The following is a 55,821-nucleotide window of genomic DNA, read 5'->3' as shown; positions in this document are numbered from 1 at the left end:
AATTGAAATTACTCTAAGCGCTTAACATAAAAACAATCACTGCAGTTAAAAGAGGTGTTTAACATTAAAATCAAAACAATGAGAATGAATTAAAATTTTGAACACTTATGAAAAAAAAAGGAAACAGAACAATTAAAAGGCATATACTGAAACGGAAAGAACAAAGATAATAGTTACTATCAGTTTAAGAAGTTAAATGTAATCACTAAAAGCTAGTCTAAAATAATGTTTTTTCAATTTTTCTTCAAAAGTTTGATGGAGTGTTTATGTCTTAGATGGCTAGGAAGATCTGAGAAAATGTTCCACGATGTTCACTGAGATGCGTAAATGTACAATAATTTTCACCCAAGTATTCAGAATATCAATAACAACAATGATAATTCTGATCAAATATAAAAATTTCAAACCGTGTCATTTCCGAATAATGTATATGCAGACCCGGCATTCCAATCACAAGCAACAATAACGTTTAGTGTATCTGATTCTTCAATATTATACTATGTATTTTATCAAGATACAGCATATATCCAGCATAATCAATAACTATCATGACAATCATATGGTGAATAAATATTAACTAATGATAACTTAAACATATCTACCTGTAGTCTTTTGTCATTATACTCTACTATCTTACATTTGCAATTTAAAAATCCTTGCGCCATAAAATAGCTTGGCCGTCAATAGGTCTGGCCCAATGTACAATATTAGAATTAGTAGATAATATACCTTTACCAAAAAACATTCCGGATGTAAACTATTCAATTTGGGTAATTCAAAGTCATATGACCAATTTTCTTGTTCAAGGCAAATATCATTATAACTTAATAAATCAATTACAGAATTACCATTCAGATTAAAAGATCTAGAGTTATATGGCACAATATTTAATAAATTACCTTTTGATGATTTCTGTTCTTTATATTTCTATCTATCTATAGTAGTTTTTAGATTTTTATCTATCTATTATAGTTTTCAAGGTAAAAGGCAAAATACCCACACAAAAAATCGTAAAAAAAAGAGATTCGTCATTTAAGGGCAATAACTCCTATAAAGAGTCGACCAACAATTTCATTAATATCAACTTTAATATTTGTATAGATCTTGTCTTGGATCATTTTTGTTTAAAAAAAAATTCTATCTGTCTATTAAAGTTTCCAACAAATGATTGACAAAGACACACAAAATTGGTAAAAATCGTCATTTCAAGGGTCGTAACTCCTATAAATAGACAACTGTCGATTTCAACAATATGACTTTTTTGTAGGCCATGGTTTGTCGATCATTTTTGCTATCTAAAGTATCTTTCTATCTATCTATCATGATTTTCAAGATAATATACAAGAACGCAAAACATTGGTTAAAATCCTGAACAAAATGCAATAACTCCAATAAAAAGTTGACTTATTTGTAGATCTTGTCTTGTTGATCATATTTTCTTTAAAAGTTTCTCTCTATCTATTATAGTTTTCAAGATAAAAGACAAAGTGAAAAAAATTGGTATATTTCGTCATTTAAGGGCAGTAAATCCAATAAGAAGTCGTCTGAAAGTTTTGATGTAACTGGACAGAAGGTTGATCTCAACCTGGGAACAGTATTATACTATATCTATATATATATGTTCCTGTCTCAACATTCTGAACATTTATGCCCCAGTATGAATTCAATGATTGTTTCCTATGCCCAAACAAGATATGAAAAACTTTTGTGTTGCGGAAAATTCATTTTCATACCTTTCCTGTCCACAGTTATTTATTTTCAGGTCTTACCAGGACAGGATATTCATTTTCAAAATCATCACCCCACAGAAAATCAAACGGTCGTCCCCTTATAAATATGATATCATCTGATTCAAGTTTTAACTATGATTTTAAAAGAGCTCTGACTATAATTGAACTCACGGTTAATATTTTAACATTTCGTCAGTGATGTTTAGACAGAATATTTTGTGTCATGTATTATTTACATGGACCTATTGAGTCCATGGGCGGATCCAAGGGGGGGGGGCCTGGGGGGCCCGGCCCCCCCTTTCGTGAGAAAAATTTGGTTGATTATATAGGGAATCACTGAAGCATGACTGGAGCGGGCCACCCCTTAGGTCAGTCAGCGGGCCCCCCCCCCCCCCCTTATGAAAAGTTCTGGATCCGCCACTGGTCATTCTGAAATAAAGATTATCTTATCCAGAGACATATATACACATATGTGTATATATGTCTCTGTCTTATCTAATATGATCTTATATGATTTTTAAAATAAAGGAAAGTGCGGGAAAAACTAATTTATTGTTAGAGTTATCTCCCTCCGTCGAGTTCTTCAGTAATGACATATTTGTAAACATACAAGACGTCTGATCTTCACATGAATTTGCATACTTTTACCTGGAAAATATGTAAAGTTTAGACCAAAAGAATACAAGATACTATGCCAGACTTTAAACTTATAAGGAAAGGTAACAGAATTGCTTATTTTATGGTAATTTTATTACCACAAAGAGTAAAAAAATAACATCCGTAAAAAAAGAAAAAAAAAACGTAAACAAAGCCTTTGAACCTGAACAACACCAAAGAATTTATGGTGCAATCGATTTAAGTGATGTCATTTATAAATTTGAAAATAATGTCTATTCTAGAAAATATGATTAATTTTTGGAATTATGACGTGTCTTCCTCATTACTTGTCAAATGAAAGTAGAATTGATTCTGTACATGTATATGAAATTGTCACAGTGACACAATGCAAAGTTTCACTGTGGATTTTAACACATTACACACATCACCTTTCTAAGCCAAATTATAAAGATTGTAAGTTATATTTATATATTTCAACTTTTTTGAATGACCTTCATTTTTAAATTTGTTACATAATCAAAAACATTTGGTGAAAGGTGCCAATTAGTTAGCAAGGAACTGTCTACCAAAAAGATCATTCATGGTTTTGGACTTATTTGCCTTTTCCCTTGATTCACAACCTTGCATAATTTCATATTCCTGCATTTAATGCTTTCTACTGGATGGATGGCTGATTAACATCAAGTGGCAAATACAATTCATATTCTGGAAGAGAACATGTTAGTGGATATGAACCTTACTGTGTACTAAACCGACACACTGAGTTGGACTTTTAACATGCTAGTTCACAAGGTAACAGTCCGCCTGAATACATGTCATCCTACTGAGGCACATCAGTTTGACTCCAAGCTGACCAGTTTTTGCTCTTACTCCTTAAAGCAGGGTGCTTAGCAGAGAAGCAGCAAATACCAATTTTACAGTCTTTGGTTTGACCTGGCCTGGGTTCAAACCCGCAACCTTCCACACTCGAGGCGAACGCTCTACCATGAGACCAGTGAGGTGTACATGTATTTGTTTACATCCTAGTCCTTTGGCCTTTGTTCGATAGATGTCTCATCAATGTGCACTGTATTTTACAGGGTGGAGGGGCATGAAGTGTTACCTTTGACCGTATGTCTTTCCATTCTTCTGTCTTTCCGTCCATCAATCTTTTCGTTTTTCCATCCATCCATCTTTTCATCTTTCTGTCCCATTTTCGTTTGTTTGAAGCTTGAGTGGGGCATTTGTGTCCTCAGATACATTATTCTATCATTTTTTTACATCCATGTCCTTTGGTGGATAGACGTCTTGTTGTCAATGTGTCCTGTATTTGTTTACATCCTTGTTCTTTGGTCTGTAGTGAATAGATGTCTTGTTGTCAATGTGTCCTGTGTTTTTATTTTTACATCCTTGTACTTTCACTTTTGGTGGATTGTTGTCTCATTGTCAACCATACCCGATTGCCAATGCCTTATTTTTATATTGTCCATGTTTTGTTTTAGCTTTGTATCTTGCTGTTCTGTTTTATTATGGCCATGGGTTTTACAATCTTTTGAAAATATTGAAGATGTTGGTATCATTTCCATTGTGACAGCTCACATGTGTATGTATACTTTATGTTATATCAGTTAATGTTACATTCGATTAAAGTGCAAAGATGTATTACACACACATTTATTACGAATCTAGTTTCAAGTTTGATTATAAGAGTGGTATATTTTAGGAGAACAACATCTGAAGTATTGAGAAATAAAAAGCTATCATGTTGTATGTGTTCCATGTAGACACAGGGACTATGATGACATTTGACATGAAACTGGCAATGGAAAGGTATGTTTGATAAACTATGAATAAAAAATAGTGAGGATACCTTAAATAAGAAAGTAAAATATCATATTATTTGCTGAAATTTGTTTGTGTTTAAATAGCAACATTTATTTAGAATAAGGATATGTTATTTAATAAACAAGTATGTACACTTATGTAGAATGTGTATCTGTATGTTTGTGTCAGTTATTAAAAAAAAGAGGTATGTATATACATGTATTTATCAAAATAAAACAAAAGTATGTACATGTACATTAAACACAAGTGAATAGCTAGAGCCATATCAGCTTTTAAACTTTTGAAACATAGCTTCATTTGTTTAAATGATGTCAGTTTGATTCAATTTCCTTATATTTATAATGAGATAATTTAAAAATAAACTTTGGTTAAGAAAACAGGAGGAAACTATATTACTTAAATAAATGTCAATAAGAAATTTTCTTTGAGTGGAGTAAAATGGTATTCAAGAAAGAAATCGAATTTCATGATAAGAATTGTAAAGCCAAAGTGATTTCAATATTAATGGTCATTATTTCAGTGTGGCAAACTTGCAGCATGCTATTGCCAGAGAATATCCCATTCCAGAGGAAAAGCAAGTGTTGTTAATAAGTGGAGGAGAAAGTTTAGATCCTGTTGCCACGGTTGGAAAATATCATGCTGGAACAGTAAGTATCTACTTTTAAAAGTAGAAGTCATGTATGAATAAATTATATGTTATATATTCATAGCTAATGATTCAGTAATCTGTAAATCATAACTGTTTTAAAATAAATCAAAAGTTTTATGCTATTAAAGATGATAAATATTTAATGACTTTTATTATGGTTAAGGTTCAGTGCAAATTATACTTGTTAGTACCATTTTTATTTTTATTAGATCAGTTAGTTTTATTTTTAATAACATACATCTGCATTGTATGTATATCACTTTATGTAAGAACTTATGTAGGTCTTCCATCAAAAGTAGGTCTGTCTGGTCTTCATTTAATGCTTCATTAGTTTTACATACTAGTTCAGTTAAAATTAATTATGTACCTTATAGTTATATATATAATCTAATACAGTGACACATCAAGTTAAAAGTCATTATGACAAACATTTCCTTATCATATTTGAACTATTTTACTTATTAGTTTTAACTATTAAGCATGTAACTATGTATTATGATGAATTTACTTTACAAAAATTAAAGTGCTTTTTGTACAGTTCTGTTTTATGTTGATTGCTGTGATATTAAAATGTTTACATAAAAACACTTTTTAGCGATCACCAAACACAGACAGCATAGAGAAATAATGCTTTGTAAATGGTTGCCTCTTGGATAGTAATAAATTGCTTAACAAAAAAGTAGGTCATCCTGACCTACATTTCATTCCTAAATCATTCTGTTTGTAAGTTTAAGTTAACAACTTCATATTTGATAGGAATAATATTTCTTCATAGAACACCTTTTAGGTAGTTACAGTGCATATGAAATTTTTGTCACTTTATGCATGACTGACACTGGTTAAGATCCATATCTATACAGATATTTGCCATAGATATCATCATTTCTGCAAACTAAGTCATTTAAGGTTAAACAGATGAGATGATCTTGCTTGTGACAGGTTCATTTTCTTTATATTTTGCACAACAATTTTACATTTCAGGATACAAATCCAATTTTTCTGTTCAGTAAAACTACAATAGAGTCACTGCATCCTCCATCACCAAGTGTACACTATGGGTCAGGTATGAAAATTAGTATCATTTGACTGTATACAAGTGAACCAGTTTGTTCCCTACCCTGATCAGCTTTATTTGACTGTATACAAGTGAACCAGTTTGTTCCCTACCCTGATCAGCTTTATTTGACTGTATACAAGTGAACCAGTTTGTTCCCTACCCTGATCAGCTTTATTTGACTGTATACCAGTATAAACTGTTCCCTATCCTGATCTATGATCGTTTCCCATTCAAACATTCAAAATCCCACTTTAATGTATATATTCATCCAAAACATATTACCACTTGTTAGACTGCAAGTTCATTGAGAAAAAGGGTCTTTAATAACTGAGGTTTATAGTAAGCAGGATTTTTGCCATTAAAAAAAGAATTATTTCTTGAATACTTCTATGTTTTTTTCTGTTGTCTGTGATTATGATCTTACTCAGTCAATTTGCTGTATCAGTAGATTGAACAATTCTTATGTTACAGATGTAGATATACAGAGTCAAGTAGAAGGATCACTTCTGATGCCCCCAGCATATGGAACAGTTGTTTCCAGAGCACAGTTAGCTTTGGTAAGTTTTTTTATTTTATTTTTTTAGCTCACCTGGCCGAAACATTAAGTGTTACCCTTGTCTGTCTGTACGTATGTCCCTAAAATTGGTTTCCGTTCTTTAACTTTAGTTTGCCTCAACCAAATGTTATGATACTTATACACAGTGCTTATTACCACAAAACACAGATCAAGTCTGAATTTGGGTGGCATCACTTTTACCATTCTAGAGTTATGCCCCTTTGCAAATTGAAAATTGACTGAATTTTTCATTTCCTTTGTCTAACTTAAGTTTGCCTCAACCAAATGTTATGAAACTTATACACAATGCTTATTACCACAAAACTCAGATCAAGTTCAAATTTGTGTGGCATCCCGTATATTGTTCAGGAGTAATGTCCTTTTATAACATTATATGCAAGTGGGGGCATCATCTGTGTCCATGGACATTCTTCATTTATTTTAAAATGCATGTAGACAATTAACGGGCTATATATCTGACCTGTAGTCAAGTCCCTATGGTTCAGGCGACAGGTAAACTATTTTGTACTGGACATTGATTGGTCTATTTAAAGTTATTTTCTTAAATTTCAGCAGTTTGCATCTAATTAATTTAGTCAAACAAATTTAGATTATCAAAAAGAAATAAATAAATATGAATTGATGAAAAATTTAAAAAGTTAGTAATAAAGGTTTTAGGTGAAAAATCGTCAGAATCATGTTGTTTAAACTAGTACACGTGAGCACAGGTGTGAGATTTAAATATGCATCTGAATTCTTTTAAAATCTGAAATTATCATTGATACTTTTATCTAACATTTCCAGTATTTTCTTTAAGAAATAACTACTTTACTCAGTCATGCTTCATAAACGTACACAGATTTTACGTATCCGTCTCTGGTCTGTGTTTTACCATTGTCAAGACAACATATTGTACAGTATTAAGAAAATGTGCTTTTTAAAATCGAAAGTAAAGTTTTTGACAACATAATTTTGCACAAATATAGATTCTAAGGCAGATATTAGTATGCTAGTGTTGCACACTCGAATGATGAGCTGTTAATTTAACAGCTTACATCAGAACATGGAATTAATATCAAAAGTCAAGTTTAATATCGTTTTTATGTCAATTAATGTTTATTTGATGCCCAACTGATAACTATGATTGCCTTTTGTTACTATTAAAGTCTTAAGGGGTTAAAATTGGGATAAGACAAAAAATGTCTGGCTAGCTCAAACATTTTTTGGAAGCCCTGGTAGACGCCTTATGGAAGTTATTGCCCTATAATGACGATTTTTCCCATTTTAAGCATTTTTGAAAATTATAATAGATAGATAGAAACTTTAAATAGCAAAATTTTCAGCAAGACAAGATCTACAAATAAGTGATCATGGCTGAAATCTTCAGTTGACTTGTGATTTTGGTGTGCAGTTGTATAATGATGAGTATAAAGTTGTTGTCAATCATTTAAAGAACATTGATATCTAATCAAGCAATCAATATTTGACCCATTCTTGTACAAGTGTAGTTTAAATACAGACAATAATTATTTTGTTTTTTATACATTAATTATTATACATAAGATGCATAAATAAATAATTTCAGTTTATAAAATATCTCCTTTTATCACAGCAAATACATGAAGTAGATCGTGAAGAATTGAAAGCGTGTGAACAGCTTGTTCATGATCAACATCTTCAACAGCAAGGCTGGGCTGCAGTGGTGGCTAATTTAGAAGATATCACAAGGTCAGTTTTTATAGCAGATATTGTCAATTTATCTACATCTATTTACATTTGCAGAATCAATGAAATAAGGTATTCTAAAAGACATTTCAAGTTTATACATTTATATTATATCCCTGGTACCACATTGTGAAAAGTATCTTTATTGCATGACTCATTTTATTTCTATTTCTGTGACAACAGAGCTTATCTGCGTTGTTGCTAATATAGAAGATACCACAGAGTATTCATAATAACTTTATTTTAGATTGTTTTTTTTTTATTTCAGTGCTCTTAGACATAGATCAGAAATATTTACTGAGTCCTACAATGAATACTTAGAACCAAGAGATGATTACTTGAAAGTTCTGTCAAGGTAAGTCATTATACATATAGAGGATCATATAATTATTTTAGTAAAGGTCATACTACTGAAGCCATCACATTTTGAATGTCTGTAATGTTATGGATGCAGTCAAGACAATTTTTAAGCCCCCACCGTCGCCGGAGGGGGCATTAAGTGTTACCCTTGTCCGTACATACGTCCCAAAATTGGTTTCTGTTCTCTAACTTTTGTTTGCCTCAACCAAATGTTATGAAACTTATACACAATGCTTATTACCACCAAACACAGATCAATTTCGAATTTGGGTGGCATCACGTTTATTGTTCTTGAGTTAAGCCCCTTTATAACGTTGTATGCAAGCGGGGGCATCATCTGTGTCCCATGGACACATTGTCCATTTATTTTGTGTGAAAGCAATTGGAGGTCAGAGTAACTTGTCTACAGTACAAGTATGACCCCATGTGAAGTTAATCAATCTGATAATAGGATTAGTATTGAGGCACAAAACAGATGTCAAACTGTGCAATTTTACATACTTATACATGTTGTACCTTTTAAAAGGGTGTTTTTCATTAGGTTTTTATAGGACAGAAGGGCTATGAGCATCAAGGGTGCAGTGTACTTCTAGGCTCTGGCTTCTTACTGATATACCAGTTCTCAACTAGGCTCTGGCTTCTTACTGAGATACCAGTTCTCAACTAGGCTCTGGCTTCTTACTGAGATACCAGTTCTCAACTAGGGTCTGGCGTCTTACTGAGATACCAGTTCTCAACTAGGCTCTGGCTTCTTACTGAGATACCAGTTCTCAACTAGGCTCTGGCTTCTTACTGAGATACCAGTTCTCAACTAGGCTCTGGCTTCTTACTGAGATACCAGTTCTCAACTACCAGTAGGCTCTGGCTTATTACTGAGATATCACTTCTCAACTAGGCTCTAGCTTCTTACTGAGATACCAGTTCTACAGAACTATGACAATTTTGTGTTTCTGGTTCAGTTCTGGTTCAGTTAAGATCATGATAAGTTTTTGTTTTAGTTGTTTACTGTTCTTTGACTAAGATAACAGAACTGTATAACAAATATTTTTTTTGTTTCAGTTAAGACCACTCAATACAGTTTCTGAACAATACCAGTTTTACAAAAATATATGACAAATACTTGTTTTCTGTTTAAGTTGAGACCACTCTTTACCATTCTGACTAAGAACCAGATTTTTATAACAAATATGTTTTTGTTTCAGTTATGACCACTTGTTACAGATTCTTACAGAGATACCAGTTTAATAGAGGTTTATGACAAATCTATTGTTTTTATGTTTCAGTTACAACTGCTCTCTGCAGCTCCTGACAGATACCAGTACTAGTTCTACAGAATTACTGTAAATTCAGAAATTATTGCGTGCATTTATTATTGCGATTTTTGAAAAAGGGACAAAAATGTGATATCAATTATTGCGATTTAGGGGAAATCTTAATTCATTTATATGTGTTAGATATTATAATGCGAGTTCTTATTACTGCGATACCAACCCAGTCGCGTTATTCGCATTAATAAAAACCTCGCAATAAATTCTGAATTTACAGTATAAAATGAGTGTATGTTTTCTATTTTAGTGTTGGACACTCTCTGCAGCTCCTGACAGATACCAGTACTAATTCTACAGAATTATATAATGATTGTATGTTTTCTATTTTAGTGTTGGACACTCTCTGCAGCTCCTGACAGATACCAGTACTAGTTCTACAGAATTATATAATGAGTGTATGTTTTCTATTTTAGTGTGGAACACTCTCTGCAGCTTCTGGCAAAGATACCAGTTCTACCTTGCCTTATAACGCAATCTTCAACTGAGCTTTATGACAAATCTTCATCGTCCTCATCATCTGGTTCATCAACATCAAGTAAAAGTCTTTTTGATTGGATCAGTTCTCAGGTTAGTGTGGTAAAATTTCAGATACATTAAAGTTTGTTTAGTTGGATTATATTTCACGAATCCACAGTATACAAGCCTTATAATTCTGTTCGCCAGACATACATTTTGTCTACAAAAGACTGATCAGTGATGCTCGAAGTTGAAGAGCATTAAGGGCCCAAAACTCAAAAAGGTTTTGCCAAATTCTACAATGGTATTGCAGAACATTAGGATTAGATCTGTTGTAAAGTATAATTTACACTAAAAGTATTTTATGTTTGACTAGTTCTTTGTTATTGTGATAAAACCATATTATTTTTGGTATTAATTTCTTCTACAATTTTTACATTTCCTATAGTGAGATAGAATACATTTTGGTAAATAGAATAAATGTAAATTAAAATTCTTCGTTTTGATATTGGAACACAAGTTAACAAATGAACAATGGGACCAACTTAAATGAACTAGCATTGACAAAAAGATTTACAGTTTTTGGAAACTCCTTACTATTTCATAATTTAGGATCCATCACATAGTCTTCATGATATGGTTGTCAAGTGTATTAAAGCAACAGAACAGTTAGATGATCGAGTCCTGAATACACTTACTAAAGAAGTGCAAGAAATGTTCACACAAGTAGATAATCCTAGCATGAAAGAAGTAAAGGGTATTGAGGACCGATTGTATGGCCTGGACCAAATATTGAGTTCTGGGAAGAGGGTTGTACAGGAACAAGGTGATATGGCTCAGGTTAGTATAACAGGCATAGATGGTCAAGTTAGAACTATAGTATAGAAATCATATACTGTGGGTTCATTATTGTTCGTTGGATACCAATTTTCGTTGAATTCATTGGTACAGGTTAACCACGAATTTAAATGTTCAACGAATTGCAAATTTTCTATAGGCTTGTATGCCGACTTTGGTAAAACCATGAAATTACATATCGATGAAAATGTAAATTTTTGTCAATCCACGAAAATTGGTACCCACGAAAATAAATTAATCCACAGTAAACCAGATGTGAAGCTTAGATTTGTATCGAAAATAAAGAGGTAAAACTGTGACCATGACCTTAAATTGAGTTCTAGGAAAAGGTCTATACAAAATGAGGTCATGTAGCACAAATTATTTTATATTTCCTTTGATATGTAAACAAGCTTATATACCAGTAGAAGAAAATTGCTTTGAAAATAATAAACAGATCTTTACAGGGACACACCCTAAAGCCTTTACAATATCATGTGTCAATAAATTGTTTGAAATATTTATTACATTGAGTGCTTCATGTACATTTTTATATTTGATGAAAAATGGTAATAAAAGGTAAAATATCAACACTATACACAGGTGATTGAAAATTTATTTCTCAATTAAATTTGAACCTAGAAATGTATACAGCTTAATCTTCATGTGTTGAAAACTCTGATAAGTCAAGGTATATTGTCACTCCCGGCAGAATTCTTGTTTGTTTAATGCATTTCTAGCTCTGTTGAGCAGGGATCTCCATGATCTGTTTTATGATGGTGCACCACCATCGTTAAAATATCTTCCGCCATTGTCAAATGATCCCCGCCATCGTTGAATTATCTTCCACTATCGTCAAATGATCCCAGCCATTGTCAAATTTGTTTTCATTTCGCTTGCCTCCACCATTTTTGTTAGCAATTATAATCAAGTGCATATAGTTGCATAACCCTTATTGCATTATAATCCAAAGGGTCCTCCTGATTACAGTTTTAAAGCCCTAAGGGATATTCGGCTAAAGATCTCTAATCACAGGTAGATCGACACACCTGACAGGAGAACACTTTATCAAGATAGACAATTGATTGCATTATTTAATTACGTTTCAGCAAATGCTAATGAAAATTAAGATTGAAAAATAAATTTTAAATCCAGTTACGAAGAAAAAAGTTTAACAAGTCAAACACATGCTTTTATATATATTGACTTACACAATCAGCATCCCCCTTTTTAAACGAGTACAAAATAAGACGTAAAACCGAAATAATTTCATGACAAATAACACGAGTACAACAATAATCGATAATATTGAATCACTTAACCAGTTTAAAAGTAAATGCATGAATATTAACTGCAACTTGATAATCTGAAGAAATTTCGTATCTTAATTCCGATTTCACTTCAGATTAAAAAATACATCCGGTTTACATTCTGAATCGTAAGATACATGTTGCATAGTCTATTACTATGTAATTTGCAGGTTAAAGTCATTAAAACCATTTAAGTTGTAATTGTTGGCCCTCCAAATTTTTCTCCAACGTTTTACAAAACATGTATGAAACTTCTGGTTGTTGATGCTGCAAATCGTCGATACTGGTTCATGACTTCTGAATTTGACAGTGAAAAAAGATCCCCCCAATTTTGAAGTCCTAAACAATAACCAAATTAGCAAGAAAATGACTTGGGCTTGTGATCATTCTTGACTAAAGGGAAGCCATGCAGGCTTGACATTGGAATTGTTACAAATGACAATTAATGAAAAAATTGGTTATTCTATAATGAAATAAATATAATAAGCAATTTATCAGTCTATTCACCATTCCTTACATAGAAATGGAGGAATAAAATACTTTCAATCACGCCACACCATAGACACAGGGTTTTGTCATGGTGAAAGTTCCTCCATAGTAAAATTTTTATCCATGCAGGTCCCTGGTTGAGTCGAACTCAACTGATTTGATATCTCGGTTAAATCAAGTATATTTTGAAGTCCACTCAAAGAAAAATGAACATAAATTTACCCCGATGTGTCGAAGTTCGAAGTAAAAGAAATTTTGGAAGGAAAAAAAACAATTTCAGTTTGAAGTAATGAATCAAATAATGAAATCCTATGTTTTTATTGTGCATCAAAAATAAGTGCCTTATTAGTTCTAGGTCAATCAATTTGTTTGTTTAACAATCAGATTGGCATGTTTCACTAATTGTTTGTGGACAACTTTGAGGTTTGACCATGCATAAAATTATGTGGAACACATTTTACCTGAGAGGTTTACAAAACAAATTAATAGACACAAGCCTAGAATTTCATAAAAGATCAATGAATAATGAAAGTTATATTTAAACTGATCAAACTTTTGTTAAAAGATGAAGACTTATACATCTGTAAGGATTTGTTTAGATTAGTTTGTTGTAACTAACTGTGTTTACCCTCTTTAAATAAAGAAATTATTATTATTATTATTATTTCGTTTAGCGAGTACTTCTGTATTTTATTGTTCTTTATCTAAAATATTAGATGTGAAATTTGTATTTGACAGTTGTTTCCCATTCATTTGATGTGTTTGAGCTTTTGATTTTGCCAATCGACAAAGAACTTTCCGTTTTGAATTTTTCTTGGAGTTCGATATTTTTGTTATTTTACTTTTTTCTGTCTCCTCTTTTTATGACATTAATTATTTTTTAATACTGCATGTACTATCAATGAATATGGATTGGGATATTAAATACGTTTTCTGCCATTACATATGGATTGGGATATTAAATACGTTTTCTGCCATTACATATGGATTGGGATATTAAATAAGTTTACTGCCATTACATATGGATTGGGATATTAAATACGTTTTCTGCCATTACATATGGATTGGGATATTAAATAAGTTTTCTGCCATTACATATGGATTGGGATATTAAATACGTTTTCTGCCATTACATATGGATTGGGATGTTAAATACATGTACGTTTTCTGCCATTACATATGGATTGGGATATTAAATACGTTTTCTGCCATTACATATGGATTGGGATATTAAATACGTTTTCTGCCATTACATATGGATTGGGATATTAAATACGGTTTCTATCATTACATAGCAGGCTGACAGCACAAGACACAGTATTGAAATGGTACAACATGATGAACTCGTGACCTTGGAAGATATTGTAATGTCAGGTCCATCTGATTTCGACTTATCGAGGTTCAACTGTATGTGAACAAGGGAGTAAACCCTGAAATTCTGCATAACAAAATGAAATAACATAATATTTATAGAATTCCTTAGACATTTCTTCTTGCCATACAAGATCAGTTTAACAATGTATATAAGTATATCATTTAATTGTTATTTCAGGGATTTGTACAAAATCAGAATCGAGTGAGTGCTTTGAAGGATAAGTCTATACTACCAGATCTGTGTTCTAGTCATAAAAAGCAGCTGCTTGTCATGGTCAACAATCACAAGAAAATACAGGAAACTAAGAAGAAATGTAAAATGGCCAAAGAGGAACTAGCAATAAATCTTCATGCAAGACTAAGGTAATGTTAAATGTACCAGACACAAGAAAACCATGTCAGCTGTACATAGCAGCAAACTTGGGGGAAAAAGGCATAGTGGAAAAATGGATATTGATAAGTTCTAAGTTCACATTGAAAAGGGTTTCAGACAAGTCTTTCTTTGATATTGATTACATCAGTAATATGATTTAATGTTTATGTTTTTTGAGACAAAATAGAGTATTGTATAACTATATGTTTAAAGAATATTTAGGGAGTCCTATAACAAACTATTTTGTGTTAACTTGCAGGCATACATTTATGAGTTTTATGTGTTTGTTTCAGGTGGGTTATGTTGGTTGAGAAGAGAATCTGTGATATAGATGGTAAGCTGATAATATACCATGAGAATCTGAAGAGACTGAGGAAGAGATTAGAAGTTCTCAAACAGATTCATGATGCCCCTAATATATATGCCTGTCTTGTTGTAGAGGTAGTTAGACGTAGGAGATTCTCATCCACATTCACAGAGGTATGTTCAGTAAATTCAAGGTTTTTTGTTGAATAGAAACTATATACCATTTCAATCATTATTGAGTGTTTAAATCAACAATTCTTTATAATGTTTATTCACATTTTTTCAGAAAACACCTTATAACTATGGAAAAATTTGAGAGTGTTTGCTTTTTTTCACAAAAGAGTCCATAGGAATTTTAGGAGACCATTTGCTAATTGAGGCGACTTGAAAAGAATTTGCAATAAAATATCATCACTTGTATTTTTATAAGACCGCAAAATTTTTTCGGCTGTATAATGGTAAGATGTTGTGGTCGTTGTTGTCTGAAGACATTTGGTTTCCAGACAATAACTTGAGTATAAGAGTATGGATCTCTATGAAGTTGTAACACAAGGTTCCATACTAAAAAATGAAGGTTTGATTTTGGGGGTTATGGCCCTAACCGTTTAGAAAAAAGGTTAAAAAACATTCCTTTTCCAATACTTTGTTGAAATTGCATATTTCTTGGTCAATTTCAATGGGGTTTAATTTTAAAGTCTTGAATTCTCAGGGTTCTTTGATATCCTGAATCTAACTGTGTATTAAGATTTATGATTTTGGGCCCTGTTTTCATATTGGTCCACATTGAGGTCCAAAGGGATCAAAATTAAACTTTATTTGATTTCATCAAAAATTGAATTATTGGGGCTCTTTGATATGCCGATTATAAAAATGTATTTAGATTTTTAATTTTGGTCCCCGTTTTCTAATTGGTCCACATGAAGGTCCTTAGGGTCCAAAATTAACTTTGTTTGATTTCAAAAAAAATTGAATACTTAGGGTTCTTTGATATGCTGAATCTACTGTGCATTTAGAATTTTGATTTTGGTCACTGTTTTCAAATTTGTCAACATTAAGGTACAAAAGGTCCAAAATAAAACTTCGTTTGATTTTAACAAAAATAGAATTCTTGGGGTTCTATGATATGCTGAATCTAAAAATGTATTTAGATTTTTATACAAGTTGATTTTTGGCCCAGTTTTCAAGTTGTTCCAAATCAGGGTCCAAATCAAACTTTGTTTGATTTCAACAAAAATTGAATATATGGTTTTTTTTTATAATGCTGAATCTGACCTGGTATTTAGATTTTGGATGTTGTGCCCTGTTATCAAATTGGTCAACATTGAGGTCCAAAGAGTCCAAAATTAAACTTTGTTTGATTTCATCTAAAATTAAATTCTTGAGGTTCTTTGATATGCTAAATCTAACCATGTATTTAGATTTTGGATATTGGTCATATTAGGTATATTTCCAATTTCAAATTTTTCAATTCTTAGACCACATTCATTCTTTGTCAGAAAACTATGCTGTGTCAAATATTTAATCACAATCCAAAATCAGAGCTGTTTCAAGCTTTAATGTTGTGTCCTTACTTGCCCCAACTGTTCAGAGTTCGACCTCTGAGGTCGTATCAAGCTGTGCCCTGCAAAGCATTTTATTTTTTATCTAATCATATTCATAAAAGATTAATGATTTGTATTCAGGTTTTTGTATTTTCATCATTTCATACTTCTGTTATAAAATGAATAAAAATTAAGCGTCGATAGAAAAAGAGAATTTACAGAAAAAAATCTTCATTTTCTTAGTGGGCTAGCAGTGTAGCAGAAGAATCCACACAAATCCACTCAGAAGAATATAAAAGAAGGGAAGCTTTCATTAGTCAAGTGGGTAAGTCAAGAGACATGAAGATAGTTGTGAGTAATGTAAAAGTTGTATTTTGATTTGTTTTTGTTTTTTGGGGGGTTAAGTAAACCATTTATGAAAATACTCATTGAAATACAAGTTTTCTGTTACTCCAATTGTTTGTTTACATATGAGCAATATATATAATGAATATATAAGTACTCTATAAAAACACTTCAAAATTGAGGTCTAAAACTTGCATTGAAGGAAATAAAACTGAAAACAGAATATTGGCATAAATATATGATCAATGGATGTGGGCGTATTGACTACTGCTAAGGCCAAAGATAAAATTTAAACTGTTTGATGTTGCCTACCTACCCACCTAAAAAGCAGCCTACCCGAGAAAAAAAATCATGACACAAATCGTTTGAAATTTTTTTTTTCAGAGATTTTTTTCTGCTCTTACATCGTATTCTTGTCTAAAATATGTAACTTATGTTGTTGGACAAAAAAAAAATTTTAAAAATCCCTACCTACCTACCCAACCCTACAAGGCATTGGTAGGCAACATCAAACAAGGAATTTTTTAAGGGTGGCCTAAAGTTGAGGGTTGAGAACCACAAAAAATGTATGCTCATGAAATTGAAGTCCCTCTTGAGAGTAGTAGATGCATTGATCACCAATATATAAAAACTAGAAGACAGGATCAGTGAGAAAGACACTACCTTCAGAACACTCATTGTGTCCTATATAACAACATGTCACCAAGTAAAACTACCTTCAGTCCACTCATTGGGTCCTATAAAACAACATGTCACCAAGTAAAACTACCTTCAGAACACTCATTGTGTCCTATAAAACAACATGTCACCAAGTAAAACTACCTTCAGAACACTCATTGTGTCCTATAAAACAACATGTCACCAAGTAAAACTACCTTCAGAACACTCATTGTGTCCTATAAAACAACATGTCACCAAGTAAAACAACCTTCAGAACACTCATTGTGTCCTATAAAACAACATGTCACCAAGTAAAACTACCTTCAGAACACTCATTGTGTCCTATAATACAACATGTCACCAAGTAAAACTTCCTTCAGAACACTCATTGTGTCCTATAAAACAACATGTCACCAAGTAAAACTTCCTTCAGAACACTCATTGTGTCCTATAAAACAACATGTCACCAAGTAAAACTTCCTTCAGTCCACTCATTGTGTCCTATAAAACAACATGTCACCAAGTAAAACTACCTTCAGAACACTCATTGTGTCCTATAAAACAACATGTCACCAAGTAAAACTACCTTCAGGACACTCATTGTGTCCTATAAAACAACATGTCACCAAGTAAAACCACCTTCAGAACACTCATTGTGTCCTATAAAACAACATGTCACCAAGTAAAACTACCTTCAGTCCACTAAAAACAGAAGTGAAAACAATATTACAGAAAACAAATTAATGCATGAGTTATCAAACAGTAGACCATTTATATAGAATTACTAAAAATAATAATCATTGCTATCTGGCCCAGTATTAGTTTTAGTGAGCATGTGCCTCTGTTGAAAAATCCATGAGAACTGATTGCTTTCTATTTAGTAACAATTTAAACCCTTCAGTCTTATGATTTGTTTTTAGAAAAATTATGTTTGTCATTGTTATCAGAAATATTTGTTTTATAGGTCGGCATTTCTTACAGACACTTTTTACTGGTTTGGATCCATTTTCATCCAACTTTGCAGTAAGTTTATAATCATGCAATACATGATACATAGTGTCAACATGTTAACTATACTGTAACTATCATCACTGATTAAATGAATATTTCATATCACATCTATCCTTAACTGTTTTAAGTATCTCTTATCTTAGAGGCTTGTGAGAAACTACATGAACTCAGTTTCACAAACTTTTAATGAACTATAATAATGCTTTACCACGAGAACAACAACAACAACACAAATACAGGAAAACATAAATAGATAATGGTAATATCCTGTCATGTAACTTTGATGTAGCGGAGGGGGCATTAAGTTTTTACCCTTGTCCGTCTGTACATCGGTCTGTCCGTCCGTACTTCCTGAAATTGGTTTCCATTCTCTAACTTTAGTTTGCCTCAATCAAATGTTATGAAACTTATACACAATGCTTATTACCACAAAACGCAGATCAAGTTTGAATTTTGGTGGCCTCTCTTACCATTCTAGAGTATTGCCCCTTTACAAATGGAAGAATTGCTGAATTTTTCATTTCCGTTCTCTAACTTAAGTTTCCTTCAGCCAAATGTTATGAAACTTATATACAATGCTTATTACCACAAAACACAGATCAAGTTTGAATTCCGTTGGCGTCACTTTTACCGTTCTAGAGTTATGCTCCTTTACAAATGGAAAAATTGCTGAATTTTTCGTTTCCGTTCTCTAACTTAAGTTTGCCTCAACCAAATGTTATGAAACTTATACACAATGCTTATTACCACAAAACTCAGATCAAGTACGAATTTGGGTAGCGTCATTTACCATTCTTGAGTTATGTCCCGTTATACTCTTATATGCAAGTAGGGGCATCATCTGTGTTCCATGGACACATTCCCCATTTATTTTTTTTATTTAATTACCTTCAAAACTTCATCAGTTGCTAAGTTAATTGAGGAGCCCTCTGTCGATTAAATTTGCTTTGTCATTTCAATTTACAGAAATTAAATAGGCCTTACAAACAAGGGTATTTTTTCTCTCTTAATTGCTGAGAAATATCTTTTTTTTTAAACTTTTTCCTGATTGAAATACAATGAGGTTTGTATACATAGTTTATACTAGAATTAGTTTAATAAAACATTATTTCTAACATAGGTGGAGCCTCCAGCAGCAATAGACCAGGGACTTCCAGTTATCACAGAAGATGATATAGAAATGTTGAAACATTCTGTTCCTGAACTATCAGATCTCTTAGTGTAAGTTATGATGTTTAGATGATTGTTCCAGGATTGGCTATTGGCTAGAATACTGAAAATTCAGAAATTATTGAGAGATTTTTATTATTGTGAATAATGTGACTGGGTAAGTATTGCAACAATAAGAGCTTGCATTCTGATATCTGATACAAATATCTGTATGCAGATTTTCCAGAAATCACAATGACTAATCTTGATTTTTTTGTCCGTTCTTCAAAAAGGCAATAATAAATACAAGCAATAATTTCTGAATTTACAGTAGGTCATTATGCTTCATATGTCATCTTTAAATTTATTTGCTGATATTTTTATGCAAGTTCAGATAACTGTTTTAAAGCCACTTGATTTGGTGGATACTTGATTTCTTGGTTTTGACAAATTCTTGATGCAAATCAATAGATTTGTGTTTTTCTTAAACACTAGACAAATTTCCTATTGGCTTTAATGTAGAATTTTACAAAACCACAATAATTCCATTTGTATATCTATTTCGCATCTTGAACAAGTCATTCATTTCATATACATATCTAAACTGATTGATGATAGAGTTTTATGTATAATTTGCCCAAAGTGGATAATATCATTGTATTTTCAAAAATACAATTTATACTTTATAAAAAATGAAAAATGAGATAAAGTTCATAAATGATGATTTTAGATACAAAAAAAATAAATGGGATCACCACATTTGTTATCTTGATACAAGTCAAAACAGATAAATTTACTGTACATTGTTTTGTAAAACAGAATTATCTGAGTTATCTCACTTTGATATATAACAAAGATTTTTGTAAAATGATGTTTTTATCATGAGATACAATTGTATGTCTTTTTTTTTTATTTAAATGAAATCCTCGAACAGATAGCCTTTCTGCATGAATGAAGCTAATTTCAGTAACAACCTGAATGATCATTTGCTACCATTTGGGGTCAAAGATGTAGGAATAAACAAAAACATAAAAGCTTAGTTCATACAGGAAGATATTTGACTTTCTGTGTTACCAAATTTTTCAGGGTTCCCATAGAGAGCAATAAAATTATGAAGAGTCACTGGGGTGTATTAACATGTACAACCAACAAACCACAGACACCAAAACCATCTTCACTAGCCACATCAGAAATAGAGATTATTCATAGTTATGATGATCGATTCTATACAGCTGATCATACAGAACTATCCTTAGGGGATCAGGTAGCAAGTAGTGAACTGACTTCTAACTTATTAACAAAATCTGATATTGGGGTGACTAGCCCCACAGAAAAAACTGAATTTATAATGCCCAAAAGTCTTTCAGAAGAATTAACAAAGGAAATGCAAGAAACAAGTCGTAGGAAACTGTTGGAAGAAAGTAAAGTTGATAGTGGTACTAAAAACACTAGGGAGGTTAATAGAACAGTTGTGTCTTCAGGTACAGGGGAGGTGTCTGGAACTTCCACATCATCCGGTGAGCAGATAAAATCAACAGAAAGTGAACTGTCTTCATGTGCTCCAGATAGAAGTACATCAAGTTCACATTCAGGGAAGAAAAAGTTGGGTGTACAATGTACTTCACCAGACCTTGAAACGTCCCAGGAATTTACAACTGCAGACTTCTATATAGAAGATTCTATGCCTTCCTCTATGGGTGGTTCTCCTTCTAGTGCTAACATAGAGGACAAGTCTGAAAAACAATTGGATGATAATAAAGAGGAACCTGAACTGTCTGTTTATAAGACAAAATTAGCTTTAACAGAAACAAAACTTAAAAATTTAAGAGATTTTGTTTCCAATTGTTTTCCAGACTTGAAGCAAAGATTTAAAGATTTTGAAACAAGCATTAACTGTGATAGATCTAAATTCTCTGAGGATTTAGAGAAAACAAAAGAAAAAGTGATTGAAATTCTTCAGATATTTGACATACAGCAACAGAATATAAGCAAGTCAAATAGTGAGAAGCTTGGACAAAATCATTCTGAGGAGATAAAGAAACTTCAGCAAGAAATCACTGAACTGAAAAATAAAAATTCTGAATTTGAACAGTTGTTAGATGAAGCAAAGCAAAATTCTCTTATGGAAAAGGAAAGTATACAACAGAAATCAGATGATTTGCAGAAAACTATTCAGGAAATGACAGGTCAGTTAGAGTCCGCTAAATCAACTCAACTTAAATTACAAAGTGATGTGCAAAGCTTGACAAAAACATTAGAAAGTCATGATTCAGAATTTAAAACAAAACAAAAAGAAACTGAAATAACATACAAGGAAATGGAATCTAAATATAAACAGGAACTTACTGAAATGTCTCAGCAGCACTCTCTAGAAATGGAGGTAGAATTAGACAAAGTTAGGTCTGATTTAAAGGATCAGATGGATCAGTTAGAGACTGAAGCCAAAGCTCATGAGGAAGAAACACAGAAATTTCAAAATGATCTTTTATTGGCTGAAAAGGAAAGAATAAAATTAGAAGAAACTTTAGCAACTCAATATCAGACAGAAAAAGATAGTATTAAGTTGATACTGACTGAAGAATTTTCTGAAAAATTGACAAAAGAGAAAGAACAGTACTCACAAAATGTGGATGAATTAACAGGACAATTAGAAAAAGCTCATGAAACCAAAATGATTGAATTAAAAAATCAACTCTTGAAGGATAAGGCAGAAGAAATAAGCAAAATTCAAAAAGAATTGAATGAGGGGTTTGACTCTACTTTGACAGATTTAAAAGAAAACTTTGACAATGAAAAGAAAACTCTGACTGAGCAACATAATAATAAATTAGTGGAAATGGAAGATTTGCATAGTATTGACTTGATGAAGTTAAATGAAGAATTCAATAAATGTAAGTTGGAACTTGAAGAACAATTAAGTTTATATACGGACAAGAAGTTCAGAGAGGAAGAAGTTCAAACAAACTCGGTGGATAAAATTGATTGTGCCATTGTAACTGATGTGTTACCTTGTAGGTCTATGGCCTTACAAACAGAACCTACAATGTTGAATAGTTTGACAGAAAGTCAATGTCAAACAGAGTTCACTGCAATCAGTATAAAGACGCAGACTGAAAATACAGTGAAACCCTGTGAAACTCAAACTGAATCAAAGGAGTTAATTCCAGGTTCAACACAAACTGATCTAAGGGAGGTAATTCAGGTAGAGATGCAGACAGACAGTTGGGTTGGTGTGTTAGGTGTGAGTTCTACAGAGGTTGAGGAGAAGAGTATCCAGACAGAGATAATGGAATGTGTTCAGTCAGATTGTCAGACAGAGAGACAGGAAACATGTGATCAGGAATGTCAGATTATAGATGACACAGAATCAAAGGTTAGTTGCCTAGGATTTATGTTTCTGATTGTTGTTGCCATACTTTCATCCATCACCACATTGTATCCACAAATCCTCCTTTAAGACATTGATTGGATTTTAATTAAAAATATGAGAGTTTAAGTACCTGATTTTTATACAACTTTTGCGATCGTGTATTGGTATGAAGACACATTGGTTTTCGCACTCTAACTTTAGTTTAAGTGAATGGATCTCTATGAAATTTTACCATAAGGTTCAACACCACAAAAGGAAGGTTGGGATTGATTTTGGGGGTTATGGTACCAACAGTTAATGAATTAGGGGCCAAAAAGGGGCCAAAAATTAGCATTTTTGTAACTTCCAGACATAACTTGTGTGTTAGTGTATGGATCTCTCTGACATTGTACCACAAGGTTCCATATCACAAAGGGAATGCCGGGATTGATTTTGGGGGTAATTGCCTCAAAATTTTAGGAATTAAGGGCCAAAAAAGGGGCAAAAAACAAGCATTTTTATATGGACAAATACTTTAGTACAAAACATAATTTAAAGCAGTGTAAGGGAGATAAATCAAATACATCATTTGAATTACCTCCCTTACACTGCTTTTAAATTATGTATAAAGTAATGGTTAATGAACAATTAAGACAATTTAAAATAGTGTAAGGGAGGTAATCCACATACAACGTTTTGATTACTTCCCTTACACTGCTTTTAAATTATGTTTAAAGAAATGCATATTTATAAAGGAAGACCAGTAAAAATATCTACAAATGTTGCATCTTTTTTTTTTTACCAAAAAATCCATATGAAAGATTTGACACCATATTTTAAATTCTATTATAAAATAGATTAAGTTAGCACTATGGTAAATTTAAATGGGTAATTATGGTTGCAAATTCCATTGGAAATTTGAATTGAGATTATGACCATATCTTCAGGGAAAGAATTTTTTTGGGGAAAAAGGGGGGGTAAAAAGAAATTGTGGGGGTCAATTTTTTCTCATTTCAGATTTCAGAATTTAAAAAGAATTATTCTTCAAATATTATTTTTTTTTCAAATTTCAAATATTGAAAAATTTCAAGAAGTAATCTTTAATTGCACAGTATGGCGCATTAGATTTGTAAAATCTTTGACCACATTTATTTATTTGTTATGCCAAATCTGACCGTGTATTTAGATTTTTAATTTTGGGTCCAGTTTTCAAATTGGTCTACATTAAGGTCCAAAGGGTCCAAAATTAAACCTAGTTTGATTTTAACAAAAATTGAATATATGGGGTTCTTTGATATGGTCCGAGTACACAGTTATCGTCCTTTGATTTTCGTTGTCCACAAATGTAGTCCCTAGTGTTGACAGTGTGTTACTTGCCATTTTTTTTTTATACCTCTTCCAAATTTATTTCTCCATGTTTTATGACTCAAATAGCAAGTAGGGGGGTGAAATGACACTAAAAAAATTTGGGTCATGAATTTTAAAGTAAAGTAGTGATTTGGTCCAGCTGAAAAATGTTAAAAATTAGCACTTCGGAAGCTGTCAAAAGATTTGAAGACCCCCTTAACATAAAATTGTCCATATTTTGAGTTAGAGCCGATGAAGTTTTCTATAATTTTGATATAATTTGTCCCAAAAATAGTACAACACACTGTAAAAATATTATTGAGAAAGCGCAGGTGGGATTTTTTTAATTTTCATTTATTGTCTAAAAGAAATGCACTACGAAATAACTGTGTACTCGGACCTAAGAGGTGAAATCAGGAAATATAGAATCTGTACTTTGGCAACTTCCCTGAATGATTTGATGATGTCAATTTGTCAAATAGCATAAAACTAAAGGATTTAAACTTTTATTTGATAGAATTTCTGCAAAAATGACCAATTTGGGCATATTATGGTCAAAATAAGCATTTCATAGCTTTTTCAATTTTGATGCATAAGTGGCATTCTGACTTTCTATCTGACAGGTTTTTATGTGTCAATATTTGTGTTTCTATGCTTCAATCCAGTTGTATTACTCATTTGTGAACTCTGAATCTACAGAAAAGAAGATTATCTCAGACAATATGTACAAAATGTGTTGTATATATGACCCTCGTCTAACGCCCTGTTTGGATCAAGTTAAATGTGAGGAGCTTGGAACATAAAAGTTGAAGTCCATAATAAAGACCTCACTAAATTTGCATAAAAAGCACTTAACAATGTCTTTTGTACCTGTTTCATGTCACATAATATCTTTCTTTTCTTCTGTAGGATAGCAAGTGGTTCAAATATAAGCTTGTTGCGACTAAAATTGCATGCATGTTTTTCACTAAAAAGTGAAAAATCTTTGTATCAGACCATACTGTCAGCAAAAAAAGTTGAATGCAAGAGTCTTTTTGTGCTCAGATTTATTGTATCATGTCACCTGAGTATAGAAATGATAGAAAAGACACAAATTTTTATTTCCTATAGCTTCAATATGCATTTTTAAATGTAAATATGTGCTACGGCCTAAATTGACCCTAAATTATTTTCAGTCTTACTTGGCCTAAGACCCTTTTAAACTAATATGATATGTTATTTGTGAGTTTTCTTTCCATTTAAAGTACATTAAATATATATGTAAGGATTATTTATAACCAAAAAGCTTTACAAATTTAAAATTGCTGGAAAATATTACATCTTCATGTAAGGCCCCCCTTCATTGGAAAACCTCCATTTTTAGGCACAGGCTCATATAAATTTGACTTTTTTATAATTATGATAAGTCTGATAAATCAAATGAGTACTCAATTGCTTTTAATACATAATATTTTATATATTAAGGCATTTCAAAAGTATTTTTTTGCAATATTTAAATTTTTTAAGCCCCAAATGTTGATAGTTGAAATTTTTCAATTTTAACGTCTACATTTAACACGCAAAGTTGAATATAGAATTAGTCATATTGTCTATAATATATGTCCTTTTACCATGAAACTTTGTAGGCAGTCTTATAATTTATTAAGCTTTGGTCATACCAAGTTTCATTAAGATTGGTCAACTTTTTCTACCCTATTAGGTCCGAGTACACAGTTATCGTCCTTTGATTTTCGTTGTCCACAAATGTAGTCCCTAGTGTTGACAGTGTGTTACTTGCCATTTTTTTTTTATACCTCTTCCAAATTTATTTCTCCATGTTTTATGACTCAAATAGCAAGTAGGGGGGTGAAATGACACTGTAAAAAAATTTGGGTCATGAATTTTAAAGTAAAGTAGTGATTTGGTCCAGCTGAAAAATGTTAAAAATTAGCACTTCGGAAGCTGTCAAAAGATTTGAAGACCCCCTTAACATAAAATTGTCCATATTTTGAGTTAGAGCCGATGAAGTTTTCTATAATTTTGATATAATTTGTCCCAAAAATAGTACAACACACTGTAAAAATATTATTGAGAAAGCGCAGGTGGGATTTTTTTAATTTTCATTTATTGTCTAAAAGAAATGCACTACGAAATAACTGTGTACTCGGACCATATGCTGAATCGAAACATATATTTAGATTTTTGATTTCGGGCCCAGTTTACAAGTTGGTCCAAATTGGGGTCCAAAATTAAACTTTGTTTATTTCTACAAAAATTGAACATATGGGGTTCTTTGATATGCTGAATCTAACCATGTATTTAGATTTTTTATTTGTGGGCCCCGCTATCAAATTGATTCATATTGAGGTCAAAAGGGTCCAAAATTAAACTTTGTTTTATTTCATCAAAAATTGAATTATTGGGGTTCTTTGATATGCCAAATCTAACCGCGTATTTAGATTTTAATTTTGGGTCCAGTTTTCAAATTGGTCTACATTAAGGTCCAAAGGGTCCAAAATTAAACTGAGTTTGATTTTAACAAAAATCGAATATATGGGGTTCTTTGATATGCTGAATCTAAACATGTATTTAGATTTTTGATTTTGGGCCCAGTTTTCAAGTTGGTCCAAATTGGGGTCCAATATTAAACTTTGTTTGATTTCAACAAAAATTGAATATATGGGGTTCTTTGATATGCTGAATTTAACCATGTATTTAGATTTTTTATTTGTGGGCCCCGCTATCAAATTGGTTCATATTGAGGTCAAAAGGGTCCAAAATTAAACTTTGTTTTATTTCATCAAAAATTGAATTATTGGGGTTCTTTGATATGCCAAATCTAACTGCGTATTTAGATTTTAATTTTGGGTCCAGTTTTCAAATTGGTCTACATTAAGGTCCAAAGGGTCCAAAATTAAACTGAGTTTGATTTTAACAAAAATCGAATATATGGGGTTCTTTGATATGCTGAATCTAAACATGTATTTAGATTTTTGATTTTGGGCCCAGTTTTCAAGTTGGTCCAAATTGGGGTCCAATATTAAACTTTGTTTGATTTCAACAAAAATTGAATATATGGGGTTCTTTGATATGCTGAATTTAACCATGTATTTAGATTTTTTATTTGTGGGCCCCACTATCAAATTGGTTCATATTGAGGTCAAAAGGGTCCAAAATTAAACTGTTTTATTTCATCAAAAATTGAATTATTGGGGTTCTTTGATATGCCAAATCTAACTGTGTATTTAGATTTTTAATTTTGGGTCCCATTTTTTAAATTGGTCTACATTAAGGTCCAAAGGGTCCAAAATTAAACTTAGTTTGATTTTAACAAAAATTGAATTCTTGGGGTTCTTTGATATGCTGAATCTAAACATGTGTTTAGATTTTTGATTATGGGCCCAGTTTTCAAGTTGGTCCAAGTTGGGGTCGAACTTTGTTTGATTTCAACAATAATTGAATATATGGGGTTCTTTGATATGCTGAATCTAACCATGTATTTTGATTTTTGGGCCCCCTTATCAAATTGGTCCACATTGAGGTCAAAAGGGTCCAAAATTAAACTTTGTTTGATTTCATCAAAAATTGAATTCTTTGGATTCTTTGATATGCTGAATCTAACCATGTATTTAGATTTTGGATATTGGACCATAATAGGTAAATTAAAAAATTTGAAGTTCTTAGACCACATTCATTCTGTGTCAGAAACCTATGCTGTGTCAAATATTTAATCACAATCCAAATTCAGAGCTGTATCAAGCTTGAATGTTGTGTCCATATTTGCCCCAACTGTTCAGGGTTCAACCTCTGCGGTCGTATCAAGCTGCGCCCAGGGGAGCATTTTATTGGTAATTTCTTTCAACAAAATATGGACCATGTGACCATATCTTATAAAAGGGAAGGCATTAAATACTTTCAACGCTCTCCATAATCACTTACTGGATTTCAATAACAGAAACTCACTGAAATGATGCACCGTATTTAATTTTTTTGATACAAATGATTTTTGGGGTTACACATAGAATCAACATGGACCTTGCAATATCTACAGAAGAGGTAGACATGTTTTACCTGCCATTCTTCCTTAGCCACTTGTTCTTTTTGAGTCAGACTACTTACGGTATATTTGATATCTTTCTCTCTAGTCTTGACTCTTGATGAGTTCTGGATAATAGTTGAAATACAGACCATTGTCACAAGAAATACATATCTGAAAAGAAGAGACATAATTGATATATAAATAAGAAGATGTGGTATGATTGCCAATGAGACAATATTCCACCAGAGACCAAATGACTTAAAAGTTTTTTTATTTCAGAAAATTGCTGAGATTCAGGAAGAACATCAAATGGAGATAAATAAATTAGTCAGCAAATTAGAGAAAGACAAGGAAGAATCTTGTATGTCGATGAAGACAAGTTTGATAGCAGAAAGACAGGTAAGAATCTTGTATGTCAATGAAGACAAGTTTGATAGCAGAAAGACAAGGAAGAATCTTGTATGTCAATGAAGACAAGTTTGATAGCAGAAAGACAGGTAAGAATCTTGTATGTCAATGATGACAAGTTTGATAGCAGAAAGACAGGTAAGAATCTTGTATGTCAATGAATACAAGTTTGATAGCAGAAAGACAAGGAAGAATCTTGTATGTCAATGAAGACAAGTTTGATAGCAGAAAGACAGGTAAGAATCTTGTATGTCAATGAAGACAAGTTTGATAGCAGAAAGACAGGTAAGAAGTATAGGTATAAATTATATGGTGTTCTGCACCTTGACATTGTAAGTGAACAGAGAACAAGTTAGGGCTATATTCCATTCACCTTGTCCATCTGTCCACTCCTCCTTTTCAGGTGCTACTGATCAGAATTACTTCATTTTTGGTCAGCACCTTAAAAGTAATGTGCTTTCTGATCTCACCTACATTCTGTTCGCCAAGTTTTTATACGCCCATTTACGGGACGTATTATGGTATACTGTGGTCAGTCCGTCTGTCTGTCCGTTGTCAACATGTCGTACAATAACTCAAAAACGCTTTAACCAATTTGCATGAAACTTTGGTGAATTGTTTATATCTATTGACGTGAGCTCCCTTTTGATTTTTATAAATTTTGGATTTTACATTTCTGAGTTGTGGGGTTTTATTCATTAAAAAGGGGGATTTTCTAGTTTTCAGACAATAACTCAAAAATGCTTTGAGCAGTTTTCATGAATCTTTGGTGAATTGTTTAAATCTATTGATGTGAGCTCCGTTTTCGATTTTTATAAATTTTAGATTTTACGTTTCCGAGTTACTGGGTTTTTGTCGAGCCTGTGACTTCTGTCGCAGAAAGCTTGACATAGGGATAGTGATCCAGGGACAGCGGCGGCGTTAACTAACTACTTAGAAGATTAATATTTCAGAAGGTAGAAGACCTGGATGCTACATACTTTGTATATAGATGCCTTATGTTATGAAGTTTCCATCTTTCATATGTCCATTGTCCTTGACCTCATTTTCATGGTTCAGTGACTACTTGAAAAAAAGTTAAGATTTTTTTTTTTCGGACAGTAACTCAAAAGTTCTTTGAGCAGTTTTCATGAAACTTTGGTGACTGATTTATATCTTTTTTTTTAAATTACCTCCCTTTAGATTTTTATAAATTTCTGATATGACATTGAGGATTATGGAACTTTATTCTTTGAAAAAGCAACGGGCTTATCATGGCTCAGCTTTAATATGTTAAATGAACTTAAATTTTTTAGTCACTCATTTCTTCAGTACTACTGAACAGAATGACATCATTTTTGGTCAGCAGCTTGAAAGTGATGAGTTGTAACATGCAGGCACTTATCAGATCTGTCAGTCATCTACTTCCTATTTTTACATTCTGTGACCAAAAAGTAGGGAGTATGCTTTGCAAAATTCAAAATAAATGAAAATACATGTCTGCTAGATTTAAAATGAAACGTCTGTTGGCCACTGTTCCTCATAGGTAGTAAATGGTAGTTAAAAGATGTAGTCAAGGTAGCAGAGAGTTATTTGTTGGTCCTTGGTTCACTTAAATCCAGATAATTTAATGTAATTGAATAATTATTTGATGTATATTACAGGTATCATTTAATGAGGCTGTCAACAAAGTCTCCAGTGAAAAAGATTCTATAATATTGGAATTGAGAGAGAAAGATTCCATTTCAATTGAGAAACTGAGAGTAGCTCAAGGTTAGTTTATAACTCTGGATTGAAACCGGAAGTAACTCAAGGTTAAAATAAATGGTAGCCTCAAGTTTTTTACACAGGTTACTTTACTGTAGTATAGTTGAAGGAAATTTGCACTAACCTTGTTAGAAATTTATTTCTCTGGGAAATATTGAACCATGAAATTCAAATTTGATTTTTTTTTCTATCGTAATATTAGTCTAGTCCAATTGTATGTTTGGAATAGTAAAACTTAACTTTCATAGCTTTTGAATGGATGATTGAGTTAAATAAACTTTGGTGTTATCCTTAAACTGTAGTGGTAAAACTTGCTAGAACAAACTATATACAAATACTGTCAGCTGATCAGGAATTGTAAGGCAGTAAGTGAAATAGAAAATTTAGTAGAAACCTGTCATGTTAAGTGAGTTTGAAATTTTTTAAAATTAAATTCATTTTTCTTTGTGATTTGAAAAGTTATGAACCCATGCAAACAGAAAAAAATGATGTAACTTTATAGAAAGTGGGAAGTACATGTATGAAGTTCATGTAATATATCACTTATTTTTAGAAACAATAGATAAACTTGTTGAAGAAAAGAGTAAAGTTGAAGACATAAAGACACGTGCAATGGCTCATCTCAGTGACAAAGAAAGGGAATTTACGTAAGTGTCTATAACTAACACAGATATAGTGTATCAAGAAGACTGGCTTTACACAAACTTATAGGGATAGATAGAAACAACAACAACAACTATTTAGTGACAGTAAATCGCTTAGTCAATATTGTCTCACAAAAGGTATGATTCATAATGTCTGACAAAAGGTATGATTCCCTTTCATTTGTTAGTTGTCTTCTCAGTAATAAGAAGGAAAAATAAGTTTTGTTGTATACTGTGCACCCTTAAAAAGAAAAGCAAAATGAGTGAAAAGAAAATAGAGTGGAATACATTGTTAACAAGGTACATTGTTGAATTTTCTTATCTGCCTTTAATTTGTTTTCTTTAATGGAAAGGTAACATATATTTCTTAAAATCCTTTGCACTACAAGATACACTCTTCATATAGTTGTGTACCTGACAAGTGCACCATGCACTTTTCTTTAACAAGTTCTTATCTAGAAATTGTGAAATTTTAGTGCTTCCAAGAGATCACTTGAAGATGATGTTGCCATGTTAAAACAACAGTTAGTTCAATATCAGCAGCAAATACAATCAATGTCTTTGTCATCTGCACCTTCAGTTATGGAAATCAGGTAATTGAACTTGGAATAAAGTTAGAAATAAGCTGATATATGTGCATGTAAAATAAAACTAAAATTTATAACTAGTGTTATTACAAAGTTTAGATAGGAAAAGAAGATTTGTATTAATTGTAAATATACTGCCTTTTTTTAGGAACATGGATGTACATTGTGTATATTCTTTAGAAATTTTTACTTACATTTTTTTTTACTGAAATAAAGTAAAATTTTCTTCTTTATATGTCTCTTGTAAAGCTGGAATTTTATTGAAAACCACCCATTGCAATACCATTTGTTGCCAAGATGAAGGAATATCAATAGATGTAGGCAGAGTCACTTCAGTTTAGAGAAACATTGCTTAAAGTGTTTAGATATATTTATATATCACAGGACAGATGTCCATCAAATTTCTGAAAAATTATCCTAGAAATATAATTATAAATATTTTCACATTTCCCAACCATTCATATAAATTCATACATTGTACATAGAGTAATAAAAAGCTTGTGTTATATTACAGTACACTAGAGGAAATAGAATCCAAGACAAAAATATCCCTGTTGGAAGAGGTAAGAATATGTTCCACACAAACTTTATTCTAAATCATAGTTCAGGACTCTCATTTGTTATAATCAATCTCTTGCTTAAAAGGAGAATATGAAATGACATTTTGTTTCTGGTGCCAATTTTTGTTGCAGACATTTAAAAGGTAAATGTGCAATATGAAATTGTGAGCACTTGAATCCCCTTGCTCTAGAATAAGATAATCAGATGTAAATTATGACTTTCAAAGGATTCTATGTAAAAGTAAGGGGATGTGGTAGATGAGAGAACTATCCATCATAAACCAAATGACGTTAGCAACTATAGGTCACTGTACAGCCTTCAAAAAAGAGCAAAACCCATACCCTATTGTAAGCTATGAAAGGCAGCAACGTGACATAATGTTAAACAAATTAATCAAAGAAAACCAATGTCCTTATGTACAAAACAATGAAAAAGAAAATTGATATACAGCAACCAATGACAACTACTGAATAACAGGCTCCTGACTACAGGGCATCCGATACAGCTTCAAGGGAGTTAACTATTGGCGCAACGTTAAAGCATTCGAATTCCCTCAAAACGTCACTTTCGGCGGGACGTCATGTGTGTAATTTTCCATAATAAAAAAAAAAAACGCTTCCAAGAACGGTATTTAGTATAAACAATGCTCCAACTTATGTTTCCTACACATGTCAACTTCTATGCCTTTAAGATTAGTGCTTTTGATTCTAACATTTTGATATATATAAAATCATAAGAAAGTAAACACTTGTTACCGTTTCTGCTTTTCCTCGTCTTGAAGCTTCTGTGAGGTCTTGAACAATGAAGTCAACAAAATATCATATAGTGAGCAATCTCAAGACAACTGACCCTTTTGGTGTTAACATAATGTCATTTTTATCATCATTTATTCCTGATCGAATTTTGATTTGGATCCGATTTTCTGACAGCGCACATAAAATAGTTTTACGGTGCATTTTAGTAACAAGCAAAGTCAATATTCAATTTGTGTCAAATTTCATATAAAAAGTTCAGATAGCACAAAAATCCAGTTTTAATCATAGTCATTCCATATCAACACTTCAAAAGAAGTAAATTTCCTCACGGAACATTTTATTAAAAAAAAAAACCATGAAATACTGGTTTTTACGAGGAGAATGTATGCCAATATAATGGTACAAAACCAAAACAGGTAGGGCTAGTTTTCCATAAATTTATTACACATTGATAGTCTTGTTTTAAAGGTCTTTAAATCTGTTAAAAAATCATGACAGCTATACTTTGGGGTTTCTACAACATTATATGGTATTTCTGAACATTTATTAATTATGAATGCTTTAAGTGACTTGCTTTAAAATTGGAATTTTGGATGGTATATGTTGGATATTTGAGAGATGAATAAAAAGGACACAAAAACCAATGCATAAAAAAAATGTTTAGGTAACATGTCCCATTTTTCAGATATAAATTGAATCATTTTTGCCAGATCAAAAATTATAAAATATTTCAAAATTATTGTAAAGTTTTCTTGAACTGTAATCATTCACCCGAAAAACAGTTTGATTTTATGAATAAATGTGAAATTATTAAAAGCGATTTAAATGTGTTTTGGGTGTATGTCAATGAAACAGCAGCCCACCAACCAAAACAAAAATCATTTAGAGGTCAACTTAAGGTCTTCAACAATACACGAGTGTGTACAATTCCGACATGTCTAGTCTTTAAATTAAGCCGTAAAAAAATTCAGCAATCCGCAATAACTATACCTGAGATGTTTCTCACTTGGAACATGAACAGAATAAAAGAGAGAGTTATTTATGATACACATTTTATTTCCAAAATAATATTATTATTTTAAGGTGGCTCTTTAAAAGCAATATATAAAAAGTAAAACAACAAAAATACTGAACGCCAAGGAAAATTCAGATGGAAAGTCCCTTATCAATTGGCAAAATCGAAAGCTCAACACATCAAACGAATGGAAAACATCTGTAATATTCCTGACTTGGTACAGGCATTTTCTTATGTAGAAACACTTTGAAAATGTCGCCGACAATTGGCGGTAGACGTCAAAATTGTCAGCCATCGACGTCATGTATTTTCACACTAACGTTGAGGTTACCAAGAGGGGACCCAACTTTAAGAATAAATCGCGATTTATCTTTGAATCCAGCACGGTGACATATATTTTTTATTTACTAATTGGAGAAAGCATGACAAAAGACAGTTAATGTAGAAAAATGAGAAAAATGACATTATAAGAACCTCTCGATTTCCACATTAAGGTAAAAAAATATCCAACTTTGAGCATCTTATCTGTAATTTTAAGCATGGCTTGAAGAATTTAAAACTAGTCATTCTTGACAGGATTTATTTTTCCCTTATTTTCACTTATCACAGCTTCAGATTGAATCCAATCTTATTAATTTATGACGAAGAATATCTACTCCAAAATTTTTATAACTTTGCTCAAATTTTTTACTAAAGTGCAAAAATCCCCAATTTTTAGTCTCAATCTTCTCGAAAACAAGCATGGTGACCTATGTTTTATTTGGTGATTTCTTTTATAACTCATCTAGGGCGAAAATCATAAAAATGACAATATAATGTGAAACTGTATCGGATGCCTTTAAGACAGGCACATACAGAATGTGGTATTGTTAAACATGTTAGTGAAAGCTGAACCCTCCCTCTAACCTGAGCCAGTGGTGTAAGAGAACAACATATGGACAATTTAAACTGTAAAAAAAACTTGATTAATCATATCGACACATTCACAATAAACAATTTTACTAAAACACTCAAGTACTCACAGTTACTGAAGCTAGATTATAACAATAATTGGTATGATTATAATGTCAAAGAAAATCGATGGTATAATATCAGGAAAAAAGGAAGAAAAAACTAGGCTTTTTATATCTTTTAATAGACTATGAATTGCTTTCTCTAATTCTTATATGATTTATACTTTTTAGTGATCTTGTATTCAATTTTTAATAAGTGTGTTTGGCTACTCTTCATCGGTTTGAATTCAACTGTGATTATCAAATTATTGTCATTCACTGTTTTGGCTATTCATTTCTCATAAATGCCTACCATTACCTGGTGAGCCTTGTGTTTTTATACGACCGCAAAAAAATTTTGAGGTCGTATATTGGTATGACGTTGGCGTCGTCGTCGTCGTCGTCGTCGTCCGGCGTCGTCGTCGTCGTCGTCGTCCGGCGTCGTCGTCGTCGTCCGGCGTCGTCGTCGTCGTCCGGCGTCGTCGTCCGAATACACAATGGTTTTCGCACTCTAACTTTAGTTTAAGTGAATGGATCTCTATGAAATTTTACCATAAGGTTCAATACCACAATAGGAAGGTGGGGATTGATTTTAGGGGTTATGGTACCAACAGTTAAGGAATTAGGGGCCAAAAAGGGGCCGAAAATAAGCATTTTTGTAACTTCCAGACATAACTTGTGTGTTAGCATATGGATCTCTTTGACATTGTACCACAAGATTCCATATCACTAAGGGTCAATGCTGGGATTGATTTTGGGGTTAATTGCCTCAAAATTTTAGGAATAAGGGGCCAAAAGGGGGCAAAAAACAAGCATTTTTCTAGTTTCATGACAATAACTTGTGTGTAAGTGTATGGATCTTTCTGAAATTTTACTACAAGGTTCCATTTCACAAAGGGAAAGCTGGAATTGAGTGTTGTGGTAATTGCCCAAAACGTTTAGTAATAAGGGGCCTAAAAAGGGGTTTAAAATAAGCATTTTTTAGTTTCTAGACAATAACTTGTGTTCAAGTGTATGGATCTCTCTAAAATTGTATAACAAGGTACCATACCACAAAGGCAAGGCTGTTATTGAGCTTGGTTTGGGGGGAAAGGGGGGTGGGGGTGATGAATCATAAGGGGGGCGGGGTCAAAAAAGGGGTAATTTTTTTTTTTCCTTTTTTTTTTGTTTAAAATTTACATTTTAAGTTAGTTATTTTTTATCACGAAGAGAAAGTAGGAATTGAGTTTTGGGGTTAATTGCTCAAACATTTATGAATAAGGGGCCAAATATTGGTCGAAAATAAGGATTTTTTTAGTTTGCAACAAAAACTTGTGTTCAAGTGTATGGATCTCTGTGAAATTGTATTGCAATGTACCATATTACAAATTGAAGGTTGTGATTGAGGTGGGGGATGATGAATCAAAAGGGGGTTGAAAAAATGTGTGGGGGTAGGATTTTTTTTTTTTTCCTTTTTTTTTCTTTAAAATTTTCCATTTAAAGATGGTTGTTTCAGATTTATATATGAAAGAAAATAATAATGATACGGTTATATATCATGAGGAACTGAAATTTAAAATTATGTATATTGGAAATTTAGGTTACATTGGAAAGTAATAATTGGCTTTGGGGGGGGGGGGGGGGGGGGGGGTTATGGCTCTAATGTTTAAGGAATAAGGGGAAAAAAGGTTAAAAAACAAGGGTTTCCATTTTAATAGACAAATAATTGAGTAAAGAACATTATTTAAAAGCAGTGTAAGGTTGGTAATTCAAACTCATTTAAATATCTCATCTACACTGCTTTTAAATTATGTAAATTGGAAATTTGCCAATAACTTTATTGTTAATAAATGCATTGGAAATTTGCCAACAATTTTAGTGTAATAAACTTCATTGGAAATTTGCCAATATAAAATTTTGCTGATGAAGGTTTTTTGTTTACCTTTAGCCTTGACTATGAAGTCATTTTCTATTTTTATAGCCTTATGATGTAGTTGAATTATTTAATACTTTTATGATGTGTTTAAATGGGGTTTTATCATGTTTATGGTTGCAAATTTATTGTTTTAGTATAATAAACTCCATTTAAAATTTGCCAATAAAAAAAATTTTTGTTTATTTTTAGCTATGATTATGATGTCATTTTCTATTTTACTTTTATGGTTGCAAAGAAATTTTTATTTTTAGATATTACTGTTAAATGATGCTGATTAAGGTTTTTGCTATGTTTAGCCATGACTATGATGTCATTTTCTATTTTAATATCTGTTATGATGTATTTAAATGGGCTTTTATGGTTACAAAGGAATTTTATTTTTAGATATTACTATAAAATGTTGCTGATGCTGATTACGGATTTTGTTTATTTTTAGCCATGACTATGATGTCATTTTCTATTTTAATACCTTTATGATGTAATTTCCATTTTTAGATATTACTGTTAAATGATGCTGATTAAGGGTTTTTTGCTATGTTTAGCCATGACTATGATGTCATTTTCTATTTTAATATCTTTATGATGTATTTAAATGGGCTTTTATGGTTACAAAGGAATTTTATTTTTAGATATTACTTTAAATGTTGCTGATTAAGGATTTTTGTTTATTTTTAGCCATGACTATGATGTCACTTTCTATTTTAATACCTTTATGATGTATTTAAATGGGCTCCCATGTATTTAGATTTTTGGTTATTTATACATGTTACCAAATTGGTCCACATTGAACAAAAACGGTCCAAATTTCAACTTTATTACATTACATCAAACATTGAATTCTACATATTCTTTGATATATTGAAATTAACAAACAATTTAGTTTATGGATATTCCACCATAATAGGTAAATTAAATTTTTTCCAGTTCTTACACCACATTCATCCTGTGTCAGAAACCTATGCTGTGTCAAATATTTAATGACAATCCAAAGTCATAGCTGTATCAAGCTTGAATTTTGTGTCCATACTTGCCCCAACTGTTCAGGGTTCGACCTCTGCGGTCGTATCAAGCTGCGCCCCAGCGAAGCATTTTATTAATTTTATGAACATTGTACTGTTTTAGTTGAGTACTATTAGCAGATACAGTGTTATAAATAAATGATATTTGGTAAAGCTGTTATTAGAACATTACAGTAAGTCAGCTTATATTGAAATTACTGTGTATAATTACAGGAAGTAAAACACAAGGAAGAAGAGATTTCTAGAATGGAACAGAAATTGGTTAGTAGCTCATATTGTATGTAAGAAGAAACAACACTTCCTATATTTTAAGCAATACAATCATAAGGAATTTGCATGTTATGAAAATTTAAACCATTTTATTAACATTGTAAATCATTGAATTTTAGTAATTATATTTAAAACATTGTAGGTTTTCAAACTTTTTATGGTATTTTGCTTTATTTAACAAATTTATGGCAAACTAGATATTTTATGCCATATATGATAAACTTATTACACTGTACAACTGACCTGTTTTATTTAAAAAAAAAAAAAACCCTGATGGATAAGGTCACACACCTCTGTATAACTTCAGAGAGTTTCAGTAAGTAATATTAGTCTGGTGTATAGTGTGCTGATGCTATTGCTTGATGCATTATTTTTACCCTCCAATAATTTTGCCTTGCTCTATGTTGAGCAGTGATCTTGGATCCTAAGGTAAGTACAACTATACTATTTGGAAATGTAGCCTGTTTAAAATGAATTATTTAAAATGTGTCCGTCTTTAAGGTAACTCATGCATATGTTGCCAATAATAATAACTATATATATGTATTATGTTTTACAGTCTGAAATTACCATGACAGCAAGTACTAGGTCTGTTGTTCAAGACAAAGTATCTATTACAAGGTATGTTTATGTTACTTACAATAATTCAAAATAAAGTGTCCGCTAGGCAATATTGAATAACTTATCATAATCCCAGACAATGGTGTATAGAAAAAAAGTAGGTGTGATAATTGAATTATTTAGGTATGATTGTTTGTCCTCATGTGTAGTTGACCATACTAAACGGCAAAAATAATCAAAAATAAATAAAACAGAAGATAAAGACTTTGATATTTTTAGGGTAATTGTAACACAATGACACCTTGTGAAAACAACTTCTCTTGAGACGGTTTGACAGAAAGCCTCCTTACTTAGGAATGATTGTCACCATGTGTAGTTGACAATATTATACCCTCATTTTGATGGGAGTTTTATACTGTGACCATTTTTGGACTATGGTGATACTATGACACCTTGTGAACACAACTACTCTGAGACTGTTTGACAGAAAACTTTCATTATTTTGTAGGATTGTTTGTCATAATGTGTACTTGAAGTGACATTAATTCATCGTCATTTTTATGAAATTAAACTGGAAATATATAACAATAAAAAAAATATCAAAAATGTGAGACCAAATGCATGTCTTATCATTCCTTGTTCTTTGGATACAAATGAATATTACCTTAACCTTGAAATAAATCAGTTTTGTTTACTGACTAATAGTAACAGCATCTAGAAGATATAATGAAAAGTGATGTATGAACACATGTGTGAAAAAAACAAAATTCAGCCCTAATGTGGTTCAGTTTTGACAAATTTCCCTGAATTGTTATCAGTATGTTATTTTATTATAGTTGCAGCACTGGTGATCTGGCCCTGTTCTGTTTGGATGAACGGCATGACCAGTATGTTGTGTTTACAATTGGCAGCACACTTCACTTTCTACACAGTGATTGTATAGAACCCTTAGGTTTACAAGCAAGTAAGTACAGTTTTTTTAAGTACATGTACCCATAAATGAAGCTGTTGGTTTTCTTTTTTGAATTGTTTTGCATTTTGTTGTGTTGGAGTCTTTTATAGCATACTATACATTATTGGTTTTGCTCATTGTTGAAGGCCGACCAGTATCCTTTAGTTGTTTACATCTCTGTCCTTTAGTCACTGGTGGATAGTTGTCTCATTGGCAATCATACCATATCTCCTTATTTTTATAAATTTTTGCAGTCCCTGAACCCTTCAAATCCCATGCATATCAAATATGATACCTTTTATAATCGTTATGGCCCTCCATTCAAGATTAGATTAAAATTTTTGGTTTTAGGGGACAACCATTTGATTTTCTGGGGGGATTTTGTGAGGATGGCGAGGGGGGTAGGATTAAAAAACAAGATGGCATGGTAAGAACTGAAAAGAAATATTAAGCACCACAAAATGAACGATAGATTGGGATACAATTGTATACAAAAATGAAAATTTTTTTCCATGCCGCAAAGCCACTGGAAAAAATAAGCATACATAGGATTTTTTCAGTGATTAAATTGACAATTTTAGCATTTTTATCTCTCCATATTTCCCTAAAATTTGACACACAGACATTGCAAACAGCTTACTCTAGCTGAAAACATGAAAATCTTACATTAAGTGCAGAATGGTTTATTCCAGTTTAGTTTCCATGACAGAAATTCATCCAAAATAAGATTTTCTTTGAGGGTTAAAATTGTATGTCTTTATGGCAACTTAAATTCTTTGTAAAAGAAAGATGTTTTCAGCTGTTCACTCTGTCACTTCATTATACGACCGCAAAAAATTTTGCGGTCGTATATTGGTATGAGGTTGGTGTCGTCGTTGTCCGAAGACACATTGGTTTTCGCACAATAACTTTAGTTTAAGTGAATGGATCTCTATGAAATTTTACCATAAGGTTCAATACCACAAAAGGAAGGTTTGGATTGATTTTGGGGGTTATGGTACCAACAGTTAAGGAATTAGGGTCCAAAAAGGGTCCAAAAATAAGCATTTTTGTAACTTCCAGACAATAACTTGTGTGTTAGTTTATGGATCTCTCTGACATTGTACCACAAGGTTCCATATCACAAAGGGAATGCTGGGATTGATTTTGGGGTAATTGCCTCAAAATTTTAGGAATTAGGGGCCAAAAAAGAGGCAAAAAACAAGCATTTTTCTAGTTTCATGACAATAACTTGTGTGTAAGTGTATGGATCTTTCTAAAATTGTACTACAAGGTTCCATATCACAAAGGGAATGCTGGAATTGAGTTTGGGGGTAATTGCCCAAAACGTTTAGGAATAAGGGGCCAAAAATAAGCATTTTTCTAGTTTCCAGACAATAACTTGTGTTCAAGTGTATGGATCTCTCTGAAATTGTACTGCAAGGTACCATACCACAAAGGGAAGGCTAGGATGGATATTGGGGGTAAATGCCTCAAAATTTTTGGAATTAGGGGCAAAAAAGGGGCAAAAAAACAAGCATTTTTCTAGTTTCAGGACAATAACTTGTGTGTAAGTGTATGGATCTTTATGAAATTGTACTACAAGGTTCCATATCACAAAGGGAAAGCTGGGTTTGAGTTTTGGGGTAATTGCCCTAAACGTTTAGGAATTTGGGGCCAAAAACAAGCATTTTTCTAGTTTCCAGACAATAACTTGTGTTCAAGTGTATGGAACTCTCTGAAATTGTACTGCAAGGTACCATACCACAAAGGGAAGGCTGGGATTGAGTTTTGGGGTGATGAATCATAATGGGGTTCAAAAAATTTGGGGGAGGGGATTTTTTTTCTATTTTAAGACTTTTATGATGTATTTAAATTGATAATTATGGTTGCAAACTCCATTGGAAATTTGAATTGAGATTATGACCATATCTTAAGGGAAAGAATTTTTTTTTGGAAAAGGGAGGGAGGGGAGGTGGAAAAAAAATTAGGGGGGGAGTGGGGTAAAAAAGAAATTGTAGGGGCAAAAAAAAAAGTGGGGGGGGGGGGGGGGGGTTGTGTGGTAAAAAAAAGTTTGCTATTTGGGGGGGGGGGGGGGGTCAATATGCAACAGCCTAGTGTATTTCACAAAAGCAAAAAAAAAAGGGGGTACATTTTTTTTTGGGGGTGGGGGTCAATTTCGCAAAAGCATAGTGTATTGCACAAAAGCAAAAAATTGAATATAAATTCAAATCATATAACCAATTCTAAGTTCTTTGACTACAATTATTCGGTGTCAGAAACCTATTATGTGTCAAATGTTTAATTACAATCCAAATTCTGACCGATATCAAGTGCGAATATTACGTCCATTTCTGCCCCAACTGTTCAGGGTTGGACCTCTGCGGTCGTATCCAGCTGTGCTCAGCGAAGCATTTTATTAAAGTGTATCATGGATGTCAGGTAATTTTTGGCTGAGTTTTTTAAACCCAAACTTCAAAGTAGAAGGGGTATAGTTTTGGACCGGTTTGTCTGTCAGTCTGTCAGTTTTCTTCTAAGTCCTAATGCTAAATCAAATACTTTATAAGAAATTGCATCCTTCCTTGGATATAAGGTCGTATATGATAAGAGGCAGAGGAGCCCTATTGATTTTAGGTCATTACATTCAAGGTCAAGGTCATAGTTACTAAAAATAGACCAAAATATGTGTAGGAAAGTGGTTTCAGAATGCTATATGCTTTATAAAGGATTGCAACCTTACATAGATATAAGGTAACATATAATGAAAGAAACATACCTATCTATATTGAGGTCAATATGTCTAAGTTCAAGTTGATAGTTACTTAAAATAGACCACGAAATAGCCCTAAAGCAGTGCTTAAAAATGGCGTAAAAACACCAAAAATTAAATCAAATCAAATCAATAGACCATAGTTTGTGCAGGAAAGGAGCTTCATGATTATATCTATTATTTTAAATGTGATTAGAACCAAACTTGCATATATATAGTTATATCTAAATATTATTGAAACTTCAAATCTTGTCACCAGGATAGTGCTTTTCTTTTTTAAAAGCAATATTACTGTCTGAAATCATAACAGAAAAGAATCATACCCAGGGATCTCCATGACCTGTTTTATGATGGCGCACCACCATCGTTAAATTATCTTCCGCCATTGTCAAATGATCCCCGCCATCGTTAAATTATCAACTGCCATCGTCAAATGATCCCGACCATTGTCGAAATTTGTTTTCGTTTCGCTAGCTGCCGCCATTTTTGTTAGCAATTATAATTGATTGCATGTATTATAATCCAAAGGATCCTCCTGATTACAGTTTTAAAGCCCTGAGGGATATCTAGCTTAAGATCGCTAATCACTTGTACAGGTAGATCAACACACCTGACAAAACACTTGATCAAGTTAGATGTTTAATTGCATTATTTAATTGCGTTACAGCAAATGCTAATGAAAATTTAGATTAAAAAATAAATTTTAAATTTAGTTACGAAGAAAAAGGTTTAGCAAGTTGAATACGTGCTTTTAAATTGACTTATGTAATCAGCATCCCCCTTTTTAAACAAGTACAAAATAAGATGTAAAACAGAAATTAATTTCATGCAAAAAAAAAAGGAGTATAACATTTATCGATGATATTAAATCACTTTACAAGTTTAAAAGTAAATACATGAATATTACATGTAACTGCAACTTGATAATCTGAAGAAATTTCATATCGTAATTTCGAATTCATTTCGTAGTTTACAATCAAATTAATACCTCTGGTTTACATTCAGAATCAAAAGATGCATGTTGCATAGTCTATTACTATGAAATTTGCAGTTTAAAGTCATTAAAACCAATTAAGTTGTAAACGTTTGCCCTCCAAATCTTTCTTCAACGTTTAACAAAACGGGTAGGAAACTTCTTGTTGGTGATGCTGCAAATCGTCAATACCAGTTCATGACTTCTGAATTTGACAGTGAAAAAAAGATCCTCCAGATGTTTAATTCCTAAACAATTACCAAAATAGCTTGGGAACCTTAAGGACAGCTTCAGGTCATTCTTGACTAAAAGGGAGCCATGCAGGCTTGACATTGGAATTGATACAATATATCAGTCTGTTCACCATTCCATACATAGAAATGCAGGAATAAAATACTTTTGATCACGACACGCCATAGACACAGGGTTTTGTCATGGTGAAAGTTCCTCCATCGTTAAATTTTCAATGGTGGAGATCCCTGAATACCCAATAATAAACAGAAAAAAACAAATGCCAGCATGTCACTATAAGCTCTTAGCCTTTATATAGATAGGGGTGTTGGGTATGTGAGTTTGCTCACTAAAGGTTCTATATTTGGACTGCCTCCATTTTACCTGATTTTTGGTAATAGACAACTATTTATATAAGAACTCAGGTTTTCCAGATTTTGTTTCACACCTGTTAATTACAAGGAAGCTATTGAACCAAGAGTTCCAAGTGGTAAAATTGAAATCATTCCTTCGAAAATTCTAAAATGTCACCACGAGTTTGTTGACTGCTATGGAATATCTGTTTCATAGAACGACGGATATGTTTCAACTGTTGTAACCACAATCTCGTCCTTTTTTCCTTGAATGTGACCTATCGAATTAGACTCATCTACGAGTTTGTACTTACATGAGCAACATGATGGGTGCCACATGTGGAGCAGGATCTCCGGAACACCTGAGATCATCCTTGGTTTTTGGTGGGGTTCCGTTGCTCATTCTTTAGTTTTCTATGTTGTGTGTTGTGTACTGTTGTTTGACTTTTTATTGTTATTTGTTTTTTGCCATGGCATTGTCAGTTTGTTTACGACTTACGAGTTTGAATATCCCTTTGGTATCTTTCGCCACTCTTTTATTGATGCTTATAATATTTTGGACAGAACAGGGGAACAAATACTTTTATTTAGTTTTTCATATATGTTTACAGATCCAAGTGAAAATAGGAAATCTTGGGTGTTGGCAGAAATAACAGATAAAGAGTATTGTCAGGCAAAAAAGGTAAATTAAGCTATGTTTATACAATCAAAATTGTCTTTGTAGTTGTGTAAATGGTGTAAATTTTTTGCTGTGTTAATTGTTGTCCCATCATGTAACCATACTTTTTTTATTGGTGGTGTTTTATCTGTTATTGTCTCCTGGTATGTAAATTTGCATATAATTTTCTGTTTGTATGGTAATGAAATAAATTCTCATAGATCCAATGTTTTCTTACTTCTGATGTAACTCTCTTGCTAGCCAGACTCCAATATAATATCACAACCCACAAAGTCCCCAATGGTGAGTTTTAAGTCAAAAGTAAATTGTAAAAAAGTCAAAATTTTATAAACTCACCATCAGTGAAATTGAGCATTGTGAATCTAAACCAACTCCCTAATAATGAAATGTCAGCTTGAGTGATAAAGGGGGTATCTGTGTGAAAACCAAAACATAGTCCCAATAAATCATACTGGCTCAAAGCAGACAGAATTTTGAATGAATAATATTTATTTATACAATAAATTCAATAACAAAATATTTTGGCCCTTGAGAAACACTCAGCATAATTAAGAATTTAGGAGTTCCTGCCGAGCAAGTCAAATTGCAACCTGTAGTGTGAGGAAGAACCTGCCTGCCCGACAATACGCCAGCCGGGAATGTGAAGCGAGGGTTCTCCACTAAGGGGATGAGACTAGGCGTCTCATCTGCAGCCGGGGTGTGCAAGGTCTGCATGGGGGATAGCCCATGTGGTGCTATTACAAGTAGTAAGTAGCAGGGTCTATCAATCTGGCGCTGGAATAAATTTGATAAAAGTCCCAGAAATGCTTGGGGATGAATGAAATTTTAGTGATAAAATTCCATCAAGGAAAACAAGTAATGAAATAAAAAATATCACTGGTAAAAGCTGAGATGTTTCTCATGTCATGATCATTATTGAAGGTGTTTGGAAGGGGTTGGTGGGTGGTAAATTGAATTCTAGCACTGTAAAACTGTCAAGTTGAACTTAGTTTGACTGCTTTGAACCAAGAAACTGATTGCACAAAGACCATGCATATGGCTTAACACACAGATTTTGGGTACATCAATCATCTAGTGGGAGGAGACTGAAATAACTGACCTTCAGTTTATATATACTAATTAATGTGTAATTATTTTATGAGACTGAAATAATTCTGCCTTTCATCACACACAGTGAATAATTGTAACATGTATATGATTAAGAATAGATTAGTATGTCCCCTGGTGAGATTGCAGTGTAACTTCAAGGTGTCAAAAGCCAGAGAAATTAATCTCAAGATGTAGCAAGTGGTCTGTGTATGTTAATTAAATGTATCCAAGATGTCAGCATGCTTACTGGAAAGATTAATTATCAAAGTTGGCTGCAAATATTGTTTGTATAAACAATACTTATATTACATATAAGTATCCTATTTATACAATCAAAATTGTCTTTGTAGTTGTGTAAATGGTGTAAATTTTTTGCTGTGTTAATTGTTGTCCCATCATGCATGTAACCATACTTTTTTTATTGGTGGTGTTTTATCTGTTATTGTCTCCTGGTATGTAAATTTGCATATAATTTTCTGTTTGTATGGTAATGAAATAAATTCTCATAGATCCAATGTTTTCTTACTTCTGATGTAACTCTCTTGCTAGCCAGACTCCAATATAAAATCACAACCCACAAAGTCCCCAATGGTGAGTTTTAAGTCAAAAGTAAATTGTAAAAAAGTCAAAATTTTATAAACTCACCATCAGTGAAATTGAGCATTGTGAATCTAAACCAACTCCCTAATAATGAAATGTCAGCTTGAGTGATAAAGGGGGTATCTGTGTGAAAACCAAAACATAGTCCCAATAAATCATACTGGCTCAAAGCAGACAGAATTTTGAATGAATAATATTTATTTATACAATAAATTCAATAACAAAATATTTTGGCCCTTGAGAAACACTCAGCATAATTAAGAATTTAGGAGTTCCTGCCGAGCAAGTCAAATTGCAACCTGTAGTGTGAGGAAGAACCTGCCTGCCCGACAATACGCCAGCCGGGAATGTGAAGCGAGGGTTCTCCACTAAGGGGATGAGACTAGGCGTCTCATCTGCAGCCGGGTGTGCAAGGTCTGCATGGGGGATAGCCCATGTGGTGCTATTACAAGTAGTAAGTAGCAGAGTCTATCAATCTGGCGCTGGAATAAATTTGATAAAAGTCCCAGAAATGCTTGGGGATGAATGAAATTTTAGTGATAAAATTCCATCAAGGTCCAAAAACTCAGATGGTTACAGATGAGTGCCCCCAAGGATTTTGGATAATTATACCTTCAATAATGTCATGAGAATAAAAAAAAATAAAAAAATAATAATAATTGAAAATAAACAAAAAGATAATATACATGTTCGCAACAAGACATACTCATCACAGTATTATAGGGTAAATAAGATGCCATAAAATGATATTCAATATTCAAAGTTCTAACATGAGAATGCTATAAAAGATATTCAGTAATTCAATGTTTGATTACTATAAAAAGATATTCATTAATTCCATGATAAGATTACTATAAAAATATATTCAGGAATTCCATGATAAGATTACTATAAAAAAAAAAAAAAATATATTCAGTAGTTAAATGATGAGATTACTATAAAAAAAAAAAAATTCAGTAGTTAAATGATGAGATTACTATAAAAAGATATTCAGCAATTCAATGATGAGAATGCTATAAAAAGATATTCAGTAATTCAATGAGAAAGCTATAAAAAGATATTCAGTAATTCAATGATGAGAATGCTATAAAAAGATATTCAGTATTCAATGAGAAAGCTATAAAAAGATATTCAGTAATTCAATGATGAGAATGCTATAAAAAGATATTCAGTAATTCAATGAGAAAGCTATAAAAAGATATTCAGTAATTAATAGAAATTCAGTAATTCAATGATGACAATGCTGTAAAAATTATATTCTATATCAAAGTTTTTGAAGTAAGCGCTACACTAGATTGATTTATATAGATTTTGAACATCATGAGAGATGCATTCAGTATTGTAATTCAGAGAGCGAGAAACTGCCTGTATGGCAATATGCCAGTTTGGGAATGTGGAGCAAGGGGTCTCCAAGAGGGGGTGAGACTGGTGTCTCATCTGTAGCTGTTAGTGTGCTAGTCTGTCTGTGCTAGTAGATTAGCCAAGGTCTATCATAACTGGTACTGAAATACAGGCATGTTAATGCTATAAAACTGTATTTAGTATTCAAATATGATAAATTTTCCTACAAAGATTTTTGAAGAAAATGTCACTGTTCAATTAAATGCAGTTAATAAATAATTCTTTGAAGCTCTCATCATTGAATACATGTTATTTGCAGTAATATATTTAATAATTCTTTCGATGTGTTTGTCTAAAGTTCAAAGTACACAGCTATTAACAACTGTTAGATTCTGGGGTGGTATTTACTGTTCGTATGTACTGTTGTCTCCAATGTGAAACTTGGGTGTGTTAATATAAAAAGTTTGAAATGCATGTATACTCTACAGTATACAGCACTGTATTCCCAAATATAAATATCTTTAACATATTATTAAAGTTTCACCAGTAAATTCTCCACTGTGAATAGAGCAATAATACCTATGTACACACTGTCTCTGCTATTGAAAAAGTGGTAAAAACACCTGTCTAAAACATAATACAATCTCTATAATATCTTTAAACTAATAGGTAAACTGCAGGGTTCCTGGTTCATGTGGTTCGCCATATTTTAAATGCAAAGTAGTCTATTAAAAAGTGTATGTTGTCAGATTCTAAGGATTCAAGTATGCTTGAAGTAACAACGTCCCAAGTAAGTTTACTATTTGTTTGGAATCAAATACTTCTGGACTCGTTCGGCACTGATGAGGCTGTAGTGCTGTCTTGTAGTCAATATGCTTAATTAAGTGAGTATCCTACATGATCTGTTTGAATAGGAGAAATAATGTCCACACAGATATAACAAAAAAAAATATCTGAACATACTCGTGGGTCCATGTTGAAATACAGAGGCTCTAGTATCCAAATATGGTAGTCATGTCTGTTGTAATCCTGTTTACACAATGAGAAATTCTGAACTTGATAAATGTGAGACTATAGTTGCTGATTGTGCTTTATACCACAGATTAAAGATGAAATATTGTTAGGGATTATCCAATTGGTGATACTATGATTAGCATACTGCCAATGTTGGTATGACTGAGCTCCAGTTGAACAAAAGTAAAGTTTATTATTATAAGGTCTGGAAACAATGTTCGTCCAATTGACATATAATTCCAGATGTAGCCGCGTCTTAGGTAAAATGAAGAACTTGATAGTGTCTAATCTGATTGTAAATCTGATGAACCTAATGTGCATACAGGAGGTGCAATCTGTCTCCATTCCTCAGTGTTTAGATATGCAAAAAAAGAAAAGAAGAAAGGTGTCAGTAATAGGCGATATCAAATGCTACATGCTTAGTTAAACTATAAATATAAATAAATTTATATTTAAAACAAGCAAAGTTACTGTTTATCCATTTAGAATCATTTGAAATTTGATAAGGATATATCGATGTAGTCAGGTGAAATTAAAGATCTGGAGTTTAAAATTTATACTATAAACCAGAACTCATTACCGGTAGTTAAGGGGGAAAAAATAGTTTAAAAATTTATATAAAACATTGCATTTTAAGGGTCTCAAATCGTAAGAAAAGAAATCTAAGATCTGTTTAAATTTAGTAAGTAACCTTTTATGACCTATAGAAGTTTTATATACTAAGAAAAGTAGGGGATATGAAGTAAATTATTTTACCCTGTATCATAGGAAAACCCAAAGAAGTCTGAGTACCTGACAAAAATTTAAACTGACATGACTACATCCTTAGATTACACTAAATGTCATCAAGTGTCATTTCTCAAATTTAAATTAGTAATGTATTTTGAGATGCACAACGCCTGTAAAATGTATTGAAAATCTCCATATTATACACTTGATGCAAGGACTAGGAGTATTCAGCATATGTAAAATATACTATTCCAAGTTGAAAGAAAAAAAAAAAAATATTAAAAACTATTTAGCTCTTTAAATGTTTATGGCAGCTAGGGCCCTTAAATTTCTTATCTAATAGCTATATTTAGATCATGATACTGCTTAATTATTCTGCCTAGGTGGTGTATGTTATGAGGACAACAAACAAAAATCTTATAAGAGAGAGACAAATAAAAAATCAATAAAATAAAACAATTTGATTCCAATAAAGATGATGAAAAGAATCCATACTTAGTATTTTATGAGGCTGTTTTCTGAATATGCATGTAAAGATATATAAATAGGTGAAATTAGATTATTTCTTTTATATAAACCAGTTAAATCTAGTCTCTAGTTTGCCATAACACTGTTAAGTTTATAATTTTCGAAGAAAATCCTCAGCAAAATACATGTTCATCTGTATATAAGAAATAAAAGTTCAATACAAAATACTTGCCTTGAACAGTTGTATAGAATGTAAGGCCAGTGCATACACACTCGACGGAATGCTGGAAATATCTGTATGGTCACAAATACATATGGATCTGATGTAAATATGGCTTAACACACAGATTTTGGGTACATCAATCATCTAGTGGGAGGAGACTGAAATAACTGACCTTCAGTTTATATATACTAATTAATGTGTAATTATTCTATGAGACTGAAATAATTCTGCCTTTCATCACACACAGTGAATAATTGTAACATGTATATGATTAAGAATAGATTAGTATGTCCCCTGGTGAGATTGCAGTGTAACTTCAAGGTGTCAAAAGCCAGAGAAATTAATCTCAAGATGTAGCAAGTGGTCTGTGTATGTTAATTAAATGTATCCAAGATGTCAGCATGCTTACTGGAAAGATTAATTATCAAAGTTGGCTGCAAATATTGTTTGTATAAACAATACTTATATTACATATAAGTATCCTAATATAGAACAAGACAAAGCTAGGACTTTCAGAAGATAATCTTGTTGATTTACACAAAATCTGTTTCCCTGAACTCTGCTCATGTTGTAAAGTCAAAATTGCTCACTTTTCAAAATACCATAAACAAAATGTTAGTAAATGTTTTTTATATAAATATAAGAATTTTACAAAAGTTTACCATATTTTGTTTGTAATAAAGTATTGAAAGTGCCATTATATTATCATTTATTTTGTTTTGTCTACTTATGAAGTGTGTCAGTAAAAATTTTAAATAATAAAGTAAATCCAGTAGAATCCAGAAGCATACTAACTAGTGTTTTAGTAATATTCAAGATGTACTAGAAATTTAGTACAATCCAGAATCCTAGTACAAAACTAGATATTCCAATTTCTACCAGTAGATATTGGAATTCTGATTTGTACTGGATTTTGATTAGTTTAAATCAGAATTCCAATTACTACTGGTAGATGTTGATATTCTGAATTGTACTAGGAGGATTCTGGATCCTGCTGGATTCCAATTTGTACTGTAATAAATATTTGAACTCAATTTTAGTGTGTGTTGTACATTTATTAAAAAGTTAATGACTCATGAACAGTCAAAAGTTATTTAGCCAAATGAGACATTGTTCTTATGATCTTTTATTTAAAACAAAGTGTAGGATGATTTGTTTTACTTCAATTGTCTTGATTTCATACCGAAATTATAATGCTTCAATTGTATTTTTAGTCCCAGAATAGATTCAAAGTTCCTATAGGTACCAAGTTTTATCGAGTGAAAGCAAAACCATGGGCAAGAGATTCATCACCAAGAAAAGGGGACTTCCTGTCTGGATCTTCATCACCAAGAAAAGGGGACTCAGCTTCTGGATCTTCATCACCAAGAAAAGGGGACCCAGCTTCTGGATCTTCATGACAACAGCTTAATTATAGAATTCATTAGTTATAGATATCAAGTGTTCATGAATTGTGGGATTTAAAAATCCCTGACTTTTTAAAGAATACAAAGACTTTCATCTTGTGTATTTTGGGATAATTCTGCTTTTATCATTCAGATATTTCTGTGTTTAATCAACAAAATATTATGTCAGGTAATTTTATTTATTTGACTTTTTTCATTACAAGTAGAATTGAATTTAAATTTATTAGCTGCTTATTAAACTTTTAATCAGAATGAAATTTATTGTTTTGAAATATATGAACTTTACAACAACTCCAATATTTTTTATGTAAATTTACCATTATACTTGTTTTAAGTTGAAATTGTGTATTTGGAATTCCCCAGTTTGGTGTGAATATGATGTGACCATCTTGACACACTATTGTGTCCACTGCTGTGTGAAATTTTCAATACAGATTATATTGTTCATTACTGTAATTTAAAAACAAAGTTATGGCATGCATTCATTACGGTGAATTGATGACCACTGAAAAAATATGGGATTAAATCAAAGTGATTTCTGGAAAACAACCACTACAAACTTGATGTTTTTAATTATGATATACTTACCATTGTGTATTTTTGTCAGTAGTAAATATTTGTGAACACTTGATTGATAAAATATCTGTGATGGCATTAAAACACAAAGAGTTGTAATCACTACACTTTGGTTGTTGGATGAATGATTTATTTTTGTTTACTTGTTTGTTAAGTTTGTCATTTGTTTCATTGTCTTGTGTTGTTTGTTTTTTGTTTTAAGTTTATGCACATTTCCCAGGGATGTTTATTGATATAAGTGTGAATTTTCCCATAATAATTATAGTTATATCATTACATGTTTCATATACTAGTATATTCTTTGTCATAAGATCTTGAAGTTGTCTCAACATGAACCATGATCTGGAGATTTTTACACTTTTTTTTTTAAATTTGAAAAGTTCGAAAAATATGCATGAACTGGAAACATGTATTTGATAAAAAAAAATTTACTAATTTCCTTGCAATTTAAATTGTATGGTGTCTTTTAAAGTACTTTCATAAAGAAAAAAACAACAAAGAATAGTCTTTTCATTCATGACTTGTATGTATATTTCCATTATTTATTGAAGTGAAAATGCATCAAGGTTTGAATAGTGTAGAGAAAGTATATGTAACTTAAAAAAAAATCAGTAATTGTCAGTATTTAGAAATGAAGCATGCATGTTGTGCTGTATTACAAAGGAATGTTGGTATATGTTATAAACGAAGAAAAAAAATTTGGGAAAAGCTTTAAGTTTTTGTATACAAAGCTTCCATTATTATCTTTGATAAAATTGTCAGTGATTGCTAATATAAACATGGCTATATATTTTTAGTGCAGTTATATCTTGTAAATTTAAAGAGCAGAAATAACATTTTTTGTCTTTCAATATCTACCCATATCTCTCTGATTTATTATTTTTTGACATTAAGATAGGGTTATATTAACCACAGACAATCCTACACTAATAGTCACAGTCTGCATCACTAGCATTGATAATTACAGCATTTGTTTTACTGACGAGACTGGCTTCAAAGGGAGTACACTATTTGCTTGAATATCACTGCCTTGTAAAGATCAACAACAAGCTCTGCTGAAATATACTTTTTTCCACATACACTTTGTCGTAGATTCTACCAACAAATGAAACAGAAATTGAAATCTGACATATCATACAAAACTTGAGAATATTCCGCTTTAGAAAAATTGTTTTAGCTTTCACTTTTAGTGATGCACATTTCACTATAAAAATGGCAATGTGCAGTTTAAGAAAATGTTGATTGAAATATTTATATGTTGGAATACAATTTTAAAATTTAGATCATTAAAAATTTATCTGCTTTCACTAAAAATGATTTGAGGGTTGGTATTCTTTAATCTTTTAAAATTAAAATTGTTTTGAATTTTATATATTTATCTTATATTGTGATTAGAGTAATTACCCAGTTGTGTTCTTTGTTTTCAGTGATACTAAAGCTACTCTTATAAGAATGATTTCACCAAGATGTAAGGTCACCATATTTAAAGTTTTTATGTTTAATGTCTTCAGTTTTTAGGACAAGGACAAGATTTAAATAAGGAGAAGTTGTTGTTAATGACAGGGGCTACTGTAACAACATATTTCCCTTGATATTAAGATGTCTTTCAGTATGAATTGGGTGTGATAGGGCTTTTTTTTTTAGTTCATTGCTGTGTATAAAGTGCTTCCAAAATCAGTTATAATATCAAATAATTTATGTATACTAGTTGTAATGTTCTAGGATATAATAAAACTCATATTATGACATATTGTTGTATGATGTATATATTTCAAAATAAAGTATAAGAAAGTGTATTGGCCTTTCTCATTTGTAATTAACAGAGAGCAAATTTAGTATGTACAATACTCACACCCATATCTAAGATGCCATGAAAACAACAAGAAGAAACTTTTCTTTCTAAAATATGAAGTTTTATTAGAGTAAATAACAAGTCATCTCTGAATATTTAAACCAGAATAAACATTTCATCCTTGAATTGATGGATGACTTCCAAATCTTTCACAAATATGAAGTTATGTCATTAAAAGGTCATATTCTTATACATATTAAAATTTGGCAACATCTGTTCATGGGGTCATGGTGAATTGATTAGCATCATAGACTGATTATATTCAAATCTAGAAGTTGTAGGATTATTTAACTTCACTAAACTCTTCCTCTAGTTATGATTTGATAAGTCATGTTTCACAAGAATGTCCCTCAATATGTCTTTCAAGTGTTGCTCTTTTAATGCAAGTTGCCCACAAAGAGAATAAAGATTTTTACAACTTTGAAAAAGTACAACAAAAATGTAGATTGCTTGAGTCTTTAGGCTTTTGTTGTAGGCAAGACAAATAAATCTGACAAATAAAATAAAGAGCTGCGTCATGAGCGCATGATATGTCTCTTTTTCAAAGAATAAAGTTCCATAACTCCTCAATGTCATATCAGAAATTTATAAAAAAAACTAAAGGGAGGTTATTTTAATAGATATAAAACGGTCACCAAAGTTTCATGAAAACTGCTCAAAGCACTTTTGAGATATTGTCCGAAAACCGTCAATAGATATAAACTAGAGGCTCTAAAGAGCCTGTGTTGCTCACCTTGGTCTATGTGCATATCAAACAAAGGACACTCTCCAACATTGTAGACAAGAATAAACTTCATGACAAAAATCTCTATTTTGTTATGCCCCTGCCGTAGCGGAGGGGGCATTAAGTTTTACCCTTGTCCGTCTGTACGTCCCAAAATTGGTTTCCGTTCTCTAACTTGAGTTTGCCTCAACCAAATGTTATGAAACTTATACACAATGCTAATTACCACAAAACACAGATCAAGTTTGAATTTTGGTGGCGTCACTTTAACCGTTCAAGAGTTATGCCCTTTATAAATGGAAAAATTGCAAAAGTTTTAGTTTCCGTTCTCTAACTTAAGTTTGCCTCAACCAATTGTTATGAAACTTATACACAATGCTTATTACTACCAAATACAGATCAGGTTTGAATTTTGGTAGGGTCACTCTAACCATTCTAGAGTTATGCCCTTTATAAATGGAAAAATTGCAAAATTTTTAGTTTCCGTTCTCAAACTTAAGTTTGCCTCAACCATATGTTATGAAACTTATACACAATGCTAATTACTACCAAATACAGATCAAGTTTGAATTTTGGTAGGGTCACTCTAACCGTTCTAGAGTTATGCCCCTTTATAAATGGAAAAATTACAAAATTTTTAGTTTATGTTCTCACACTTAAGTTTGCCTCAACCATATGTTATGAAACTTATACACAATGCTAATTACCACAAAACACAGATCTAGTTTGCATTTTGGTAGGGTCACTCTAACCGTTCTAGAGTTATGCCCCTTTATAAATGGAAAAATTACAAAATATTTAGTTTCCGTTCTCTAACTTAAGTTTGCCTCAACCAAATGTTATGAAACTTATACACAATGCTTTTTACCACAAAACACAGATCAAGTTTGAATTTTGGTAGCGTCACTCTAACCGTTCTAGAGTTATGCTCCTTTATAAATGGAAAAATTACAAAATTTTTAGTTTCCGTTCTCTAA

At 32.0% G+C, this 55,821-nt stretch overlaps 1 protein-coding gene across 2 annotated transcripts; it reads left to right on the top strand.

The window, feature by feature from the left end:
- Positions 1-2,314: 2,314 nt before the first annotated feature.
- On the top strand, positions 2,315-54,064 carry LOC127734139 (RB1-inducible coiled-coil protein 1-like). Of its 2 annotated transcripts, none has more exons than XM_052243825.1 (25): positions 2,315-2,449; positions 4,051-4,157; positions 4,693-4,819; positions 5,803-5,884; positions 6,350-6,435; positions 8,047-8,162; positions 8,428-8,514; positions 10,261-10,414; positions 10,916-11,143; positions 14,492-14,676; positions 14,980-15,166; positions 16,777-16,858; positions 18,503-18,561; positions 19,670-19,770; positions 20,785-23,071; positions 28,692-28,811; positions 30,464-30,572; positions 31,120-31,213; positions 31,687-31,803; positions 32,312-32,360; positions 38,268-38,315; positions 38,884-38,945; positions 39,722-39,849; positions 44,755-44,825; positions 51,501-54,064. In XM_052243825.1, the coding sequence occupies exons 2-25, from the start codon at positions 4,090-4,092 to the stop codon at positions 51,684-51,686; spliced, it is 4,833 nt and encodes a 1,610-aa protein (XP_052099785.1). In that variant the 5' UTR covers positions 2,315-2,449; positions 4,051-4,089; the 3' UTR covers positions 51,687-54,064. The 2 variants fall into 2 exon arrangements, with proteins under 2 accessions (XP_052099785.1, XP_052099790.1); XM_052243830.1 differs by having other exon boundaries at positions 2,315-2,801.
- Positions 54,065-55,821: the final 1,757 nt, after the last annotated feature.

Source organism: Mytilus californianus, unplaced genomic scaffold (genome assembly GCF_021869535.1).
Source record: "Mytilus californianus isolate M0D057914Y unplaced genomic scaffold, xbMytCali1.0.p SCAF_1, whole genome shotgun sequence".
NCBI lineage: Eukaryota > Metazoa > Mollusca > Bivalvia > Mytilida > Mytilidae > Mytilus > Mytilus californianus.
Note: the sequence above shows the minus strand (reverse complement) of the source record. Positions and strands in the feature narration are given on the sequence as shown.

What these genes read in the sequence shown, in the direction of transcription:
- LOC127734139 (XM_052243825.1), top strand. Translation starts at nt 4,090, where the DNA reads ATGTTGTATGTGTTCCATGTAGACACAGGGACTATGATGACATTTGAC. An exon ending in CATTTTCATCCAACTTTGCA is followed by an intron (nt 18,562 to 19,669) that starts GTAAGTTTATAA and finishes TTTCTAACATAG; the next exon opens with GTGGAGCCTCCAGCAGCAAT. An exon ending in GACAAAGTATCTATTACAAG is followed by an intron (nt 38,946 to 39,721) that starts GTATGTTTATGT and finishes ATTTTATTATAG; the next exon opens with TTGCAGCACTGGTGATCTGG.